Here is a 72,089-nt window from a genome sequence, read left to right on the forward strand (position 1 = left end):
TCACTTCCCAGTTTGTCGTGTCCCCATAATAATGCTTTCATCTCTGACCATTAACCTTGAATGCTTGGCCTGGATCGTTCTCAAAAATCTCCACCGCTCCATGTGAAAACACAGTTTTAACGATAAATGGTCCAGACCACCTTAATTTCAACTTTTCAGGAAAAAGTCGGAGACGAGAGTTGAATAAAAGAACTTGTTGCCCCGGCATGAATGACTTAGGAGATAGCTTCCTGCCGTGCCACCTTTTTACTTTTTCCTTGTATATTTTGTTGTTCTCGTACTCTTGAAGTCAAAATTCATCAAGTTCATTTAACTGAAGCATTCACTTCTTCCCAGCTGCATCTAGATCAAGGTTTAACTTCTTCAATGCCCAATAAGCCTTATGCTCAAGCTCCGCAGGTAAATGACATCCCTTACCATAGACAAGTTGAAACGGGGATATCCCCAGTGGAGTCTTGTATGCTATTCTATAAGCCCAAACAGCTTCATCGAGCTTTAAAGACCAATCTTTCCTTGACGTACAAATAACTTTCTCTAGAATGCGCTTGATCTCTCTATTAGACACTTCAGCTTGATCATTAGTTTGCGGATGATAGTCAGTAGCAATACGATGATTCACATTGTAGCATTACATCATAGAAGTGAACTTATGATTGCAGAAATGTGACCCTTCATCACTTATGATAACTCGTGGTGTTCCAAATCTTGTGAATATCTACTTATGGAGAAAACTCAACAATACCTTTGCATTATTTGTCGGTAGAGCCTTGACTTCTACCCATTTCGAGACATAATCGACTGCCAGCAAGATGTACTGATTATTACAGGATGAGATAAATGGTCCCATGAAATCGATTCCCCAAACATCAAAGACCTCAACTTCAAGCATCACATTTAAAGGCATCTCATCCTTTCTAGTAAGATTCCCAACTCTTTGGAAACGATCACACCTTAAAATGAACTGATGTGCATCCTTAAACAACGTAGGCCAGAAAAAACCTGCTTGAAGAATACGAGCTGATGTGTATTCACCACCATAATGTCCACCATAAACTATGGAATGGCAGTCTCGTAATATCCCCTCCGTCTCACAGAATGGGATACATCTCCTGATGATCTGGTCAGCTCCTTTTCTAAATAAATATGGTTCATCCCACATGTACCACTTCACCTTATGCAGAAACTTCTTCTTTTGAGCTGCATTTATATTAGGAGGCATTATATTGCTAACAAGATAGTTCACAATGTCTGCGAACCATGGTTCTTCCTCCTGAACTGCAAATAACTGCTCATCCGGAAAAGATTCGTTGATCAATGTCTTATCATGTGAAGTAGGATCGGGATTCTCCAGTCTAGAGAGATGGTCAGCTACTTGATTCTCGGTGCCTTTTCGATCCTTGATCTCTAACTCAAATTCCTGTAGCAAGAGCACCCAACAAATAAGTCTAGGCTTCGAATCCTTCTTTGAGACCAGATAGCGAATGGCAGCGTGATCAGTGAATACTATCACCTTTGTCCCAAGAAGATAAGATCAATATTTTTCGAAACCAAAGACTATAGCCAAGAGCTCCTTCTCATTAGTGGTGTAGTTCATTTGAGCTCCATTATGCATCTTACTAGCATAGTAGACCACGTGAAAGATACTATTCTTGCGCTGCCCAAGAACTGCTCCCACTGCATAATCACTCGCATCGCACATCATCTCAAAAGGTTCTGTCCAATCAGGTGCAGTTACTAAACTCTTCTTGAGAGTCTCGAATGCCGCCAAGCATTCATCATCAAATTTGAAAGGCACATCTTTCTCGAGCAAGTTGCACAACGGCTTAGATATCTAAGAGAAGTCCTTGATGAAACGCCGATAGAAACCCGCATAACCAAGAAAACTACGAATTCCTTTCACCGAAATAGGTGGCAGAAGATTTTCGATGACTCCCATCTTGGCTTTATCCACCTCAAGACCTTTATTAGAGACTTTATGCCCAAGAATGATGCCTTCTTGCACTATGAAGTGACATTTTTCCCAATTGAGCACCAAATTAGTTTTCACACACCTTTTGAGCACCGAACGAAGATTATTCAAACATTCATCAAATGAATGTCCAAAGATGGAGAAGTTATCCATGAAGACTTCGACATTATTTCCAATCATATCAGAGAATATAGCCATCATGCATCTCTGAAAAGTGGCAGGTGCACCACATAAGCCAAACGAAACTCTGCGAAAAGCAAACGTGCCAAATGGACAAGTGAAAGTAGTTTTTTCTTGATCTTCTGGTGCAATGCAAATCTGATTATAACCCGAATAGCCATCCAGAAGACAATAATACTCATGACCAGCCAACCTGTCAAGCATCTGATCAATAAATGGAAGAGGGAAGTGATCCTTCCTTGTGGCTTTGTTCAACTTTCGGTAGTCCATGCATACCCTCCATCTTGTGACTGTTCGAGTGGGGATGAGCTCATTTTTCTCATTTGCTACCACAGTAATACCTCCTTTCTTAGGTACACATTGCACTGGGCTCACCCAAGAACTGTCAAAAATAGGATATATGATTCCTGCGTCCAACCATTTTAGAATTTCTTTCTTCACCACTTCTTTCATGATAGGATTAAGTCTTTGTTGTTGCTCAACAGTCGGCTTGCTACCTTCCTCTAGCAGAATTATATGCATGCAATACGAAGGGCTGATCCCTTTTATATATGCTATAGTCCATCCGATGGCTGATTTGAATTCTCTCAAGATCCTCAAGAGCTTATCCTCATCACTACCTGAAAGGTCAGATACAATAATAACATGAAAAGTATATGCATCCCCTAAAAAAGCATTCCTCAAGTGTTCAGGCAATGGTTTAAGCTCCAAAGTAGGTGCTTCCTCAATAGATGGTTTGAGCTTTCCCTCAGCATTCTTGAGATCAGTAGTACCAAGAGATTCAAATGGCATGTCTAGGTTTTGCCTCCAAGGAGAAGCATTTAGATATTATAGTTGCTCATTGCCTTCCTCATCTTCACTGTCAAATTCCCCCACTAAGGCTTTTTCTAAGGCATTAGACCTTAGCACATGATCAAGTTCTTAAGTTACCGCAGAATCAATCAAATCCACCATGAAGCACTCCTCATCTTCTGTAGGGAATTTCATTGCATTAAATACATTGAATGTCACATCCTGATCTTGCACCCTCATAGTAAGTTCGCCTTTTTGAACATCTATCAAGGTACGGCCTATAGCTAAGAAAGGTCTTCCCAAGATTATGGGAATCTTCTTGTCTTCCTCGAAATCCAGAATGACAAAGTCTGCAGGAAAGATGAGCTTATCCACCTTTACTAACACATCCTCCACGATGCTTCGTGGGTATGTAATAGAACGATCAGCCAATTGTAGCGACATATAGGTGGGCTTTGGATCAGGAAAATTTAACTTTTTGAAGATAGAAAATGGCATCAGATTGATGCTTGCTCCCAAATCACAAAGGCACTTGTCGAATGACAACTTGCCAATGGTGCAAGGAATGGTGAAGCTACCTGGATCTTTAAGCTTTGGAGGTAATTTTTGTTGCAGCACAGCACTGCACTCTTCCATTAGAGCAACGGTATCAAAATCATCCAGTTTCACCTTCCTTGAAAGAATACCCTTCATGAATTTCGCATAACTAGGCATTTGCTCCAGAGCCTCAGCAAAGGGTATGTTGATGTGAAGTTTCTTGAACACCTCCAGAAACTTACCAAATTGCTTATCCAGCTTTTATTTTTGCAATCTCTTTGGAAAATGTGGTGGAGGATAGAGCTGTTTCTCCTCTATATTACCCTCAGGCAGAGTGTGTTCAACAGTAGTCTTCCTTGGTTCCGCCTCTTTTTCCTTTTGCTTCTCTTCTTCATCTACAATTTCAGCTACTCCATCTTTTGCCTTTTCAGCATCAGCAACTTTTCCAGACCTCAAGGTTATAGCCTCGACTTGCTCTTTTGCTTCCTTCCTGCCTGGCACTTTAGTATCGCGGGGAAGTGTGCCAGGTTGACGATTGAGCACGACATTGGCTATTTGACCGATTTGATTCTCCAAGGTTTTGATAGAAACAGCCTGACTTTTGCACAACAGCTTTAGCTCCTCAAAATCAGCACTGAAAGGTGAAGCAGAACCTCCTTGTTGAGGATATGATTGCCTTTGAGCATATTGCTGAGGTTGCGTGAATCCAGGTGGATTAAATTGTTTACTTACATCTTGCTAATATGGTTGCTGAACAGTATTCTGAGTATTGCTCCAGCTGAAATTGGGACAATTTATGTTATTAGGATGATAGGTAGTTGGCACAGGCTGCTGCGGTCGTTGATAATTGTTCACATACTGAACAGATTCATTAACAAGAGAACACTGATTCGTAGCATGAGAGCCTGCACAAAGCTCATAGACCATAGTTATCTGATTGACTCCATAGTTGGCTAAAGAATCGACCTTCATAGACAGCGCTTGGAGCTGCACTGCAATAGCTGTAGCTGCATCAACATACCTGCTACCTTCCCAAGCATCATCCTTTGAGTTGGGTTTTGATGCTCGTTTGTAGCCATAGTTTCAATAAGATTATAGGCTTCAGTATATCTTTTGTCCCATAAGGCGCCTCCAGCTGCTGCATCGAGCATGGGCTGAGATTGGGCCCCCAAACCATTATAGAACCCAGTGATCACCATCGAGTCAGGCATACCATGATGTGGACATTTTCTCAACATCTCCTTATAGCGCTCCTAAGCTTCGCATATAGATTCTATTGGTTGCTGCGCAAACTGAGTAAGAGCACTCCTCATAGCTGTAGTCTTGGCCATTGGATAAAACTTCACCAGAAACTTTTGCGCAAGATCTTCCCAAGTAGTGATGGACCCAGCTGGTTTAGAATATAACCAGTCCTTAGCTTTATCCCTCAGAGAGAATGGGCTAAGCCTCAGCTTGATAGCCTCATCAGTAACACCATTATATTTGAAAGTACTACAGATCTCTACAAAATTCCTGATATGCATATTGGGATCTTCAGTCGCAGCACCTCCGAAAGAAATAGAATTCTGCACCATCTGAATAGTGCCCGGCTTGATTTCAAAAGTATTAGCCTGAATAGTCGGATGAAGGATGCTTGACTGAATGTCATCAATTTTAGGACGAGAAAAGTCCATAAGAGCTTGATCTGCTGGAACTATACGATCACCCATGATTCCCGGTTCTTTCTGCTCACTCTCTTTATCCGAATCTTCAAAATCTATTTTCTCCGGAATATCAAGAACTGAGTCTGTCTCCTCAGCCGTATCTAGAGTCCTCTTGCGAGTGCGAGAATGTGTTTGCATAAACGCTCGCTAGAGTACCTGAAACACAACCGGAAACAATAAGTAACAAGTCTTAATCAATGAGTCTTAATGACCACTCATGGCAAGTACATAAACTAAACAAATTAACACCGAGTCCCCGGCAGCGGCGCCAAAAACTTTTTAGGCACAAAGCATGCACTAATAATTCACGCAAGTATACGTGTTCGCAAGTAATATAGAATGATTTCTAGTTCGTTCCCACAGAGACTCAGACTAATTATATTTAATTAACTCTTACTCACCAATGTATGATTACTTCTCAATGTCAAGACAATAACACTTTAAGGTTGATTAACTAATTATTAACTATAATTAACTACGAGAATAAAACACTTAAATTATTACTTGAATTAACAATATTAAGCACACATGAGATTATAACTTCATTACTACTTCCTTCAATAGTTATTGTTATTACCCTTAGCATGTAACGGTGATGATATTAATCGAACAACACGAAACTGATAAAAGCCAACTTTCGTTGTACAAGTACCATTCTACCAAGCATCCACAATTAAGATAGAAGTTGAATAGGCATCAATAATGTTGAGACCCTATATGTCTACAGAATTTGACAACATAACGATTTAAGCGCAAGTTATTCATTATGATTACACAGGGCAAGTAAAACGGTTAGAGTTACCCACTAATCATGCATATAAATACATGAACCTATGCTAGCATGGTAAGTTCTAAATCTCAAGATTTATTGTCGCTTCACAAGAGATTAACAGGCCATCTTATATGTTCGCGACGCACATAAGACGAATAAGCACAACCTATGCTAGATATCATACAATCATCACATACCAAGGTATTAAACAATTAACTAAAGAAATCCATAGTAAATCCACTACGACCCCATGATCATGATTAGCCCATGATAGAACTCATCGTTACCATAGGTTCATATGAAATCATGATAATAACACGACAATATAAACTAATAAAATACTTATTAAAACCAGAGTACGTCACAAGAGTATTAAGGTTCAAAGTAAAGAAAACTAGCATCCACTGTTACAATGAATAAAAGAATCACAAGAAATCGTATTCTTCATCTTCTTCATTGCGGTGTGCTAAAACGGTTTTCTTAATCTTCTCTCCTTGCTCCTTGCTTGTTGCTTGATACTTGTTAAACGTCTTTGAAGATTAATTATATAGAAGTCTACAAGAATCAGCAGTCTCAGAATCCCAATAGAACATGAATTAAAAAAATCAGAATTTAATTTATCGACCCCAGGCGGCCGCCCCAGCTTCTAAGCGGCTGCCCCAGATCCCAGGCGGGCGCCTCAGCACTTTCTGGAAAATTCTTCTTTCTGGTCCTGTTTTTGCTGATTTCTTCGCACAACTTCACGCAACTGATTCCAAGTACTTCCCTAGGCTTATTATCATGAATTCTTCCTACATACGCAAGTTATACCCTGAAATGCAAAAATACTAGAAAAATGCATCAAATACACAAAATACTTGATTTCAAGACATCAATTCAAGTCATTATAAGACGTTCTAAGTGGTATACAATGCCACTTATCACATCCATTTTCCAAATCTCATAATCGAGATGAGTTGCTATAGATAAAAAAAAATACGGATTGACTTAAGAATGACCACTAGCGAAAAGATTTCCTCATAATCGATACCTTATTTCTAAGTATACCCTTTCACTACAAGTCTTGCTTTCCAGGATTTCACCTTTTTATCTGATCCCCTCTTTTTCTTGTAGATCCACTTACACCCAATGGGTTTTACACCTTTGGGTGGTTCCACGAGCTCCCAGACCTGATTAGAATATATAGATTCCATCTCAAATTCCATTTCCTTTTTCCAAAGATCTGCATCTTTGCCTTGCAGTGTATCTTCGTATGTCCAGGGATCATCATCCTGTTCACCAGAGATCAAGTCCGAAGACTCTCCCAAAAACATGAATCTATCAGGATGACGAACAACCCTCCCACTACGACGAGGCACTCGTGCGGTATTAGTGACATGTTGTGCATTTTGTTGTGGATGTTCTACTTGTACTATCAGTTTCTGGGTATTATCTGTCCCTCCCACTAGTTCCTCTAAAACGACACTACTCATGGGTTTGTGATTTATTATATAGTCTTGCTCTAAGAATCTAGCATTGGTGCTTACAATGACATCCCAATTCTTTGGACTATAAAATAAATAACATTTCATTCCCATGGGGTATCCTATAAACAACCTTACTTTTGTACGAGATTCTAACTTAGTCGCGTTCATGTTCAGCACATGTGCTGGACAACCCCATATCCGAATGTGTTTTAGACTCGGTTTGTCCCCGGTCCACAATTTTAAGGGGGTTTTAGGAACTGATTTAGAAGGTACTAGGTTCAGAAGATAAGCTGCTATTTCTAAGGCATGTCCCCAAAATGACTTGGGTAAATTTGAATAACTCATCTTCGATCTAACACTCTCTTAAAGAGTCTGGTTCCTTCTTTTTGCTACACCATTCTATCGGGGTGTGCCTGGTGCAGTCAACTTGGATTCTATCCCATTCTCTGATAAATATTCCCTAAATTCTCCAAGTAAGTATTCGTCACCACGATCTGATCGTAGTGACTTGATACTTTTACCAAGTCATTTCTCTGTTAGATTTGTACTCTTTGAATTTCTCAAAGCACTCAGACTTACGGCGCAACAAATAAACGTACCCATATCTTGAATAATCATCAATAAATGTGATGAAATACTTATAACCACCTCTTGCTTGGATATTCATGGGTCCACATAAATCAGTGTGAACCAATTCTAACACTTCTTTGGCTCTATTCCCCTTTGCCTTGAAATGCCTATTAGTCATTTTACCTTCCAAGCAGGATTCACAAACTGGAAATGGCTCCACTTCCAATGAGCTTAAAGGCCCGTCTACTACCAGTCTTTGAATCTTTCTTATGTTGATATGACCTAACCTCAAGTGCCAAAGATATGTTTGGTTCATACTAGAAGGTTCCTTTTTTTAATTGATGTAGAAGACGTGTTGTTTAATTCCCTATATTGTAGTTGCAATGCAGGTTGACTAGGATTAATTATATACAAATTGTCTTGCAATGTACCAGAACATATAATTCGTTTATTCATCATAATAGAAACATTACGATCCAAACAAACATTATTATCATCCATAGCAAGCTTAGAAACTGAAATTAGATTTCTTCTAAACGAAGGTACATAAAAACAATTTTTCAAAACCAAAATCCTATCAGAACCAAAAGATAAATGAATAACTCTTACTGCAACTACTGCTACTTTTATAGCATCTCCCATGAACACGTATATCTCACCATCTCTAAGCATTCTGGATATTTGAAATCCCTGCATAGAATTACAAACATGATCAGTGGCTCCTGTATCTACACACCAAGTGCTCTTAGATACAGCCGCTATATAAGTTTCTGTCACTAGAGAAAAAGACATACCAGTATTGTTTATCTTCTTAGGAAGAGGACAATCCTTTTTCCAGTGACCTGACTGCTTGCACCTGAAGCACTTTCCCTTAGGCTTTTTCACACCACCTTGAACTCCCACTGCATTCGCAACTTTCTATATCTGGGCCTTTTTCTTCTTCTTCTTACCTTTCGGTTTAGAGGAAGAACCTTTCTCAGCCACATTCACTTGAACACTCTGCCGAAATAATCCTTCAGTTGCCTGAAGTTCTGTCAGTAGTTCCACGAGACTATACAACCTCTTGTTCATGTTGTAATTCAAGTGAAACTGCTCAAAACTCTTGGGCAAGCTCATAAGGACAATGTCAATCTGGGTTTCCCCGTCAAGTTCAGCACCAAGGATCTCTATCTCATTCATATGAGACATCATCTTGAGAATATGATCCCTTACAGGAGTTCCTTCAGTCATCTGAGTTTTCATTAAAGACTTCATGGCTACTTGCCTAGCATCCCTATTCTGATCTCCAAAAAGTTCCTTGAGATTAAAGAGCATATCCGAAGCTATGGCCATAGACTGATGTTGATGTTGCAAAACACCCGACATTGCTGCCAGAATATAACATCGATACATCTCATCAGCCTTAATCCACCGTTTATAATACACTTTCTCATCTTCAGGAGCATCAACAACGGACTGATCTGTCTTTGGTTCATAAGTGCAAAACTTGTACTCCTCAGCAGTCAACACAATGTTCAAATTTCATTTCCATTCAATATAGTTAGGTCCGGTAAGTTTGTTATCCTTAAGTATGGTGAACAGTCGATTAAACCCCATTATATCCTGAGAATCATGCATAAAAACATCATATAACAAATAAAGGGTGCATTAAATATTAATTCCTATTGGTTCCTCTAATAATTATTAAAATTAATGCTAACATTTAAACACCATAAGTTTCTAGTACGTCACGATGGGTGACATGTATACCACCTAATTTTTAAATGTTATTTCGGTCCTATACTAAATAATACGCCACGTTGGGGTGGTCAATATTATTTTTCATAGCTAATTGTATACCATTATCAAATCTTAAATCATAATTAGATCAGATGCCATCAAATGGTATCTTATAATTATCCGAAATCTATGAAACTTAGTACGCCACGATGGGTGACATGTATATCTTCCAATATTCGTTATTAATTTAAGAAGTTTGTTCTAGTAATCTCCTTATCATTCTAGACATCATAAAATACATGTCACGATGGGAGACGTATACATAATTTATATTTGTCTCTATGTTAAATTACATACAAACAATAATGTAGACCATGGGATTTGATTTCATATCAATTCCCTCTCCCACTTAGTATTTACTTTGAGGATTTTAATCTAGATGCATCGTCCTATGTTATTTCTTCGAATTCCACATGTAATATGTAAACAACAAAGAACACATAACATAGCAGCATACTAACATGATTAAAGCATTTAAAACATTCATATATCCATGTCATTCTAGCATGTTGGGGTTAGTATCACATGGAATAATAACACAGACAAGAAACACATAGTAGCAATAATCAAGATCAGCAGAAACTAATAAAGCTCATTCACTATTATGGCCTCATATAAGCTGATCAACGGATGTCTTGATCAACGGATGTCTTGATCAACGGATGTCCTGATCAACGGATGTCTTGTTCAACGGATGTCCTGATCAAAGGATGTCCTCATCAACGGATGTCTTGATCAAAGGATGTCCTCATCAACGGATGTCCTGAAATTCATCCTTCGAAAATTTCTAAAAATCTTCGGGAGCCCGGTTGAACTCCCAAACAGCCTCAGATGGACTTGAAAACTAAGGCAATAGATAATTAGATATATTGTAGCATCTTTCTCTCATTCTTCCATTTCCGAAAAGGTATTGTAAGCCCAAATCGGACATCGTATGCAAAATATGCAGCCAAAACAGCGAAGCTCCCCGAAAACAGAATGCAACAGCGGAAAATCTCTGTTTCTTACAGTTTCGTTGATCGAACAATTACATAAAACTTAATACAGCTGAATAAGCATATTCTATTACACCAGATCATAACCTTGATCAATTATAAATTGAGACTACAAGATTACAAAACCAGAATAGAAAAGACTATCACGTTCAACCCTCGTGATTTACAACAAAACCACGATAAATCCTGTGGGATCTTAATCATGATAAAATAACCACGATTAAACCACGTGGGATCCAAACACGTAATTAAAGCATGGCCATAATAGTGAATAACAACCTGCATCATATAATCAATACAAGCATACCACTATATGAATGTACATATAATTATGACATGGACTTCATATCATAAAACGAAGAACCTGGAACCTGTCTCTGATACCAATTGTTGAGACAACGGGATCTCGGCCCTGCATTTTCGATATGAATATTCGATAGAGAGTTTGAACAGAACGTTAACCTTAATCGCCACGGAGCAAGCGATTCAAATCCACGTCTTCTACTGTATTCCTCGATTTTCCTTGGACGAAGTGTGGGCTTCGATCTCCCAAGGTTTACCTCTCCTAATAGCTCCGAAAATCCAAAACTTCAACGGGCTCCTTGAGAAAAACATTTGCCTCTCTCAAACCCTAGGATGTTATTTTCTGTGATCTCACACATACATGCACGCACCTCTCTTTGGCTTCAGAAGAATTAGAATATTTATAGGCTACGGTAGGGATCATGGATAATTAGTTCGGGCATCCTAATGACATTCTGGGTCAAACCCAATGTCATTAAATATTAATTCAATTCACTAAAGAATTAATATTTACACTACCTTTCCTAATTCCGTAAATTAAATATTTAATTCAACTCTCATATTATTTAATTATTAAATTCCCCATGTTTAAGATATCGCATGTCCATTAATTAAATTAATTTCAGACAATTAAATTAATCAACATCTTTTATCCTTGATCATCCACTCAACCTTAAAATTGTGCAAGAATAAATCTGCCTTCGGGACTAAATCACAATTATCTTTATGAGCTTTTAAGAGGACATCATCACCCGAAACTATTCTTCGGACATGGTTTCCTTTTATAGTCAATATCCCACTTTGTATATAATGTCATTGCCAAATACATAAATTCATAATTTAAAATAAATTACTTAATGTATGAATCAAGGCATGTGCATTAAGTACAAGTGTCAAACTGGACAGATAAATTGGGACGGAGGGAGTATTATTTTAACAACCGAGGGGAACACTTGGGGGTTAAAAATGACCATAATTGTCACTTCAAAATAGTACATCGTGTACCGTTTATACAAAACACCTAAAACGGAATTTCGTGTAACGTTTTGACATTTTGAATTTTTTTTTTTATGCGCAAAATGGTAGATAAAGTAATGTTTTGGTACAAAACGCTATATGATGTACCGTTTTGAGCCAAAACGCTACTTCAATCACCGTTTTGCACATTTTAAAAAAATTAAAAAAAAAAATTAAAGTACCAGAACGATACATTATGTACCGTTTTGCATTAAAAATACCAAATGTAAGACGAAGTACCGTTATAAAATGATATTTTGGGTCATTATTTTCAAAAGTAACATTTTGGATCATTTAACATTCAGAAATGACATTTTGGTCCATTGTTCGGGAAACAAGGGGTCTGGTAAATCAGTGAGGCCCGGCTACGTTCATGCTTTCACGGCCCCCCTAGAAACACAGATTCTGAAATTCACCAGCATGTGATGCTCATTTGCCAACTTGTAGAACCTGGCGTCCCAGCACCAGACTGAGGTCTTCACAAGAAAGAATTTGAATTTTAAAAGTGAGAAAGCCAAAACTCACAAATCCGTATTTAAATTAAAGGTGAGAAAGAGAAAGCCAAAATCCCAAATCCGTATTCAAATAAATATGCATCAACTAGCTGTCGTTTATTTTTTTTATAAATAAATTAAATCTCACATGTATTAATATGAGTCTTATCAATTAAATTTGTCATGTTATTCAAAATTTATTTTGAGACATCTCGCATTACTCTATTTCAGATTTTTCAGATATAAAACATGCCCTTGAAGAGATCTAAAAGCAAACATTCCATTGATTGCCCAAGGACATGGTAGAAACAACATGAAGATTGAAGACTAGGCTTCTCTTTGATTTTATTAATCGTCCATCTATTTTTTCGATTTTCACTAAAATTTAATTAGTGAAATTTTAGTCTTAAATAAGAACACTTTTTCGATGTACAATCAATGTATTCGATATGTTTATGGCCTTTGGGCACCTTTCAAAACTTTTCCAAGAGAAAGTTGTAAAATGTAATTTTTTTTTAAAGTATTATCTAGATCGAATTAATTAATATCCTAATTTTGGGAGAAAATCTGTCACAAATATGTGATGCTCGTCAAATCAGTCACACAGGCCAAATCATGGTATGAAGTGGAACCAGACAGATGCATACAGAGAGTTGCTGAAAGTTCTTCGAACTTTTCTTTGCCCAACAAAGAAAATTGGAAACCATATTACATACAATTATTATCAATATCTTCGTACTAAATCAGAAAATAAAAGTAACAAGAAACACACGACTATTGTTCTTGTAAAGACATATTCTTATACAAAAACAAAACATAATTGTGCTTCAGGGAGAATTCCCAAAGTTTCCTGATCCATCTTACAACGGACAGATCACTTTCATTCATTCATACAGCATATTAGTAAAATCCCAAGCCACAAGGAAAACATGTCCACGAAAGAGACAAGAAAAGAAATCCCTCCTATCACACAGGACCACGCTAACCCATGGCATACTTTTGAGTCCAGCTTCGGGCAGTTGTCTCGTACTTGTTCCTATCCGTCTTATACATGTGAGCTATTTCTGGTACGAGAGGGTCATCAGGATTTGGGTCCGTCAACAACGAACATATTGATAGCAAAACCTGTATAAAAGAAACAAACATGAAGCTTGTGCACAAAATGTTTACATAATTTTACCTGCCGTACTCTTAATCATACTTTTAAATTTCTGTTGAAAGATTAATACCGTTGGGATGATATCAATTTTAAATGTGAGTCCTAGAACATGAGATTTTAAATGCTTTAACGCAGCCCTTAACCACTCTCAATTAATCTCTTTAGAATAATTTACATGACATGGCTCAACATTACTTGCCTAACTTTAATAGTGATCTGTAATACCTAATAAAAACAATACTACAAATTAAATAAGATTACTATAGTGCCAAATCTGAAAGATTCAATAAATTCCGTTTGGATTTAGTAATGTTGAAATATTCAAAATAAATAATATAAATTTAAAATATATTATTTATATTTTGAGAAAATTACTATCGGTTAATATCCTTAATAATTCAGATTTATCAATATTTTTATTGATCAGATTTTGAGAGAAATTAACAGTTTAAGTAAATTGAAAAGAGATTTATTCAACCAAGATTATTTTTTGAATTCTTCAGAGATAAATTAAATACTCTCACATAAAAATCATCAAAATTTATATATATATATATATGTATTCGAGATAATTAAATAAATATATTTCAAAAACTATTTTCTCTGAAAATGAAAACTATTGTCTGATTTTAATATATTTAGGACCCAGCCCAATCATTCTTCTCAGACCCGGTCCATTTTATTTAAAATTGATATACTCGTTTATAAATCAAAATGTTCTCAAAATCATTTTTAATGAAGCCAATTCGGGTACAAAAATTAGTCCAACTCATTTTTATGCAAACACTACAATACAATCCTGGACGTCCGAATATTGTGAGATCTAATATCTGTCTTTCGTACTCAAAAATATATACTCAATTAGATTTTTACAGGGATTGTGTATGCGTCTTTCATTTCTCTCTCGTTTATTCTCAAAATATTATGAACGATTAAATCACAAAATCGATATGGTTTTGATCGATACACCATAGTCTTGCACATAATCCTGTTAATCTTATTTTTCATAATCCATTTATTGAGTTAATTCTATAAGGATCGATAGGAATTCTTTAAGAGTTCCATCGTTTAAGCCTCAAAAGCAGCTTTTCCATCATCGCAAAAATAGCTCAATAATGGATTAGTGAAAATGAGATTAATCAAATTATATGCAAGACTTTGGTGTATCGATCAAAAGCATTTCGATTTCGTGATTAAATCGTTCGTACTATTATTGTTCATAATATTTTGAGAATAAATGAGAAAGAAATGAGAGGCGCATACACAAACCATGAACTGTAAAAACCTAATTGAGTATATATTTTTAGTACGAACGACAGAGGTTAGATCTCACAAAACACGACCAGGATTGTAGTGTTCGCATTAAAATGAGTTGGGCTGACTAATCAAAATAGGCTTGGACCGATTTTTGTACACGGATTGGGTTCATTAAAAATAAATTTTGAGAACATATATAAATATATAAACAAGTATATCAATTTCAAATAAAATGGACTAAGCCCGAGAAGAATGATTGGGTTGGGCTCCTGAATATATTAAAAACTAGAAAATAGTTTTCATTTTCAGATAAAATAGCTTCGAAATATATTTATTTAATTATATTGAATATGAGAGAATATATATATATATAGACACGAAAATAGATATATAAATTTTGATGATTTGTATGTGAGAGAGTATTTAATTTATCTCAAGAAGAATTCAAAAAAATAACCTTGATTGAATAAATCTATTTTCAACGCACTTAAACTGTTTAATTTCTCTCAAAAGCTGATAAAAAATTTTATTGATAAATCTAAATTATTGAGGATATTAACCAATAGTAGAATTTTTTTTTGATTAAAATAAATAAATATTCTCCCAAAATATAAATAATATATTTTAGATATATTATTTATTTTGAATATTTCAACATTCCTAAATCCAAACAGAGTTTAGTAAATCTTTTAAATCTTTCGGAACTGGCATTATAGTAATCTTATCTAATTTGTAGTCTAGATAGGTTTGGTAATACTACTGCATTGACACTATAATAAGTATGAGGACTAAATTATTAAATCAACAATTATATTAATAGAATTTAATAATATTCTGAGGCAGGGAGTATCATTTTGTATTTTAAAATATAAAACTATTATTGACTAAGGTTTATACCTACTTTCCTATCAATATTTTCATTGTGAACAATCAAATTTAAATGTAAAACAATATTTAACTTGATTTTAGTAACACCTAAGGTTCATTAATGCAAAGTTGTTAGTGTAATAAAACAATAACCTTGGATATAGTAAGAGCTGGACTCCATTGTTCCTTCAAAATATCAAGACAAATGCTGCCATTGCTGTTGATATTTGGATGAAAAACCTTAGTTCTGAAAGCTACCTGCAAAATTCAATTGAATCGTATATAAGAAACAAAGAAACTGCAACACAAAAGAAAATATTTCTTGCTCAGAAGCACATAATTAGACACAAAAATGAAGCACAGTCGAATAGCGGAGTAAGAATAATTTACATATTAAACAGTATCCTGTCTAGTAATAAAAAAACATAGACAAGAACCCTACATCCAGTTGTTTTTAAGTGGATTGTAAGATCTAAAAGAGCATAGTCCGAATGCTGGCTCAAATATGGGCACCATGCACGATACCAAGACAACTACAGAAAACACAAGACTATAGCTGACAACTACCATAACTGTACGACAGCTTCAATATAAAATGAGAAAAATCATTACCCCATATTTAGGAGCTAGGAGTGTTACCAAATCTTTTATTAGGCACTGCGTAAGCTATTTTCAAATATATTATCTGAACTATGAATTGTGAAAGAAACTTATTCTACACAACTTACATAACGGAGTATATAACTAGAGTGAAGGATTGAATGTCCTTACCATTATTGCAATGTAATTACGATTGCATATTTATAGGTTACTCTATTTCAATCTAGAAGATAATACTGCACATGCACAACTGATTGGCAATTGCAGGCACATCCAAATAAACTAAAACCAAAACCTATCTGGAGACCAATGAAATGGTTACACAACCATTAAAAAGTGTTTATCCTCAAACCTTTGAAGGGTCTTCAGACTAAAATTCATATAATGGCACCAATTAATGCCCCAAATCAATCTATTCCGTGCCCTCGGTCCTATTCAGATGCAACCTTCCATGAGTAGCCTGTCACAATTGAACAAAATTCTCCAACTCAAACATCACTTAAGGTCCAATTTACATAATACTTGTGTCAAGAATCAGATATTCAGATCTAACTTGTTTCCTGCAAACCAGAACAGAAAGGTCATAGAATCTGTTAATCTCTCAACAATGGTCATGCAACGGCTGTGTAAAACCAGAGCAAACTGGTAGTTTAACACTTCAATGAAACAAAACCCATGCCAAGAAGAAGCCTGCAACACCTAGGACCATGTAGACGAAATTTATGCAGTAAAGGAAGCAGTTCTATAGAAATATGTAAGCTCTCATCTATTCAGGTGGTCGAAGAAGAATAGCAAGGCTAGCAGTTTCAGCCTCGATTCCAGCATCAATTTTTTGGAAAGCATTTCAAAAAATACAGCACAAAAGAGGGAGTATCGCCCCCATTGTAATGAATTGCAGAATTCGCAGATTTACAAGCCCTCTTTACCAAGTCCCAACAGATGTAAATCTTAATATTACGGATTCTTGCGACAGTCTTCAGTTCTATACCAGAATAAAACATGACTGATATATCTCATATAATGCAAAATGCAATATTAATTACCTTTGGTGGCTTGAAAGGATAATCTGGTGGAAAATGAATGGTAACTAGAAACACGCCACCCGCATACGGACTGTCTGGGGGTCCCATGATAGTTGCTTGCCAATGAAACATGTCTTCAGCAACAGGGCCTGAAAAAAAAAATGAAAAGGAAATAAATAAAAAGGAATAAAATGCAGCACGAAATCAGCAAGTTATAATAGTGTCAATGGCATCCATATGCCAACCACAGCTGGCTTTAGGTATCTAATATAAACCACTGACTTGTGAGCCTATGCCCTATAGTTAATCTACTAGCTTACAAAATACATTAATGAATCATCCAACAAAACCAAAAGAGAGCTCAAAGTTCAAACAGCCAATAATCTTTTCTTTAAATCAAACAACTCCATACTAAATCCACCCAAATTGTTCAATTTCCAGTAAACACCGTGACCCACGTACAAAAATCTTATCTACACTTATAATCTCATCCAAATACAACCAACTACTAATCCCCAAAAGTCTAGCCTAAATTCACATAATTTCAAGTTTCAACAGCAACCCATATAGTATTACTCAAGTTTCACACAAAATCTCCTAACGCAACACTCTCACAAGTCACAACTAACCAAATTTAACATTTCTTAACAACCCACAGAACATATCAATTCAAACCAAGAAAGAAACAAAAAGGCTGAATAAAAATCGAAACTTTATTGACACAAACAGGCATATAAAGAACATCGAGCAAAGTGGGATTATATAAATACCAGCACTGCAAGAAGTGGGAGGATCTTTCTGCAGATCCTTGAGCTCCTTCAAGATCCGCTTAGAGGCCATGCCCAATTCCTACAAAAATTAAAACCCCAGATCAACTAATTCACATCCACAAATACAGATATTAAGATAGATACATATTTTTGCGCTTGTAGATAGATAGATAGATATATTACCTCGAAGATCCTCGCCTTGTTAGAAGGAGAGGTAGAGAGGGAGAGAGAGAGAGAGAGAGAGATATGGAGAAAAATTTCTTGTAAACAAACCAAGAATAATTAAGAGACAAGTCTCGTCTTCTTTGCGTCCCCCCATTGGTCTTATCTACCTGCTGGGTCCCACTTCCTTTTATGGAAATGAATTAATCACACAAAATATGTGATACATTTATAATTATAAACTCTTTTTTTGTGTTTAGAGGCAGAGATTAACACAAATTTGTCAATTTAGTATTATGTAAAATTTAGCCGGTAAGTCCTACGATTTTTTTATATTTCATTTTTTATATTCAGATATTTCTTTATATAATTATTTATCATCTAGGAATTTCATATTATCAGTAATAATAATATTGATTTAATTAGTGATATGTATGATTTTAAAAATGATAATATAAATTTGTATAAATGCTACTATGCATTTTATAACATACAAGTACATGATTACATTTCACCTGTGGTCATGTTCTTGTTTTAAATCAATGAAGCTGCTAAAGCCGAAAAGGAACATCATACTTTTGTAGATTCTACAAGTTTTAGTGGTAACACTACTCAAGTGATAATAGTAGTTACAACGGATGGAAATAACAAACAAGGGCCAACGCACACAAACTACCTAACCATGCCTTGAAAATTACAATTGAGGAAAAATACATCTGGCTGAATTGTGTTCACTGAGTTTGTGAAAAGCAGCAACAGAGCATCAACCTAAAACCTGATCAAAGTAACATAAGTTTGTCACTCATATCGGACCATTGGTGGCAGCAAGCAATGGGGTTGGCGTACAAGTTTCAGATTTGGCTTCGGAAGATCCCTGGTACTCATTGTCAGGTGGCCTAATATTTTCAATCATTTCGACAACCTCCACCATCTTAGGCCTCTGATCTGGAAATCTTACTACACATGACATCGCTATCTGTAGTAGCTCCACCAATTCTTCCTCTATGTTCGGATACTTCATTAGCTCCAAGTCGAACACTTCTCCAGTCCATTCTTCTTTAACAACTGATGTGACCCACCGAACCAGAGATATCACGTCGTCGTCTCCAGCATGGTGAATAGGGGATTTAGCAGTGAGGAGCTCAAGCAAGAAAACACCAAAGCTATAAACATCAGAAGGTTGTGTGGCTTTTCGGGTATCTATTATTTCTGGAGCTCGGTAGCCAGCATTACGAGCTATAGGTAGAGCCAGGGGACTCGTTATGGTTGACAAACCAATATCTGAAACACAGCCATATTGTTGAGAGTTTAAAAGGATATTGGAGGATTTTATGTTTCCATGGACAAGTTTTCCACCGTTCTCTCTGTGGATTCGTGCAAGGCCTCTTGCTGCACCAACTGCAATCCTTAGTCGAGTTTTCCAACTCAAAGGGATCCTATCTTCTTCCCTTTTACCTGAAAAAAAGTGTTAGCTCTACGAATTTCATCAAGTTTTCTTGCTGAAAACCGTTAGCAGGAACATAGTGAATCTAAAATGGTTGACATTCAACAAAAGTGCATAACTTTCTAATATCAGTCTTCAAGAACTACAAGTTACAATCTTAGTAATCAGCTTAATACAAACCTTCTCAGTAAAAGAATTTGAAGGAAAGACTGTAGCTGGCTTTGAATCTATAAACCAAGTTTATGATTTATTTTTTCTTCCATTAACTTAAGACTATGCAAGGATATAATCAATAATCGAAGTCAAACAGTAGTAAGCTGTTGAGATTGAATTTAATTCCAAAACTTAAAACATGGTAGTCTATATAGTAAGTTAACAACAAATATAAGAAGCCAGGTTGATGATATAATATTCATGAAGGAATTTGAAGAACATACCATGCAACACTGTAGCTACACTCTCATGGCTGTAATAATCACATACCACAAGCTTCTCATCTTTGGAGTAGTAATATGCCCTCAGCTCAATCACATTTTCATGTTTGATACTTCCTACAAGCGCCATTTGTTGCTCGAATTCTCGTTTACTAACACTAACGTCCTTCAACCTTTTCACCACCACAGACCTCCCATCCTCTAATATGGCCTTATAAGCCATACCAAATGTTCCCTTTCCCAGTATCACAGCAGATGCCCTCAACAAATCCTCCAAATCAAATATATAGTTACATCCCTCAAAGAAAACCAACTTATTATTGGCATCCTCATTCTGTGAAATTTTCTTCGCGGGTGACATTCTCCCTTTCTCCAACTTGCTGACGAACACATCTACATCTTTTCTTTTCAAGCAGCACACGAGCAACATTAATATGAATCCAATAAGCCCAAGAACACAAGCAGCAATAACAATTCCAGTTACTGCTCTCTCACTTAGCTTTCCGGCACTTTTAGGCTTTGGGTTTGGTAGAATGGAGGGAGGAAATCCATGGAGCTTATGAATAGGACGCGAATATGACAAAGAAATATAATTACCAACAAACCATGATTTTGGAAATTTTTGAAAAGATTTTGGCATACTACCAGCAAGCCTGTTATGCGACAAGTTTAACAATTGTAAACTATGCAAATTTGATAGAGAAAAAGGAATACTACCATTAAAAGCATTGTTAGACAAATCGACGATAACAAGATTCTTCAAAACAGAAATATTACAAGGCAAAGGACCGGAGAAGCTATTTGACTGAAGATAAAGATTGGTCAAGTTTTTAAGATTCAACAAATCAAGAGGGAAAGGTCCGGATATACCATTTGATCTGAGGCTCAAAATATGCAATGCTGAGAGATGACTGAGAGTGTTCACTGGAAGTGGACCATGAAAACCAACTCCAGGCAACCGGAGAGCAATTACACGAGACCCATCTTCACTGCATGTTACTCCAGTCCAGTTATTACATACAGGAATTTGTTCATTCCAGTTTATAAAACGAGAATGAGGAACATTACTCAAAAATTCGAGCAATGCCTTCTTATCACCATCAAAAAGATTAGCATTTCCTTTAAAAAACAAGAACCCCGCCAAGAAAATTACAAAAAACATGTAAACTTCCTTCATTTTCTTGCCCGTTGAGTTGCATATGAATAGAAATCCTAAAACACTGAGCATTACTAGGAGCAACCGAACAAGTTACAGCTAAAGCATATATATAGACAACATGCAAAAGAAAGATACTTCAAATTCAAAGAAAAGTAAAGTGGGAATATGTGGAAACTAACATAAGATTAAAGAGACGGGAGGTAATGAATTTGAAATAGGTGCTTTGATCAAAAGGGTAACAACATAAAATAAAATAAAAAATATCAGCTTTTTTCTTTGTTCTTTTTCTTATGGGCTGCATTACAAATTCAAGAATAATATTCTTAAGGAAGATAGAAGAAAACTATCTGCTTTTCTCATAGTACTGTTTTGTGCAGTCTTTATCTCCACAAAATGGTGAGTTTGAATTGAAAAGCAAAATAGAATGAACAAGATAGGAGTAGTACGAAAGACAGGAACTATGTTGACGTTGGTTTTACAGATTGGTGATGTAGCTTGAAATGGTGAGAAGTGGGGACAAGTTCTTGTAACTTGGTTTAGTGCCTTGCTGCTCATTTCTTTTCTTTATTAGTGGATGGATGCCTTTTACTTTTAAAAATTTGTCAAGGTTAAGTTTCAGAAAAAGAACTGAAAATAAATTTTAAATTTCGTTTCTTCACTTTTCTGTTCTTTATTTCCTTTCAAAAAATATAACAAATTGATAACATTATAAAATTAATTTCAATTGTGCACAATTTGCGTACTCACAAGTTAAAAACTAGTGCTATAGTGCTAGTCAGATACTTAAAAGTATCGCCAACAAAGGGTTGGTGACTATGCCTTATACCATTCTCTCGACTCAACATTCAAATATCCAAATTAGATGAGTATATCCATTTAATTCAAACAAAATATTTATTTATATAGCTTCTTTTGGGAGTGGATGACTTTTATCCATTAAATTAATAATATTAATGAATCTAAAGTTGGGAATCGTGAAATAATCGAGTCAAAGGTCTGGCACACGAACAATGCACAACTCTCGCAGATCGCGCAGAGTGTCGTGTAATATTTTGTGTCATTTATAAATACAAGTCAACAACTACTATGTATCAAATCGCTAATTTTTTCGGACTGACATGTAATGTGTTATTGGATTTGATTGTGAGCCTGAATATTATAAATAGTATCAGAACTTTACCCGGCCGGAAGTGCAAAGGCACGGCCCGGATTTTGTATGTGTGTTTGTGAGATTGATGAGGACGTCGATCCTACAAGAGGGGTATTTGTTTCGGACTGACCTGTGATGGGTTATTAGATCCCGATATACATTTGGTTGTCAGATTGGATGTTATAGTCCGAGTACTGAGAGTCTGGGTACTTGTAACTTGCAGAGATTCTATTTTCACAATTGTACAAAAAAATGACAACTGTGATATTGTGTAACAAACTAATTCCGTCTATTTGGAGAGAGAACAGGCAAGAACTCCACCAAGCTTTACAGTTACGGTGAATCCTGATTATATGATAGGAGAGTTGTAACTAAAATTTGACAATGCCAGGAGGGGAAACAATATATACCATTAAATAATGGATACAAAGGTGGCCAAAGATCTGGTATCCATTCAAAATACAATGTACACTGAAAAGAATCATACCAATCTTCCAAAAATCAAAAATATCTGTGATCAGCATATTTGCCAGCATCTGAAGCTCTTACCTCTACTTTCAACTTCACATGCACATCACAGCTCAAAATAGAGCCCTACACTCAATAATTTGTAGCCGGCTAGGTTCTATATTGTTGAAGGTAAAATCGGGCTCTTTACCACATGTAAAGTGACATACATGTTAAAAAAATTGGTTGGATCATGCAGCGGCACATACAGCCCCTGTAAGAAAAGAGGATTGAAGATAAATAATTAACTGTGATCACCTTTTCCAAGTATAAGGTTAGACATTATATCGGAAGAATGGTGCCAACATCATGCTAGTCTGGCATGTGCCTATGCGTAGAGCAGATGGGGAGAGATTAACCTGATGATCGCTGAGAGCAGCAAAATTTCCCTTCCTTGGCATGTTTTACATCAAGACCAATGAACCATGATCCAACACTGACATCATCATGTGCGTATGAACGCAAAATTGATCTGAAATAATCATAATATGTTAATTTACAACTAATTCGCTCCACAAGCCTTTAATAGTGCCATGATCCTTGCACTAACACGACCATATAACTCCCCCTTTTCTTTTTCTTTCAGCGCAAGGTTGTATAAATCACTTGCCAATAATCATAACTAGTGCAAAATTAAATAGAACATCTATGACTAGCACTTTACATAGGTAAAGAGGATGAAAATTGCCACTCTACCTGTTAATTAAGATGAAATGAGCCAATGCTCGTGATATTGCATACATCTCACCGGAAGCATGCCGAAAGTATCTGTGCATAATAAAGACATTAGTAGGCTACTGGTAACAAAATTCAAAAGAATAAGCAGCAGCACTAAGAGGAAATATTAGGATCATAAATACTTCAAGAGTTCAAGTCATACCATGACCATTGACCACACTTTAGTAATTAATTTATAAATATATCTACAAATTCCAGACATTTGGCGGTGCAAATTGGTTCAAATTATAAATTTTGACATGCATTTTATATAGTGCATCTACTTATCCTTATCCAAATAGTCCAAATAAATATTAAAATACATACTTCCTTCCATTAGTCTATTTATTAAACTGTTTGTGTATCAACAACAAGCTCTGATACTAATTGTTAAGTTTTTAATCAACTGTAGAGGGGGTGAATACAGTTTAAACAATCAAATCGAATTAACAAACTCAATAGAAAGAACAGCTTTTATAGTAATGAATAAAAACTGATTACAATACTCTCTCAAAGGATGGATAGATATCCTTGAGAGTTGCTAGGTTTTGTGAATGATATATCAATTTGAACACTTACAATGTAAACCTAACATATACTTATATACTGGACAGTTACACAATCAATCTAGAAGATATGTTACAATTGAATGAGGAATCTTAATATATTTCATTGATATGACATATTGATCCACATACCTTAACTATATTCTGCATGTGCAAATTAACATATAATTGCAAAAAGTATGGGCTAGACTTTAGAGTCCAATGAAACTATAGTTAGGAAGAGAGAGCATTCTAGTCAAATACTCAACATTACAATGACCTGCAATTACTTGTCTGCCTCTTATAGTAGTAACTATTAATAGAAGTGGACACTAAGAAAAAAACAATATCTGGACGCTAATACAGATACAATCACAGATTTTTAATATAGTTATACTCACAATTTTGCAATATAAGTGGACGCTAAAGAAAAAAAAATTATCTGATAGCTAATACAGACACAAGCAAGGATAAAATCTGATGTAGTTACTCACGATTTTGCATCTCCGAATTTCCACCAGTCTGGTTCGTACCATCTGTTAGTCCTGTAGAAATCAGGTGAAAAGGAACATCTTAAAACATATGGGTCAAGTGATGACTGACTGGGCATCTCTAATTTATGATAATACAAATAGCGACTCACTGTTCAGTGAAAACTTCGCCTGATTTCATGCATCCAATATAAACACGCGGAGTATCCAAATGATTAGCAAGCACTGTTCCAAGGGAATCTATACAGCAATGATATCCCATTATTACAACAATGGGCATAATTCAATTTTTTTTCCAAAATTGTGTTGTGTAAAATATAAAAAGAATTAATTTTCCTTTTTTCAAATTTGTATCCTCCATCAAAGGGCTTATATGATGATGATGATATAGGAAAAGAGCAAAGTGCAAAGATATTTGGTGTAGCGTCTATCAATGCAGGGGATGTTACTGAAGCATATAAAAAATCCTATTTTTTGAGGACATGGAATGAAAAGCATAGAAAACTTACATTATTAACTGATAATGAATAAACCTAGAACCAAAATACTACAATATGGTAACACAGAAACACAATATAAGAAGTTATTTGAGCATCATAGACTATATACCAATATTAACATAAATATCATCATTGACTTTGACATAAAACTCCGCATCCCAGTGCTCCGCCGCATGAATAAAGAACAACTTTGGTTTATTTGATAACTCTTCTAGAGTCTCCACGTGATCTTTCTGTTACGATACAAGAAAATAACATTTATTACTTAAATAAAATTCTATATCATAGAGGCCAAAATAATGAGAGAAGAAAAGAAAAAATGCAATTGGTCTTAAACTAGCAGCTTCAAAGATGTGCTCTTTGAGAATTAAGAAGGCATTCTTTTTTGACGATGTCCTCAATCATGTCATAGATCAGTTAAAGAACTAAATGCTAAATACTTTGTTGCTCCGATTACCATCTAGAGTACTTGTTATGCTACACATTTGAGCATCTGAAGAAGTTTGTAATGACTGAGACCCACAAAGGGTAAACAAGGAATAGCTTGGTACAGCCTATCAAATATCCCTCTTAATTGGGTAACAAGGGATCGGGGGTTCGAACCACAATGGAGGTAGAGTGTGTGAGTATTTAAATTTCTTTAATTGACCATTAGTCCATTACCCCCCAAAAAAGGTAAACAAGGACTTCCTTTCCTTTCCTTTACATATAGCATTAAAGTAACCTGTGCGTGCATATGTGCAGGCTCCCGCACAGATTACCTTCATAGATTGTGTAGGCAAAAAAATTAAGTTCAAACAGTAAGCACACAAAAAAGAAGCTAACATACAAGAATAATGATGTCATTGGTCTGCTTATTTTCTTGCTCAATTTCCTTCTCCAGACGGTCACCTTTATTCGGACTGGAAAATTAAATTCAATCAAATATATGAAAGCATGTAGTTTCTTTGAATAAATTATTTATTATATTAATTGTATATATTTAAACCTTCTTCCTATCACAAATCGTATAATTATGCCCTTTTCATCCTCCAATTTTTTAAGCGCTGCACCTGCATGATCCAGATTTAGATTAGCATTTTATCCTATGAAAACAACCTTGTAGAGACTTATCCACAAATCTAAAGCAAGACACCTTTAACTGGATTAAAATCACAGTCCAGGTTAAGGGGCTAATAAATCTTTTTAATCTGTCTCACTGTAATTTGTTAGTCAAAACTCCCAAAATTTATTTACAAATTTATTATAATATTTACTTGGATATAATTCTTTAACAATCTCTGTGTATACTTTATATACATATATTTAAGTAGGTAATCAGTTTTGTTGCATTCAACACTCATCAACAATCTTAAGCTTACTACATACGCGAAAGATTTTTGAGTATTACACAACAAAACGAATAAAGCCATTAATCTCACAAAAAAGTAGGGTATTCTACCAGTAGACATCCAGGCCCTGCGAATCGCATCTCGATTTTTCTTGCGGCCAAACCTTGTAATGATCCCTACCACAGCTAAAAGCCTTTTCTTGTTACCAGATCCACCTTTTACTGTAAAATGCCTTGCAATAAATCCTCCCTGTCTAGCCTTATCCAGCTCCAGCTGAAGGGCATCTAGTCTTTTCTGTTTTTCCCTGGAAAATCAGAAGCTGTTAATTAATGCCTGCAGCATTTCTACTTCAGAAAAGAAAGATAACATCCCCAATAGCAAAAAATGATAAGCTCCTTTGCCTATCAATGTACCTGCAGTCTATGATCTTCAATGTGTCATCAACTGATATTGCAGTGTTCCCCTGGAAGCAGAACACTAATTGTCTAATTTAGCTCGAGGAAGATAAATGTCAAAACAAAATTGTTAAATATCAGATTGGTATCATGACATTAACAAGCTTAGGTCACGACGGTGACATCATTCTCTTCATAATTGCTCCAGTAAAACTAAGGTAGAGGCAGTAAGTTATATTATTACAAAATTTATATTTACTATAGTCAGTATTGAAATAGGTAGTAACTCCTTCAGTTTGTTCTATATAAAGGCATAGCCTCATTGTTTTACTTAGAGAAGTTAAAATATGATTCATAACTACATGCTTCTCAATTTTCAGATTTGGACACCCAGTGCAAATATTGACCCAAAAGATGGGTACCAAGTGATCCAATCTCGGCCAAAATGGGTCTATCAAGTGAAGTGGAGTGTTAGAATATATTACATGATCCTGGTAAGTCTTTCTTGTAACTTCTTGTCTTATTTAGGTCTTAGAGCAAGTCCAACAGCTCCCTTAAACATGCTCTTAACTCCAAATATAAGAAATATGACAAAAAAATGTACTCCAACAGTGTCTTAGTGGTTCCTTATATCACTAAGACAACTCTCTCATGCCTTATCTTTAAGGAATCACAAGTTATCCCTTATTTCATTTTTGTCAATAAAAAATTGATTTCTCCCTCTTCTTTTTAGTTCTTTTCTCTCTTTTCCTTTCATATCTCATTCAAATTTATTATTATTATAATAATAAGGAATGAAAATAAGGATCATTGTTGGAGTTCAAATTCAAAATCATGTCTTAAATCACCACGAGTTAATATTTTATAATAGTTATAAGGTGTAAGAAAAGAAGAGAGCAAACCGAAAAGAACTTGAGAGAATGAAGGAGTCGTGACGTGAATTAACACTGGTCTAAAGTTGAATTTGCCCCGCTACGTACACACGGCCTCTTGGCAATCAACCTCCAAGGTTACACGACTTCTATTTCTTTGGTGTAGTACAAAGAAATAGATTGAAAACACTCTTGATCATTGCCCAAAAATATACTTATATCTATATGAGAGGAAAATTGTTTTGTGTGTGCAAACATGAGGGGGAGACCTCCTTTTATAAGAGCTCAAACTTGTAACTCCAAGAATGGCCAAAAGACACCATTAATACAAGGAGGTAAAAAGGCTCCAAAGTGAAAAGTCACAAACTGAAAAGTCTTGAAGATTTTTCTAGATTTTTCTTTTAAAGCAAACTATAGAAATAATATTTATATTAATATTAATTCTAACATAAGGAACTTGTTAAGATACCGTTGGACTTGACTTGTAACTTAACAAAAATTTAGAGATATCATCCCAAAATCAAAACCATATTAAAAGATAAAGCTTAAAGTACTTCTGTAATTCAATACTGAATATTATGTGCATTTTCTAATGTCGCATTGTAAGTTTAAAAATCATCAACTGAGAGTACTTAAGTATTCATCTATAATCCCATGAACGAGAACAATTTTCAGTGCAGCACGAAAATCCTAATCAATTACACCTGAAGTGGCCACACAAAACAACACTACCTGTTCAACTCTTCTGTCTAGCTCCTTAACTACATACACCCTGTTCTCCGCATCTTGCCATAATCTACACAAAGAATTAAAACTTAAGCCACTAAAACTAAGTCACACACAATTCAATTCAACTAATGTAAATCACACACAATTCAATTCAACTAATGTAAAAGATTTCTATTATCTCTCTAAACCTAAAATCTCAACAATGCTATCACAAAGCATATAGAATCTCCACAAACACAATACCAATACGAATACTAAAAAATAAATCTCAAACCAGTTAAACAATGCCACATTCAGCTCTAAAGCTAATCACAGAACCTAAAAACACAACAATGTTACAACATACACATACAAGTATACAAGAGAGAGAGAGGGAGAGAGGGGGGGGGGTGAAAACCTTCCAGCAACATAAAAGGAAGCCATGGTAGCTAACATACACAGCATTAGTGTGAATATTCGCGATTGGAATCTGGATGATGATGATGATGATAGGCGGTTACTGGATCCCCGGCTTTGCATATCTCCGGCGACGTCGTTTTAATGTCTACTGATTAAGAATCGGAAATTGAGTTTTCCGATCTGCTTTGAATGGAGAAAACAGTAAAATGATGGAGGAATTATGATATCTACAGGGGTGATATGTGTACGTACATCAGTACATTAATGTCAGACGTTTTTTGCAAACCACGACTAGCGATATTAGGAGACGATGATAATAAAGCTACGGTTTCTTTTTTTGGTGCTGATAATAGTTGCGCACTATTTCTTTAGATTTAATTATACTTTGATAATCTCAACTATTATAGCATCTCCGACCTCCTGTTAGCTAACTCATATTATTGGTGAGCAAAAAAATTAGATATTTGTATCTGCCTTTTTGTATATTTATATTTGTTGAGTTTACAAGCCTTTTTCTATATTTGTTGAGTTTATATCAGATTTAAATGTTTAAATCTAAATCTATATATTAATACATACATATTTATTACATAAATATTAAAATTAATATTTTATATATAATATTTTTAATTTATATAATATTAAGTGTGAAAATATTGTTCCTCATTAACAAAACTAGCGTAATAACCCGTGCGAGACACATGTCATTTTCTAGAATTTTTTTATGCATCATGCAATTATACAATTTTTAGTTGTTTTCTTATTTATAAATGTTGTACAATATTTAACGTATATCAAATACAAGTTGATTGTTTATCAATGTGTATTATTTTCGTACAATACATTACCAAATTAAACAACGTTTCTAATATAGCTCATTAAGCAAAATATATATATTCTTATTTGTACTGTATAATTTGTATTTAATAAATCAATAAAAACAAGTTAGTCAGTACGTTTAAAATTAAATGATTAAACTTAATTTGTAGAATGCCGTCAGTATGTTTACAAAAAAAAAACTAAAAATTAACATATATGTTAAATACAGAAATGACCAAATTTTTTAAATTATATTTAAATAAATTTTGTGTACTGGCGCACCCGAAGGGTAGCGGCTGCGGGTTACCTACGATTAAAATAAATAAATCTGTGTACTAGTCTATATTATTACTGAGTTCACTACCAACTTACAATTAACTTACTCAATTTAAAAAGATAAAAAATGCATAACTGAAGTCAGATTGACTTGCAATTATAATATACAATAATGTAAAATTTACACTACTATTAATATAAAAGTTGATTTTAATGAAAAATGTTAGTTTTTTTTATTTACATTACTATTAACAAAGTAAGATTAAGTTGTGTATGTGTCAGCATATAAATTATCGTATGTTACATTTCTTAGTAAATTACGATGATTTCAATTATTTATATGCTAAATATCTGATTTATATACATGTATAATCATTATTAACATTTAGTGAGGCAAATGATTACTTAAATAACATGTATCTATAATTATTCAAATATTAAAATTGTAATATAAATAAATTACGATAATTTATATATGATATTCACATTATCACTAACAAACAATCCATATCTACTTTTTACGCAATTGAGAGTATCAATTATGGTTGTAACATAAAAAAATTTATATATTGTAAGACTTATTATTGATATTCATGAGTTTTTTCAAGAATTTGAAGGAAAAATTGTAATTATATCGTTATTTAAACCGCTTTTAAATTTCTTTCATTACAACTCTAATATTTCTTCATATAATAATTTGACAACATTGTATAATATTCTCCTAAAATTAAATATTTTTCAATTCGATAATGTTTGATAAATATCAGTTGAACTGGATAATTCCTTCAAATTATTGAACAATATATATTTTTTAAATAGTATAAAATGCATTGAATCAAATTCTACAATATAGTATAAATATAATTTTTATTTGAATAATTCAAAATATTAAAATAATTCAAAATATTTGTACAATATTATCTTGATCAATGAATATTTCTTATCTAAAAGAATTATTTTTTAAAAGTTAGTTTTTTTAAAGTGAAAAATGAAAAATAAATCGATTTAATATATCATCATAGTTTTAACAAATCTCGTGAGATCTCATATTAAATTTTGAATATTTTTAAAAACGGGATAAGTCCCAAAAACAATAATGCGCTACCAGTGAAGTTAGTAATTTTAATACAAATAATCAAGTGACTTGATCCTATAAAGACCTCAAACGCATTAATTTATATTAACATAAGATATTAAAAAATTTCACATTATCAAGAAGATATTTTCCCCGAACCTTTAATTTAAATTTACTAAACGTAGAATGTGACGATATTTTTTGAGTACTTTTTTAATAATGGGCCAAGTTGTGATTTCAAATTCGAAATAACTAATAATGAATTAACTCATTATAATTCGAACTTATCTAAATATGTAATACCAATATAGATTATTTATATATAAGCGATTCTATTTTCAATATTTTCTTTAAAAATTATATATTTATATATATATACATTTTAATTATTTTTTATAATAAAAAATATGTTAAAAATATATGAGATATATTTTCAAACTAAAAAATGATTAATAAATAAGATAATAATCCATTTATGTATTATGCCTAATTTTATATCTGGAATTCAATTCTTTAAAATTAACTGTACAAATATTCAAGTACCTATTTTTTGCGGAATTTAAGTAACTATATTTAAATTAAATAAAATATTCATTTAGCACACTTACATATTATGTATATGATAAAAAGCACATGTGACAATATGGTGTAGTGGTAGGAGCTTGTATAGGTGAATGAAATATCTCAAGTTCGATTTCCACAAAACACATATTTTATATAAATATTAAAAATAGAATTTTATCCTGTTTTTCTCCTATTATATATAGAAAAAGCACAATTACATATTATGTGTATGATAAAAAGCCCACGTGACATTATGGTGTAGTGGTAGGAGGTTGTATAGGTAAATAAAATATCTCAAGTTTGATTTCCATAAACCACATATTTTATATAAATATTAAAAATAGGGGTAGTTTAGTCTTTTCAATGAGACTTTTTAATCTCAAGAATTTTATCCCCTTGTTCTCCTATTATATATAGAAGAGATTTATTAATTAATTTTAACATACAATGTCACAGCCCCAAAATAAACTAATAGAATATAACTAACAATATAAAGTTATTACAAACGACTGTTAACAACATTATCCAAGATCGCAAAGGTTCAGTGTTTGAACAGTGCAACACTACAATTATTACAACTTATATAAAGCTATCGGTCCTCACACCAATGCCAACTATACTACCTGAGCTCTCACATAAGCCTCAACATCTCCACTGGTAGACTTACGGGCAGTTTGCTTGAATCTAACCATACTTGCTAGCTGAAATATCATGAATGAAAAGTAAGAAGTGAGCCAAACACTCAGCAAGGTATATCATAAGACAAAATTTAACATCATAGCAATTTATAACTGGAAATTGAGGTGTATGGCATCATATACAAGTCAAAACATTTGTAACCAAATCATTGCTCAAAATCATTTTATGACGCTACGGATTACAGCCGATGATCAGCCGCGAAGTAATCCCGAACCTCGCTGGGTTCTAAATAATTTAATGGGATCCATAGGCATCTTTTAAGCCTAATATAATTAGTGTGAAAGGGACTTGCGTCTTAATCCAATTCACCAATCTCAAGAAAACATTCTTTTATTTAAAGAGCAATTATCTTTTATAAAACTGATGCCAAGGAAAACTTTACAAAGATCTAAACAAAGGGGTTTAAATCATCAATCAAGAATTTGAGTTATGACACTCTTATCTGAATGATTGGACTTCTCACTAGCAGGGTTTTCAAAGATGGACAACAATGGTTTGACAACCAGGGAAGAAAGTATTGAAAAAGAATCATAAAGTTATTCAACAAGATAGGGATCTCAAATTTTGAGGGTTATATATGGCATATATCTAGTGATAAAGATTGGGTATGATTATAAGGACTATGTAAAGAGTTGGTAACTTAGAGTTGTGAGAGTGAAAAGGGATAGCGGTTAATCAAGAGAGATCACACAATCGAGGAAAATGAAGTATTATAGTTTATAAGGGTGTCTCGAAATGGCCAAGACATTCGGTTTAAGTCAAAGGTAGGTAATAGGTCGAATTAGAACAAAATAGTGATAATAGTATGATTTTATAAGTGTATACATAGACTTAAAGCAAGTCCAATAATCGTAAGCATGGCATAGTATTTGCAATAGCTCAATCTAAAATCAGAGTATTTGTAACGATGTATCATGGTGACAGAAATATTAATGAACATTATATGAGCATGCTATCATAAATCAAAGGAGTGGTTCGAAACACTTGCAACACATCTTAATAGTTCAGAATAATTCCTAATATATATATCTCGAGAGGGTCAAAGGACACTTGTAATATATAATTTAAGGAAAACATCACTAGAACGATAAGTGAGGGCAAAAACACTTGCCTTAAGAAGGCTAGACTAACTCTCATCTTGATCGTGGAAGCAACCGGGAGAACTACTCGACTTTGACGACAAGCTTACTATCTTCTCCTGAGCCTACACAAAATATTAGACCTCATCAAGATACACTCTCACAAAATCTCCATCCTAGTTAGAAAATTCAAATCATAGTGGCACTTAGGCCTACTTACACGTTCGACTCTTAGTACACATATAATAGCATCATGTCTCAAGTAGTCATTTAGGAGCACATAACACGTTTAATCACATAATATGTTATTTAAACATAGTGCACTAATAATTATTGAATTATCTCACCCCACCAACACAATGACTCGAAGTGCTCGACTATTCTAGTGCAACCCAATATCTCTCCAAACTCGAAATGCCCTATCAAGCCAAACCCCATTTCACTTGACTAAAACCCTGGCCTAACCTCCTATTAACCTCTAACTACCATAAGAAATCAATGCTCAACTCAGGCCTTACCTCTAAAGACTCAAAAACTAAGTGCAAAGTCAAAGTGCTTCTAAGTGCGACACCTAGGTGACATCGAATGGTTTCTAGTGTCATTGAACCTTCTTCAACTCAAAGTTTGCTACTCAACTTACTAAACTGGAATCTTAGAACCTAAACCTAACTTGTGCACTTGTAATGACACCAAGACCTACCCTAGGCCTCCCTAGGCCTACTCCCAAAGTTGACTATCCCCTGATCCAGCGACACTCAAACGGCCCTATTTTGCTCTCACTTTATACCCTTAGTTTTAACTCTAAACACCCAAACTATGGCTTATAAACCTCCCATATACTCCCTATTATCAGTGTTTACCGAGGCCTAATGAGGGCCTGTTGAGTGACATTTATGACACTTTATTACGCTCCGTAAACCTTTGAATTGGTGTATTTGTACTCAAGTTATTGGTGTTTTAATGTGTTTTCTAGTGTTTTTGCATTTCAGGCATTAATCTGAGAATCAAATGAATTAGCATTGATTTGATGCTAATATGGTGTTAGGATGATGTCCAAGGAATAAAGCTCGCAAAGACCAGCTCAAAACTGCAAGAAAAAAAAGAAGTCAAAATTTTGGCAGAAGCCCAGCGCGCCCGCGCTGATCAAGCGCGCAGCCGCGCCCAAGCATCAGAGAGTCAGCGCGGGCGCGCTGATCAAGCGCGCGGCCGCGCCGTGTCAGGATAGCAGAATCCTGTTTGTACTTGGCTTTTGAGAGAACGACTTCTATATTGCATGGGGCTGCTATATAAACAACTTTAGGTCATTTTTCATAAGATATCAAGTCAGAGACATATCAGAGCTAAGGAGAAGACAACAAGATACCTATAGCATAATTCAACAAAGGCAAAGACGATCTAGTTTATTCTTATGAATCTTTATTTTGAGTTGCAATCTTGGATGCTCGTTTCTTGTTTTGTTGAACCTATACTCTTGTGTTAACTTTGTTTGATTATTCGTTATAAAGACTACGTTTATTATACCATGCTTTCATCGGAACCCACGTTGATGATAAGTCCGATTATGGGCTAATCGTTATCGTGGGTTTCTAGCGGATTTATTTATAGATTTCTTTAGTTGAATTATTTCGATGCCTTAGTGTGTGGTGATTGTATGATAACCTAGTAATGGTTGTGTGTATTCGTCTTATGAGCGTCGCGAACATATAAGATAGTGTGTTAATTCTTAATGAAGCGAAAGTGAATTTAAGGATTTAGAACTTGCCATGCTAGCGTAGGTTCATGTGTTATTGTTATGCATGATGCGTAGGTAATTTCAACCATCTTACTTGCCCTATATAATCAAGATAGATAACTTGTGCTTAAACCATTATGTTGTCAAATTCTATAGACATATAGGGTCTCAATATAATTGGTGTCTATTCAACTTTTATCTCTTTTGTGGATGTCTGGTAGTATGGTATTCGTGCAACGAAAGTTGGCGTTTATCAGTTTCGTGTTGTCTGATTAGTGTCATCACCATTACATGCTAAGGTTAAGAACCAAAAGGCTATTGAATGAATTATTTAATGAAGTTAAAATCCCATGTTTGTCATATATATTAATTCAATCAATCTTATTCCCTTAGTTAAAATTGTTAGTTTAATTCTTAGTTATAAACAACCTCAAATTTTTATTCGTCTTAGCATTGAATAATAACCGTACATTGTTGCTTCAGTGCATAAATTAATTAGTTAACCAAGACAGTCTCTGTGGGAATGAATTTGATTTATATCTTATACTACTTGCGAACGCGTATACTTGTGTGTAATTTAGCGCGTGTTTATCGACTAACAAGTTTTTGGCGCCGCTACCGGGGACTGCAGTGTTAATTTTTAGTTTATGTGTTTTCCATCAGTGGTCGTTAAAGTTCATTGACTCAGATATTGTTACTTATTTGTTTCCTTGTCTTATTTCAGGTACTCTAGCGAGGGTGTATGCATACGCGTTCGCGTACTCGTAAGAGAACTCTGGATAAAACCGAGGAAGAAGTTGTGCTGGTTCAAAAGGAAGTTTTTGAATAAGAAAAGAAGGTAGAAGAAGAAGAGAAAGTCGAGGAACCAGTTTTAGTAGAGATGGGAGATCAAGCAGAAAATCCTAAGGCTTTGATGGACTATTCTCAGCCTAAGATCAATGACATTCAGTCAAGCATCATCAGGCCAGCCATCAGGGCTAATACATTTGAGATCAAGTCAAGCACGATTCAGACGATACAGAACTCAGTTCAGTTTGGGGGTTCTCCTACTGAAGACCCCAACATGCACATCAGGGATTTCATCGAGATCTGCGACACTTTCAAGTTCAATGATGTGACTGAAGATGCTATCAAGCTGTGACTCTTCCCATTCTCTCTGAGGGACAAAGCTAAGTGATGTTTACATTCTCTACCAGCAGGGTCTATCACCACTTGGGAAGATCTTGCTCAAAATTTTCTTACTAAATTCTTCCTTATGGCAAAGACTGCTGCAATCAGGAATGCTCTTACTAAGTTTGCTCAGCAAACTGGAGAATCTCTGTGTGAGGCTTGGGATCAATATAAGGAGATGCTAAGGAAGTCCCCACACCATGACATGCCTGATTGGATGATTATTAACTGTTTCTATAATGGATTGGGTGCTACTTCTAGACCCATTCTCGATGCGGCATCAGGAGGAGCCTTGTGGGCTAAGAGTTACGATGAAGCTTATGAATTGATTGAACTGATGGCTGCTAATGAGTACCAGAATCCTTCCTAGAGACTAACTCAGGGAAAAGTTGCCGAAATTCTGGAGTTGGATGCAGCAACTGCTATAGCTGTCCAACTTAAGGCTTTGACAATGAAGGTTGAACCTCTGCCTAATTATGGAGTTAATCAAATCGCTAGTGTCTGTGAGCTTTGTGCTGGTGCCCATGAGACTGATCAGTACGCAATTTCTAGTGAATTAGCTCAGTTCGTGAACAACTTTCAGCGTTCGCAGCAACCTGTGCCAGCCACTTATCATCCCAACAACCGCAATCATTCTAATTTCAGTTGGGGCAATGCTCAGAATGCGGTTCAGCAGCCTTATCAGCAGTATCCAGCTAAGCAGTACAACCCCCCTGGTTTTCAGCAACCGCAATATGCACCAAGACAGCAACTTCAGCTGCAACAAGCTAATGAAAAATCTGAATTAGAGGAGTTGAAGCTTATGTGCAAGCTGTTTCTATCAAGACCTTGGAAAATCAAATTGGGCAAATTGTCAATGCCTTGCTAAATCGTCAACCTGGTACACTACCTAGTGACACTGAAGTCCAGGAAAGAGGGAAGCTAAGGAGCAGGTAAAGGCAATCACTTTGAGGTCTGGAAAGGTTGCGAGTCCCAAACAAACTCAAGTGTTGATTGAAGAAGCTGGGGCTGAGAAAGAAGTAGAGCAATAGGAAGTAGAAATGGAACCAAGGAAGACTACTGTTGAGCACACTCCTCATGAGGGTAATACATGGGACAAACAGATCTATCCTCCACCGCCTTTTCCTAAGCGGCTGCAGAAGACAAAACTGGACAAGCAATTTGAGAAGTTTTTGGAGGTGTTCAGGAAACTTCATATCAACATACCTTTCACTGAGGCTCTTGAGTAGATGCCTAGTTATGCAAAGTTTATAAAAGGTATTCTCTCTCGGAAAGTGAAGCTAGATGATTTAGAGACAGTCACGCTCACGGAGAAATGCAGTGCTGTGCTGCAACATAAGTTTCCTCCAAAACTTAAAGATCCAGGAAGCTTCACTATTCCATGTACAATCGGAAAAATGTCTTTTGACAGATGCTTATGTGACTTGGGAGCTAGCATTAATCTGATGCCTTTGTCAATCTTCAAGTAGTTGGACTTACCTGATCGAAAACCCACTTATATGACTTTGCAATTGGCCGACCGTTCTATTACATATCCGCGAGGTATTGTGGAGGATGTCTTGGTCAAGGTTGATAAACTCATCTTCCCTGCTGATTTTGTCATTCTTGATTTCGAGGAGGATAAGAAGATTCCCATAATTTTAGGAAGACCTTTCTTGGTGACTCTTGATAGATGTGCAAAAGGGTGAGCTCACAATGCGAGTGTTGGATCAGGATATAAATTTTAATGTGTTCAATGCTATGAAATTTCCTACGAAAAGTGAGGAGTGCTTAAAGCTGGAGTTGGTTGATTCTGTAGTTACTTCAGAACTTGATCAATTGCTCAGGTCCGATGCCTTAGAAAAAGCCTTATTGAGAAATTCAGATCGTGAAGATGACGAAGGTGAAGAACAATTACAATATTTGAATGCTTCTCCCTAGAAGAGGAAGATTGATATGCCTTTTGAATCTCTTGGAATGGAAGAATTGAACAAAGCTCCTAAACGCTTCAAGCCATCTATTAAGGAAGCTCCCACTCTTGAGCTTAAGCCTTTACCTGAGCATTTGAGGTATGCATTTTTAGATGATTCATCTACTTTGACTGTTATTATTGCATATGACCTTTCAGGTAGTGACGAGGAAAAGCTTCTGTTAGGTCCCAATATGTTTGTAGAAGGGGGGTTGAATACAAACTATACCGTTTAATCGAATAAAATGCGGAATAAAAAGGTGAAACAAAATTCAAGTTAAATAAAACTTTTATTAAACTTGAAAGGTGTTATAACAACGGTATCTGTTACAAGGGATTAATTTCAAATCAATTACTACAAATCTAGAATAAATTCGACATGAACTTTTTCTATTTTTGCGATAATTAGAATCAAATGCTAAATGCGATCTGAGATTAAGTTCTAGGGATTTTGATCCGCTAGATTGTTACACAAGAACAAGATAAATAATTCTAGTGGTTTGTATTTAACTTTACAATCTAGAATTTTGATCTTGAATAAAGCAGATGAAAAATGAAATGTTTTGCTATTGTTTCTGCTGTGTTCTTGACTTGTGTGTTCTGTTGAAAATGATCTGCTTTCTGTTGTTTAAGTAAACAAAACAATCCAGTTGAATCAGCAAGACTTCCGGCAAGACAATCAAATGAACTGGCATGACAATCCATTTGAACTGGTAGGACTTTCGGTGAGACTATCCTTTTGAACTAGCAAGACAATCCCAATAGCTAGCAAGACAATCAGAATGAACTAGCAAGACTTTCGGTATGACTATCAATTGTCATACCGATTGTCATAGTAGTTCAAATCATATTGTCTTACTGAATTATTAATAGATTTTAATCTAATAAAAATTCTGAAAATCCTTAATATTAATTCTGAATTAATTAATCAATTAATTCAATTAATCAATAAATTAATCTTTGCAGATATAATTTATTTTCTTAATTAAATAATATGACTTAATTAATTAATAGAGAATTAATACTAATCTTGAGCAGCAACCATTCTTCTGAAAATCTTCTGAAAATCACTGTCAATTATGAATCAATTCCACCACTTCAATATTGACACTCGATGTACTATCTGGTTCATGAGTGACTAACTTCCGTGACATTTCTTCAAGCCTTGACCTTGATACTCTTGATTTTCTTCAGACTAAATCCTTGTAATTAATTGATACCCTGACGAGATCTCTGTCACTTGATTAAATCCACAATCTTGATTTATATCACTGAGGCTTGATCAATTTCTTGAGCTTCTTCCAGTGAATTAAGTCTTCAATTCTGTAGATGAATAATGTTTCTTAACCCTTTGACAGATGTTACTTTGTGAGATCTCTCTGACGATAGATCCACTATTTACTTATTACATTCTTATTTGAGTTGAGTTAAATCCTCGAATAAACAAATAGGCTATAACATATGCCTTTCAGCTTCTGAGGATTCTGAGAGAGTTCAAATCGGCAATTGGTTGGACTATAGCATATATCAAGGGAATCATCCCTTCTTATTGCATGCATAAAATTCTGCTAGAGGAAGGTAGCAAGCCTACGGTCGAGCCACAAAGAAGACTTAATCCAATAATGAAGGAAGTAGTGAAGAAGGAAATTCTTAAGTGGCTAGATGCAGGGATCATCTATCCTATTTCTGACAGTTCATGGGTAAGCCCGGTTCAATGTGTTCCAAAGAAAGGTGGAATTACTGTGGTAGCAAATGAGAAGAATGAGCTTATTCCTACAAGAACAGTCATGGGGTGGAGAGTTTGCATGGACTACAAGAAGCTGAACAAGGCCACTAGGAAGGATTACTTCCCTTTACCCTTCATTGACCAGATGCTTGATAGATTGGCCGGTCATGAGTACTACTGTCTTCTGGATGGCTATTCGGGTTATAATCAGATTTGTATCGCTCTAGAAGATCAGGAGAAAACTACCTTCACTTGTCCATTTGGTACTTTCACCTTCAGACGAGTTTCTTTTGGTCTGTGTGGTGCACCAGCCACATTTCAGAGATGTATGATGGCCATCTTTTCCGATATGATTGGACAAAATGTGGAGGTGTTCATGGATGACTTCTCTGTATTTGGCGATTCTTTTGATGAATGCTTGCAAAATCTTGGACACGTTCTCAAGAGGTGTGTTGAGACCAATCTGGTTCTCAATTGGGAGAAATGTCACTTTATGGTGCGATAGGGTATTATTCTCGGGCACAAGGTTTTAGTAAGGGTCTTGAGGTGGAGAAAGCCAATGTGGGGGTCATTGAGAATCTTCCTCCACCTATTTCTGTTAAGGGAATTCACAGTTTTCTCTGCCATGTGGGTTTCCATAGGCGTTTCATCAAAGACTTCTCTAAGATTTCGAAGCCATTGTGCAGTTTGCTAGAGAAAGATGTCCCTTTCAAGTTTGATGATGAGTGCCTTGCAGCTTTTGAGATGTTGAAGAAGAGTTTAATCACGGCACCTGTCATAACTGCACCTGATTAGAATGAACCTTTTGAGATGATGTGCGATGCAAGTAACTATGCAGTTGGAGCAGTTCTTGGGCAGAGGAAGAACAATATATTTCATGTGATCTACTACGCTAGCAAGACCCTAAATGGTGCTCAACTGAATTATACTACTACGGAGAAAGAACTTTTGGCTATTGTCTAAGGTTTCGAGAAATTTCGATCTTATCTACTTGGGACTAAGGTGACAGTTTTCACTGATCACGCTGCAATTCGTTATCTCGTCTCAAAGAAGGACTCGAAGCTTAGATTGATTAGATGGGTTCTTTTGCTTCTAGAATTTGAACTAGAGATCAAGGACAAAAAGGGGACTGAAAATCAAGTCGCTGATCATCTCTCGCGTTTAGAGAACCCTAATGCTACTTCATTGGATAAGACATTGATAAATGAGTCTTTTCCTGACGAGCAGCTGTTTGGAGTGCAAAAAGAAGAACCGTGGTTTGCAGATATTGTGAACTAATCATATTACATTGAATACAAGATAGATGTTCCTCTAGCCTGAACATATAACTACATTAGTCTATCTTGATTCATAAAGCTCTAATTATATTACATTGAGTTTTGAGCTAATTGAATTCAGTTGTCTTCTCTTCTGACTTCACCTTCTTCTAAATCTTGAAGCAACTCCTTGTCAAAGACACGATCCTTTTCTGAAGTGAAGCTTGTTGGTCTGACTGGTTGAACTCCAACTGACTTCAGCTTATTCTTGAACTGATTGTACCTTTTAATATTCTTTTCACAATAAGCCTGAATCAAATCAGCAGCTTGAGTCTTCAACATGGATGAGTATCCAGCAGTTCTTAAATGATGTTCCATCCAGACCAGATGCTTAGCTGAGTAGTCTTTAAGAGATTGTGCATCTAGCTGACAGATTTGAAGACAATCAGACTTAAAGAATCTCACCTGATGAGGATTGTTGACCACTTGAGGACTAGCCCTGCTGGCAAACTCTTTGAGCCTTTCTCGAAGAACTTCATTCAATTCTGAGCTTCTTTTTACTTTGTTGAGAAGAACCCAAATCTCTGACAAAGAACGATTCTCAAACAGATGAAGTGACACCTTGAAAGATCCTTCGCTTTGACAATATACAAATATGCTCATTTCATTTAGAGATCTGTCAAAAGCAGCTGTGATCCTTGAGACTTCAGTCTTGATAGCATTCATGTACATGTCATTGTTAGGATTTGAGATTTCCAGCTTGTCAAGAAGATGTAGGAACTGCCTATCATTGTTAGTGCTCAGCTGAGGCATATCAAGTACTTTCCTAGCCTCATCCCATTTTTCACCAATCTTCAGCCTTACATCTCTTCTCCTTTCTTTGGCTTTAATGTCATGAAGACGTTGCTTTTCAAGAGTTTCTGTTCGTTCAATGCTTTTCCTCATGTCAATGATATGGGATACCTTTTTGAGTTCAGCTTCTTTTCTTTTCAAGTCTGACTGCTGTTGCTGAAACTCTTTCTCAAAGATAGGATCCACTGTAGCTTCCTCTTCCCATTCTCCAAAATCACTTTCCTCTTCAGCTTCAAATAAACCATCTTTATCTTCCAAGACTGGTTCAGTGGGAATGTCAAAAATATCAAAGTCATCCTGTTCTCCACTGTAGTAGACATCATCAGCCTTTCCTTTGTCTCCAGCAGAGGTATCTTTTTCTTTTCCCTTTCCACTACTCCCTTTCTTCTCCCCCTTAGTTGAGGGATCCTCTACTGACTTTCCTTTAGAACCTCCATGTCCTCCATCACCTCCAGAGCCTGAGCCTCCACCAGACGGCCCTTCAAAGTAAGTTCTTTGTTCTTCATTAGGGCAGTGAGAATTCTTGATCATGAAATACAAGTGTTTCATCCCTTCATTGAGATGTTCCATGCCCGTTTCTATCTTTAGAAATCTGGAGGAGTCCAGTGAATGATTCATTTCAACCAGGTCTTCAAGAGAAGTCATTCTTGTATGTAGAGAGCAGAAGTTAGAAATGTCATCAGCTGATAAAGTTGGAGTTTCTTGAATGGAATTGAGCTTTGGTATGACAGTGGTCTTGAGATCTGAGATATCATTCCTGATGAGTGCCGGTTGATTGTTGACAGAGGTGTAAGAAGAAGACCGTTCAACCACTTGTGCTTTGAATGTTTGAGCTTCAGCTTGGCTTTTAGCAAGTTCTTCTTTTAAAGCAGCAATTTGAGCTAACAGGTTTTCAGTGTCTGTGTCTGTGTGTGCTCTCACCTGAATTTCACTCGTGTTTGGTTCACTCACCTCACGTGCTTGTGTTTCTCTCAATATAATTGCTCGTGAGGAGTCTTCCTGTTGCTGTTCTTCTGTACCTGCAATTAAATCACCCTAGCCTCTTCAAGAGAGGTCAGTGGTGGTGTAATGGGAATTCACGAGTCCCGATCCTCAGTCAAACCTATCATTTCATGTGAAATAGATGTCTGAATTGCTTCAGGGATAGATTGACCGAGTTGCCCTCCACTTTCTCCAGATAAATCTGTGAGTGGAGAATCCCGTGAGGGAGCCAGAGGTGTTGGATCTGGGAGGGGAGAAAATGACTCTATTAAAGGTGGCTGAGAGTCAGATTTTCCCTCAGAAGCATGTGACTGCTCTTCTGCCGTAACTATGGCAGGCACTGTAACCGACTCTATGTGCACTCCTCGCTCTGTGTCCTGAGTAACATCTGTGGGTATGTATGGTTCCATTGTGAGTAATGGAATTGTGCTTGACTCAGTACAGGATGCCATGGCCCTATGGCAAATTTCAATAGATTCATCCCGTTGAGAGGATGTTTCTAGTAACTGTTCAGTGGCCATTTCAAAGTCCATGTCCTGTTGGGATGACAAGGATGGGCTTTCAGATGCCTCAGTGAATGTTCTTCTTTTCTTCGGAGGAGGCAGAGCTGAGGGTTCATTCACATCCACCAATACACTACTTCCTATTAACCTTATGGGTAACATTTTAGACAGTGGGGGAGAGGTTGAGATAGGTTGTGACTCTGTGTTTGGCTCTATGACCTGGGATTGAAGCTGTGGTTCTACAACTTCATGGTCAGTCCTATCAACCACTGGGGGTCTTTCAACAGAAGTAGGAATGGAGTGAGAGTGAGGAATTACTACCTGTAATGGAAGAGCATCTGATGTTGGAGGAGCCTGGGTGGCTTGAACCACTGGAGGTTGAGCTTGCTGTTCATGACCGGGAAGATTGCAAATAGGTAAGGGAATATAAGTGGCCATGAAAGCAGATACAAGTACTGGAACTTGCATGAATTTGAAGGTTGTGTCTTGGCGGGTATAAATCTTTTTGCTTACAGGAGGGGGTTCGGTTACTGCGGAGTTAGCAAAAAGGGCTTTGTGCTCAGGTGTGAGAAGATGATCTGCTATAAGCATGAGAAAACGAGCATAGTAACACGAGACCCTATGATTTGTAGAATGATCACGTAAAGCAGTAGTGAGACGTCTCAAGAGAATGGGTAAAAGTAGTTTGCCAAAATTGATCCTTTGATTGAAAACAACCGCAAGACCAATATACTGCAGAGTGGAAGTGATGTTGTGAAAGTTGGATTTAGTGCAGTTGGCAAACACTTTAGAAAGTGTATCGAAGAAAATGTCCCATTCAGATACCAAATTGGATTTTGAAAGTTTGGTTAAATTGATCACCCCCTGATAGTGAATAGCATGGAAAAAGTTTGAAATATCATTTTCAGAGGGCAAATTACAGAAATTGTCCATAGGAAAATTTAAAGCTCGATTGACGACTGTTTCATCAACCACATACTGTGTGTTTGCCACGGTGAATGAAAACGATTTAAAATCATCGGCCACAGTAGAGGTTGTGCAAATCAGTCTTAGCAGATCAACATTTAAAATCACATTTGATTTAATAGCAGAGCTAACAATCGAATGGTCATTTAAAAATCTAATCCATGGCTTAAATTTTTCTACATCACATTTATCTGGATTAAAATAACCAACCTGATTATGCGCGACAATTTGGAAATTGAGAGCCATTAAAAATATAATAAAACATACACTTTCAGAATTTTAAGAATAATATTAAGAAAATTCGAATTAAAAAAAAATTAATAATTCGAATTAAGTCAATTATATTCGAAAAACTTAGAAAGTAATGTATCTCGTTAAATTAACTCGCAATAACAAATCTGAAAAACTGCACAAGACACAAAATAATAATAAATAACACAAGAAAAACACACAAAACAAAACAAAAGTTAATACCCAATTATAAATAAGCACACACAGATTTAAAGAACGAGAAAAATGATTCGAAAACGAAAAAAAAGTTTTTAAAAAAAAAAAATTGGCAGCACTTCCTCACTGTATGTATACACACGTATGTATATGTAACAGTGAAGTGTGCTGAGTAAAAACTCGAGCAAAAGAAATACTAATGGCGGTTGAGATGGTTCGAAGAGAGAGAGAAGAGAAATAGTTGAGTTTTGAAACGAAGAGAGAAAGAGAGACTGTTGAAATTTTTAAAAAAATAGAACTGAACTGATGAAAATAAAACAGACACAAAAATGATTAAGTAGTATAACTGGTATGACAATCCGGGATTGTCATACCGATTGTCATACCGATTGTCATACCAGCTTAAAGACAGAAAAAAAATAAAAGAAATAAAATTAATAAACAATAAATATATATAACTGGTATGACAATCTGATAGTCATACCGATTGTCATACCAGTATAAAATAAAAGATATATATATATATAAGGTTTATAACTGGCAAGACAATTGATAGTCATACCGATTGTCTTGCCAGTATAAAACTATACTGATAAAAAAAATAACACAATTATATACTGAAATGACTTTCAGCAAGACAATTTCAATTGTCTTGCCGATTGTCATTCTGGAAATAAAACAATTATAAACAGAATTAGTATGTACATATTTATATATATATGTACTGAAATGATTTTCAGCAAGACAATTTTAATTGTTTTGCCGATTGTCATTCCAGTAGAAAGACAATTATATACTTACAGAAAATATTTATAAAAACAAAGACAATATTTCAGAATTAATTATTTTTATTCCAAAAATAGATTTCTGTTGAATTTTAGCAAATAAAATTCATAGAAAAATATTTTTAGAGAAAATAAAATATTCTGAGATATTTAAAATTAACAAGTAGAGTAAATAAAACAGATAAGATAATATAAATTACATAGAATTAAGCAAGAAATATGATAAAATGATAAAATAAATTTGTAAATTCATTCAAGAACAGATCTCAGATATTAACTAGATTAATCACTAAAACTATTCAACATACCCAATTTACCAACTAATCTGGTAAATGTGGATTCATCAAGTGGTTTAGTGAAAATATCTGCTATTTGTTCTTCTGGTGGAACAAAAAATAGTTCAACAGTACCATTCATGACGTGCTCTCTGATAAAATGATACCTGATGTCAATGTGCTTTGTCCTCGAGTGCTGCACAGGGTTGTTGGTGATGGCTATTGCACTTGTATTGTCACATAAAATAGGAATTTTGTTCAATACAGAGCCATAGTCTCGTAGCTGGTTCCTAATCCACAAGATCTGAGCACAGCAGCTTCCAACAGCAATATATTTAGCCTCGGCCGTTGAGTTGGAAACTGTTTGCTGTTTCTTGCTGTACCATGAGACTAGTCTGCTACCTAGGAATTGACAACTCCCTGCGGTGCTTTTCCTATCAACAACACTTCCTGCATAATCTGAATCTGTATATCCAACAAGGTTAAAACCAGATTCTTTAGGGTACCAAATACCTAGATTTGGTGTTCCCTTAAGATATCTTAAGATTCGTTTAACAGCAACGAGATGAATATCTCTAGGATCCGCTTGGAACCTTGCACATAAGCATGTAGCATACATAATATCTGGTCTACTTGCAGTAAGATAGAGTAACGAGCCAATCATACCTCTGTAGCTTGTGACATCTACCTTAATGGAGTTTTCACATGGTCCAAGCTTGACAGTTGTAGTTGATGGAGTCCTTGCTGATGCAGAATCCTCTAGATTGTACTTTTTGAGGAGTTCCTTGAGATACTTGGATTGACAAATAAATGTTCCATCTAACCTTTGATTTACTTGTAATCCAAGAAAGAACTTCAACTCTCCCATCATGCTCATTTCAAACTTGTTGTGCATTAACTTAGCAAATCTCTTACAGAGATTATCATTAGTAGACCCAAATATTATATCATCCACATAGACTTGGACTAATATAGTATCGTTCTTATGTTTTTTAGAAAAGAGAGTTTTGTCTATGACACCTCTAATAAAGCTATTTTCAATAAGAAATTCAGAGAGAGTGTTATACCATTTTCTCGGAGACTGTTTGAGTCCATAGATAGCCTTGAAAAGAAAGAAGACAAAATCCAAATGAACTGGATCTTCAAAACCAGGAGGTTGCTCTACATATACCTCTTCATCCAGCTTTCCATTCAGAAAGGCGCTCTTGACATCCATTTGATAAACTTTAAAGTTTGAGAATGCTGCGAATGCCAGAAATATCCTGATGGCCTCAAGTCTAGCCACTGGAGCATAGGTTTCATCATAATCAATGCCTTCAGCTTGAGAATACCCTTTTGCTACCAGTCTTGCCTTGTTTCTTGTAACCACACCATCTTTATCTAGTTTATTCCTGAATACCCACCTAGTACCAACAGCTTTCTTGTGTAGAGGTCTAGGTACCAGTTTCCAGACTTGTTGACTTTCAAACTGATTGAGCTCATCTTGCATAGCAATCACCCAATCTGGATCAGTTAGTGCTTCTTCAATCTTCTTAGATTCCATCTCAGAAAGAAATCCTGAGAACATACATTCATTTTGAGTAGCACGTCTAGTTCTGACTCCAACATCTGGATCACCAATAATCAACTCAAAAGGATGAGCTTTACTCCAGACAGTCTGTCTTGGAAGATTTGATCTTGATGATTCGCCTTGAAATTCATTGGGATGTTGTGTCCTACTAGATGATCCTTCAATATCTCCCCCTGAGTTGTTGCCATGTTGACTTGAAGATTCTCCATCAGTAGCAGTGGTATCTCCATTGTTGCCAAAGTTTCCATCACCATTACCTTGAGTATCATCATGATTAACAGGTTCTTCACCAGCAACAATCTCAGGTTCTTGACCACGTTCTGATTCTGAATCTGACATATCATCAAACTTCAGTTTCTCAGAAGGATCTTCAGTTTGGATACTAGGGAGTTTAGTGTCATCAAATGTAACATTGACACTTTCAGTTACTTTGTGTTGATCAATGATATACACTCTGTATGATCTTCTTCCATATCCAACAAAAATACCCTCATATGCCTTTGCCTCGAATTTACCACGACGATCATCTCCATCCTTGAGCACGAAGCATCTGGCACCAAATACATGAAAGTATTTGATAGAAGGTTTCTGTTCATTCAAAATCTCATAAGGAGTTTTCATGAAGTCTTTGTTGATTAGAGTTTGATTCTGAGTATAACATGCAGTATTGACAGCTTCAGCCCAAAAGTACATTGGAAGACCTGATTCACTTAACATCGTTCTTGCAGCTTCAATCAATGTACGATTCTTCCTTTCTACTACTCCATTTTGCTGAGGGGTTCTAGGAGCTGAAAATTGTCTGGTAATCCCTTTGTCTGTACAGAATCCATTGAGAAGTGAATTCTTGAATTCTGTTCCATTATCTGACCTTATTGCTCTAACAGGGACATTAGAATCTAACTCAATCATCTTGATATGATCAATCACAACTTGTGGTGTTTCATCCTTAGAGTGAAGAAATAAAACCCACGTATACTTGGAATAGTCATCAACTATCACAAGACAGTAACACTTCTTTGACATCGAAAGGACATTAACTGGTCCAAATAAATCCATGTGCAATAATTGCAAAACACCAGTTATGGAAGATGTGTCAGTGCTTCTGTGACTTGCTTTCTTTAACTTTCCTTTCTGGCAAGCCTCACATAGTCCTTCTGGGGAGAATTCCAGCTGAGGCAGACCTCTGACCAATTCTCTTTTGACAAGATAATTCATTGTTTTGAAATTGAGATGAGAAAGTCTCTTGTGCCATAGCCAACTCTCATCTGACGATGCCTTTGTATAGAAACATTGACTTCAGGATTCCTTCCAGAGTTCATGTCAGCTACGAACAGATTTCCTTTCCGGATTCCCATCAAGGAGGGTTTTTCACTTTTCTTGTGCAGAATCTGACACTTCAGCTTGTCGAATAAAACATTGTAGCCATTGTCACAGAACTGACTAATGCTAAGTAGATTGTGTTCAAGTCCTTGCACAACATACACATTTTCAATGATAACATTTTCAGCTAGCAAACAGCCATATCCCTCCGTTAAACCTTTGTTGTTATCTCCAAAGGTAACCACTGGGCCAGCTTTCTCAACCACATTTGATAGCAGGGCTCTATCTCCGGTCATATGTCTTGACGATCCGCTGTCAAGAATCCACACTACCGGTTGTACCTGTTTAATGCCCTGCAATACAAATGGATTAGACCTTCTTCGGAACCCAAGCTTGGCTGGGTCCGGTATATTTGTAAAATTGGCCTTTATTAGGCAAAACAACATTCTTAATTTTAATATTCTCAACTTTCTCAATGACTGAACATTTGACCTTGTGAACAGCCTTGACAAATTTCTGTTTAGGCTTAGGCACAAATGTCTCCTTTCTAGCTTTAGGAGGACTGGCAGTCTTAGACCTATCATGCTTTCTATTATTCACATGCTGACGAGGAGTAGTCTTATCATTAGAAACATGCTTACCATTAAAATAAACATACATCAGATTAAAAGCACAAGACATACAATCAGGAACACCACATGCTTTATGAGAGGGATGAACAATAGGCAACTTATGAATGGTAGACATGGCATTTGTGTTATCCAACTCATGTGTGTCTGAGTTAGTCTCAGTTGCTTTCACAACCTTGACTGGAACTTTTGACACACTTGACTTGGAGACAACTTTCTCATTAGCATTATCTTCAGCACAGATTTCTTCTTGAATAATAAATGAGGTCTCATCAAATGGTTCAGCAATTGATTCTTTATAGAGGGGTTAATCAACACCCTTAAGCACATGTGGTACTTCACTGCCTTTAGCACAGATATGAGGAAGGGAGTTTATGCCTAATTTTCCAATAGCAGCATTGTAATCATAACCTATTCCAGATGTTTGATTAACAGCTTACTTATTGTAAAACTCTTTGGACTTCGAACAAGAATTAAAGTAAGCTTTAACCTTAGCCTCAAGACCGGTGATCTTGTCTTTGAGAATAGTTTCAAGTTGTCTATAACAGTCAACTCTATTCTCTAGAAAAGATACTTGTTCTTTTAATTTATCTTGATTAATGTGCACACGTCTTAATTCATTGACCTCTTTCTCAAGGTCTTTGATTTGTTGATTTAACAATTCATTATCACGACGAGCACAATCTTAGGAACCTCCTAGATGATAAACTAATTCAGCATCAGTAAATTTTACCTCTTTTCTTGACGATGAGGTGTTTGCATCACTAACCATGAGAGCAAGATTCCCAACTTCTTCATCTTCACTGTCAGTATCATCCCAGCTTCTTCCCTTTGCCAGGTAAGCCCTTTCAGATTTACTCTTCTGATTAGAATCGTAAGAGTTCTTCCTAACTTGTTTTGGCTTCCTACATTCTGTGGCAAAGTGTCCCAACTCATAGCAGTTGAAGCATCGAATGGTGCTTCGATCAACCATCCCTGTTTTATACCCAACACTGCTGGTGTTAGAGGATGAAGATCCACCTTTCTGGAATCTGTTGTAGTTGGACTTGTACTTGAACTTGGGATTCCTTTTGAATCTGAAATTTGAGAATCTCTTGACAATCAGGGCCATTGACTCATCCTCCAATTGCTCCAGTTCTTCCAAGGAATAAAAATCATCTCCTGATTGATTTGTAGTAGGAGGATCAAATTCTGCTACTATCACATTTTCTTCAACCTTGGAAGACTGTACCATTCTTTCTGACTGTTGAGATTGTTGTTGATATTGTGGTTATTGTTGTTGTTCATCAGCTACTAGAGCAGTAGACGTGCTGACCACTCTTCCTTTTCCGTAAACTTCCTTCTGCTGAATCTGCTCCAACTCATAAGTCTTTAACACACCATAGAGCCTTTCCAAAGAAATCTCACTCAGATCTCTTGCTTCTCTTATGGCAGTGATTCTATATTCGAGATGAGTTGGCAGTGTTAAAAGGAACTTTTTGTTGACCTCCCTGATGGAATAGTATTTACCATTAATGTTCAGGTTGTTGATCAATGCATTGTACCTCTCAAACACTTCAGTGATTCCTTCTCCTGGAATGGATTTAAAGTATTCATACTCAGAGGTTAGTATTTCTAATTTGTTCTCCCTAACTTCCTCTGTGCCTTCATTAATAACCTCAATAGTTTCCCAGATATGTTTGGAATCTTTACAATTCATCACATGTCTATTCATCAAGGGATCAAGGGAATCTACTAAAATTAATTGAAGGCTAGCATCCAGGGAGGCTTCTTCTTTTTCAGCAGGAGAAAAATCCTCAGGATTTTTCACATAAGTTCTTGCTTTGGTAATCACCACATCATTTTCTATTACATCTGGTTCAATAACCATCGGAATTTTAGGACCCTTCTTTAACACTTCCAGATATTTGGGATTAGCAACTTGTAAAAACAATAGCATATTCTTCTTCCACATGATATAATTTTCTTTATCAAATAGTGGAATTTTAACGGTTCCAACTTTTTGTGAAGTCATTATGAATTTTTGAATAAATAAAAATTTAAGGAGTGAAAGAAACATAAAAGTCTAGGATCTTGATTTGTTCGTTAATCAGAAGGCTCTGATACCAATTGTTAGGTCCCGATATGTTTGTAGAAGGGGGTTGAATACAAACTATACCGTTTAATCGAATAAAATGCGGAATAAAAAGGTGAAACAAAATTCAAGTTAAATAAAACTTTTATTAAACTTGAAAGGTGTTACAACAACGGTATCTGTTACAAGGGATTAATCTCAAATCAATTATTACAAATCTAGAATAAATTCGACATGAACTTTTTCTATTTTTGCGATAATTAGAATCAAATGCTAAATGCGATTTGAGATTAAGTTCTAGGGATTTTGATCCGCTAGATTGTTACACAAGAACAAGATAAATAATTCTAGTGGTTTGGATTTAACTTTACAATCTAGAATTTTGATCTTGAATAAAGCAGATGAAAAATGAAATGTTTTGCTTTTGTTTCTGCTGTGTTCTTGACTTGTGTGTTCTGTTGAAAATGATCTGCTTTCTGTTGTTTAAGTAAACAAAACAATCCAGTTGAATCAGCAAGACTTTCGGCAAGACAATCAAATGAACTGGCATGACAATCCATTTGAACTGGTAGGACTTTCAGTGAGACTATCCTTTTGAACTAGCAAGACAATCCCAATAGCTAGCAAGACAATCAGAATGAACTAGCAAGACAATCAAATCATATTGTCTTACTGAATTATTAATATATTTTAATCTAATAAAAATTCTGAAAATCCTTAATATTAATTCTGAATTAATTAATCAATTAATTCAATTAATCAATAAATTAATCTTTGCAGATATAATTTATTTTCTTAATTAAATAATATGACTTAATTAATTAATAGAAAATTAATACTAATCTTGAGCAGCAACCATTCTTCTGAAAATCTTCTGAAAATCACTGTCAATTATGAATCAATTCCACCACTTCAATGTTGACACTCGATGTACTGTCTGGTTCATGGGTGACTAACTTCCGTGACGTTTCTTCAAGCCTTGACCTTGATACTCTTGATTTTCTTCAGACTAAATCCTTGTAATTAATTGATACCCTGACGAGATCTCTGTCACTTGATTAAATCCACAATCTTGATTTATATCACTGAGGCTTGATCAATTTCTTGAGCTTCTTCCAGTGAATTAAGTCTTCAAGTCTGTAGATGAATAATGTTTCTTAACCCTTTGACAGATGTTACTTTGTGAGATCTCTCTGACGATAGATCCACTATTTACTTATTACATTCTTATTTGAGTTGAGTTAAATCTTCGAATAAACAAATAGGCTATAACATATGCCTTTCAGCTTCTGAGGATTCTGAGAGAGTTCAAATCGGCAATTGGTTGGACTATAGCATATATCAAGGGAATCAGCCCTTCTTATTGCATGCATAAAATTCTGCTAGAGGAAGGTAGCAAGCCTACGGTCGAGCAGCAAAGAAGACTTAATCCAATCATGAAGGAAGTAGTGAAGAAGGAAATTCTTAAGTGGCTAGATGCAGGGATCATCTATCCTATTTCTGACAGTTCATGGGTAAGCCCGGTTTAATGTGTTCCAAAGAAAGGTGGAATTACTGTGGTAGCAAATGAGAAGAATGAGCTTATTCCTACAAGAACAGTCATGGGGTGGAGAGTTTGCATGGACTACAGGAAGCTGAACAAGGCCACTAGGAAGGATTACTTCCCTTTGCCCTTCATTGACCAGATGCTTGATAGATTGGCCGGTCATGAGTACTACTGTCTTCTGGATGGCTATTCGGGTTACAATCAGATTTGTATCGCTCTAGAAGATCAGGAGAAAACTACCTTCACTTGTCCATTTGGTACTTTCACCTTCAGACGAGTTTCTTTTGGTCTGTGTGGTGCACCAACCACATTTCAGAGATGTATGATGGCCATCTTTTCTGATATGATTGGACAAAATGTGGAGGTGTTCATGGATGACTTCTCTGTATTTGGCGATTCTTTTGATGAATGCTTGCAAAATCTTGGACACGTTCTCAAGAGGTGTGTTGAGACCAATCTGGTTCTCAATTGGGATAAATGTCACTTTATGGTGCGATAGGGTATTATTCTCGGGCACAAGGTTTTAATAAGGGTCTTGAGGTGGAGAAAGCCAATGTGAGGGTCATTGAGAATCTTCCTCCACCTATTTCTGTTAAGGGAATTCGCAGTTTTCTCTGCCATGCGGGTTTCCATAGGTGTTTCATCAAAGACTTCTCTAAGATTTCGAAGCCATTGTGCAGTTTGCTAGAGAAAGATGTCCCTTTCAAGTTTGATGACGAGTGTCTTGCAGCTTTTGAGACGTTGAAGAAGAGTTTAATCACGGCACCTGTCATAACTGCACCTGATTAGAATGAACCTTTTGAGATGATGTGCGATGCAAGTAACTATGCAGTTGGAGCAGTTCTTGGGCAGAGGAAGAACAACATATTTCATGTGGTCTACTACGCTAGCAAGACCCTAAATGGTGCTCAACTGAATTATACTACTACGGAGAAAGAACTTTTGGCTATTGTCTAAGGTTTCGAGAAATTTTGATCTTATCTACTTGGGACTAAGGTGACAGTTTTCACTGATCACGCTGCAATTCGTTATCTCGTCTCAAAGAAGGACTCGAAGCTTAGATTGATTAGATGGGTTCTTTTGCTTCTAGAATTTGAACTAGAGATCAAGGATAAAAAGGGGACTGAAAATCAAGTCGTTGATCATCTCTCGCATTTAGAGAACCCTAATGCTACTTCATTGGATAAGACATTGATAAATGAGTCTTTTCCTGACGAGCAGCTGTTTGGAGTGCAAAAAGAAGAACCTTGGTTTGCAGATATTGTGAACTACCTTGTGAGTAATATCATGCCTCCCGACTTATCTTATGCTCAAAGGAAGAAGTTTTCGCATGAAGTGAAGTGGTATATGTGGGATGAGCCATTTCTTTTTTGACAAGGAGCTGACCAAATCATCAGGACATGTATTCCTTACAGCGAAACATGGGGGGGGGGGATCTTGCGAAATTGCCACTCAACTGCTTATGGAGGATATTATGGTGGAGAAAAGACAGCAGCCCGTATTCTGCAAGCAGGTTTCTTTTGGACAACCTTGTTTAAAGATGCTCACCAGTTTGTTTTGAGATATGATCGATGTCAATGTGCGGGTAATATGTCTAAGAGGGATGAGATGCCTCTTAATGTGCTTCTCGAGGTTGAGGTCTTCGATGTTTGGGGAATTGACTTCACGGGGCCATTTATCTCATCTTGTAAAAATCAGTACATTTTGTTGGCGATTGATTATGTGTCAAAATGGGTTAAAGTCAAGGCGTTGCTAATGAACAATGAGAAAGTGGTGCTTAATTTTCTTCACAAGCAGATATTCACAAGGTTTGGAACTCCAAGAGTCATAATCAGTGATGAGGGGTCGCATTTTTGCAATCGCAAGTTCACTGCTATGATGCAAAGGTATAATATGAATTATCGCATTGCTACGACTTATCATCCTCAGACAAATGGTCAAGCTGAGGTGTCTAACAGAGAGATCAAGTGTATTTTAGAGAAAGTTGTGTGTCCATCGAGGAAAGATTGGTCTTTGAAGCTTGATGAAGTTGTTTGGGCGTATAGAACAACATATAAGACTCCATTGGGAATGTCGCCATTTCAGTTGGTTTATGGTAAGGGATGTCATTTTCCTGTGGAGCTCAAGCATAAGGCATATTGGGCTTTGAAGAAGTTGAATCTTGACTTGGATGCAGTTGGAAAGAAGAGGATGCTTCAATTGAATGAACTCGACGAGTTTCGACTTCAAGCTTATGAGAACAACAAAATATATAAGGAGAAAGTCAAGAGGTGGCATGATCGGGGTCTAGTGCTCAAATCATTTGTGTCGGGGCAACAAGTTCTTTTGTTCAACTCTCGTCTCCGTCTTTTTCCTAGAAAGTTGAAGTCAAAGTGGTCAGGGCCCTTCATAATCAAAACTGTGTTTCCACATGGAGCGGTGGAAATTTTTGAAAGTGATCCAGGCCAAGCATTCAAGGTAAATGGTCAGAGATTGAAGCATTACTATGGTGACACGGCAAACCGCGAGGTAATTAGTGCCGTTCGATTGTCCGTTTGAGCTCAAGGTTCTACGTCGAGCTAGCGACGTAAAAGAAGCGCTTCTTGGGAGGCAACCCAAGTTTGTTGTACATTAATAGGTAGAGGAAGCAAGAAGAAAGGAGAAAAACACAAAAAAATCAGAAAAAGAAAAAAAGTCAGGGCCAACTTCAGTAGCCAAGCGCGGCCGCGCGCCGCGCCGCGCCGCACCGGGTCCTATTCGAAATAATAATAAAAAACAACAGTTTTTAAGGGATTTTCGGGATTTTAACTATAAAATCAATTTCAAACCGAATTTTACTCTTCCACATCCCAAATTCCCCTCTCCAAATCAAACCCATCATTCCCACGATTCCCATAATAAATTCCCATTTCTATTCCATATCTAATTCTCATCTCTCCACCTATAAATACACACACTTATACACAAACTTTTCCACCACTTCACAAATTCTCAAACACTAATCTCTCTCAAACACTTAGTTTTTATTCTCTCTTATTCAATCCCAATGGCACCCAAGAGGCAAATAACGCAAGTTGGAAGCAACACCACCGATTCTTCATCTGTGGATGGTGTGAGGCCAAGGTTTTCTACTCCTGAGGCTGAAAAGGAGTACACGAGGCTTCTCTCGAAGCCTATTGCTAAGAAGCGAGGTTTATGCAATCAGTGAAGGATGGTAAGCTGTTGGAGATGATTCTTGAGATGGGCTGGGTTCCTTTTTGTGAGGCTCCCGCTGCTGTGCCCATGAGTGTTGTGCGGGAGTTTTATGCTAACGCTAAGGCGGAGAAGAATGGCTTCACGGTGTTTAGCGGGATGACTGTAGAGTACAGTGCTGATGCAATTAGGAGGGTGATTGAGGAGCCCGCGAGGAAGCCCGGTTAGGACATATGGAATGATAAGACTCCCGAGGACTTCGACTTGGATCTGATCATTGCGACTCTGTGTGTGCCTAAGACTTACTAGAAGTTCAAGAGGGGCACTACTGCTTACTCCATGTTCCCTGTGTCATGCATGAACAGGTTTGCACGGGCTTGGAACTCGTTTATTTATACTAACATCATGCCATCTTCGCATGTGCATGAGATTACTGTGGAGCGTGCTCATCTGTTGTGGGGTATTCTTCAAGGCGATTATATTGATTTGGGGATTGTTATTTATCAGGGGATTTTGAGATTCTTGAGAGGAGGTACCACAGGTCCTATACCTTATGCGTCCGTTGTGACGAAGCTGTGCCTGGCAGTTGGTGTTCATTGGCCCGTACATGAGCAACTGCAGCTTCCCAGTGCTCCTATCGACATTCTACGCTGTTGAGCATGCATGAGTTGTATGGAGGGAAGCCCGATCCTAAGGGGATTGGTTATTCATATGCTCATCTGCCAGGTGGTGTATCCATGGATCAGGCTATTGGGGGAGGTTCTTCGCAGGCCCGTAGAGCATCTTGGAGAGCTCAGTTAGGAGAGGAGGCTGGTTCATCACAGCAGCAGTAGCAGCAGGAGGAGGCTGGAGCAGATGTTGGAGCTAGTTTAAGTTTGACGCAGTATATGCGTCTAGCGTGAAGGATGGATGCGATGCACGACATCCATAGTCGGTTTGCACATGATCTCACTCAGGCACTTGGGACAGCTTTTAGAGCCACCGGTGTTGACATCCAATGGCCAGTATTTGGTGAGGATTCCATGTATCTGCCTCCTGACACACCCGACACTCCATCGTTGAGGGTGATGATTCTGATTCGCAGTAGGTATGCCTGATTCCTTACTATTACTTTCACTGAGGACAATGAATATTTTAAGTTTGGGGGTAGTAGTTGAAGGAATATGTTTGTGTGAGTCACATTTAGTTTGCATATTCATGATAGTTTAGTGCATATAGTTTACATATTTTGCCATGTATTTTTTTTATTTTTGGTATTTTTTATGATAATTTGTTCAAGTAGTTGCATGCATGTGCATAATAACATGATCCCTTAGATATTTTTTCCGATTAATCTGTGATATTAGTAATGTTAAGTCTTATCGAATTGATTTGCATGCTAGTGACAATTGTATTTCACTAAGTCTTATAGGTTTCTAGAGTGCTAGATCATGGTCATGGTTTATTTGTTTGTCGAGGTTTAATCGCCTATTTATATTTAAAATTTAGGATATTCTCTTAATAATAAATTAGCATGGAGATGTAAAAAAATTGGAGAAAATTGGATTTCATTGCTAGTTGTGTGGCTAGGTGTCAAATGGCTAGTAGCCTGCTCATATTTATATGAGTAGTCTAGGGTTGAGCGAGATGGAGCGAAACGCACTCGTTCAGAAATTTGGAAAAAGAAAAAAAAAAGAAAAAGAGGAAAAAAGAAAAAGAAAAAAAAGTGTTATGTATAATTGATCATGAGTGGGCTCTTTAGTACTCGAGTTATTAAGTTCTTATGGGACTTTGTGCCTAGTGACCTAAGGCTTTTATATTTTGGGATCCGCTAACCTAATGCTCGCTATATGGGTATTATTGTATAAGTCTTTTGTGGACCTCACTCATTGCACGATCAAATAAGCATACTTGTGTTGTTTTATTGTGAATATAAGCGTGAATCCATGTTAAACTCCGATATAAGAATTGAAGAGTTATAAGTTATTTTAGTCTAGCTTTTATTCTATTTATAAACTTGTGATTGCTTTGATAAGTAGTGAGTCATGATTGTTGATCTAGTTGCGATAGTATATCTGTAAGCAGTTGCACACACACACATCTTTGGTTTGTAGATTGATTTGTGAGATTTGGTTGATCTTTATGCGAATAACTGCATTTGCTGAGGTGTTACTTGTTGATTGGTTTAGTTATTCTATGGGGATCGTTGCATTCATTTAGTTGCATTCATGCATTTTTATTTCTTGTTTTTTGAGTCTGTTTATGCTTGAGGACAAGCATTGATTCAAATTTGGGGGTATGTTGATTTCCATTTATGACACTTTATTACGCTCCGTAAAGCTTTGAATTGGTGTATTTGTACTCAAGTTATTGGTGTTTTAATGTGTTTTCTAGTATTTTTGCATTTCAGGCATTAATCTGAGAATCAGGTGAATTAACATTGATTTGATGCTAATATGGTGTTAGGATGGTGTCCGAGGAATAAAGCTCGCAAAGACCAGCTCAAAATTGCAAGAAAAAGAAGAAGTTAAAATTTTGGCAAAAGCCTAGCATACCCGTGCTGATCAAGCGCGCAGCCGCGCCCAAGCATCAGAGAGCCAGCGTGCTTGCGCTGATCAAGCACGCGGCCGTGCCGTGTCAGGATAACAGAATCCTATTTCTACTTGGCTTTTGAGAGAAAGACTTCTACATTGCATGGGGCTGCTATATAAACAACTTTAGGTCGTTTTTTATAAGATATCAAGTCAGAGACATATCAGAGTTAAGAAGAAGACGACAAGAGACCTATAACACAATTCAACAAAGGCGAAGATGATCTAGTTTATTCTTGTGAATCTTTGTTTTGAGTTGTAATCTTGGATGCTCTTTTCTTGTTTTGTTGAACCTATACTCTTGTGTTAACTTTATTTGATTATTCATTATAAAGACTACGTTTATTATACCATACTTTCATCGGAACCCACATTGATGATGAGTCCGATTATGGGCTAATCGTTATCGTGGGGTTCTAGCGGATTAATTTATGGATTTCTTTAGTTGAATTGTTTCGATGCCTTAGTGTGTGGTGATTGTATGATAACCTAGTAATGGTTGTGCGTATTCGTCGTATGAGCATCGTGAACTTATAAGATAGTGTGTTAATTCTTAATGAAGCGAAAGTGAATTTAAGGATTTAGAACTTGCCATGCTAGCGTAGGTTCATGTGTTATTGTTATGCATGATATGTAGGTAATTTTAACCATCTTACTTGCCCTATGTAATCAAGATAGATAACTTGTGCTTAAACCGTTATGTTGTCAAATTTTATAGACATATAGGGTCTCAAAATAATTGGTGTCTATTCAGCTTCTATCTCTTTTATGGATGTCTGGTAGTATGGTATCCGTGCAACAAAAGTTGGCGCTTATCAGTTTCGTGTTGTCTGATTAGTGTCGTCACCATTACATGCTAAGGTTAAGAACGAAAAGGCTATTGAATGAAGTACTTAATGAAGTTAGAATCCCATGTTTGTCATATATATTAATTCAATCAATCTTATTCCTTTAGTTAAAATTGTTAGTTTAATTCTTAGTTATAAAAAACCTCAAATTATTATTCGTCTTAGCATTGAATAATAACCATACATTGTTGCTTAAGTGCATAAATTAATTAGTTAACCAAGCCAGTCTCTGTGGGAACGAATTTGATTTATATCTTATACTACTTGAGAACACGTATACTTGCGTGTAATTTAACGCGTGTTTAGTGACTAACATGGCCTACCCATAACACCACTTTATAACCTCCAAACTACGCCAAACCTAAACTGTCCCCTGTTTCGGTAGATTTAGTGTTTTCGTGTGTGCACCTCACTAAATGGTAGGTTTTACGTAATTTAAGGCTTATGGACTCAAGTATAACCCAGGTCCCAACTCTCTGCATCTCGGGCCTACCAAGGCCTAAGAAATGCCCATTCAAAACTCACCTACAACTAGTGTGTAAATATGGAAAAACCAAGTATCCTACTCTAATCTTTCCACCTTAACTCCCACTTTAAAACCAAGAAATCAACCTTAACCCAAGCAACCCTACTGCACTAATACCCTCAACTAATGCCTCAACAAGTGGGAAGACCATCCATACCCTAATGCACCTCCATGCAAATAATTTACTACAAGTAATTCAAGTTAACAATTTATCACGATTTCATCTAAACATGAAAGATCATTTCATACAAATTCAACTTTAAAAATTTACCCAATACTATTAATCATGCATACTATCTTACCTTAACTAATTTTAGCAAAATAACATGGCAACAACTCATATTATGCACAAACAAATTCGAATATCAAGAGTTTAATCATGCATGCATGTTTTCGAATATAGTGGCAAAAGTATCATGGCTTTTTATCAAAATCTCATCTTAAGACTAACATGCAAGAGTAGAAATGGCTATAAAATGAATGATCACTAACATGCAAAGAGTTTTATCAAGTTTTATTTTACAAAAATATATAATACTCGCACATAAGTAATGTATCTCATGGAGAAGCCTTGGATTCACAAGAATCAAGCTTTTTCTCTTTGAGTTGAAAAATGGAAGGGAATGGGGGATGGGGGTGTTCGGCCGAGAGGGAGAAGAAGGAGGAAGAAGCGAGAAAGAAAATGGAGTGGAGTGGAGTGTAGTGGAGTGTTTGAGTGTTCAAGTGAGGTTAATCATCTCCTTTTTACTTATATACACATGCAAGAGTAAGTGGACTTTGTTTTTATAAATTTACCCCTCTCCCACTTAAAGGCAAGATTTGTATGCAAGTTTGATTGAGTAATTTGGCTAGTGGAAGAGTGGTTAGTGGGGTTGGAAATTCCAATGGTACCCTTGTCTTTGTATTGGGAGTAAAATGCATGCATGGGTATCTAGGTAATTTGTTAATTATAAATCAAATTAATTATAAAGAATAAATTCTATAAACAAAAATATAATTTCAAAAATTACAAGAGTGGTGTCATAAAATAGCTTAGAATTTTTAGAAATTTATAAAATCATTTTTGAAATTTATTGATGAAAATATTTTTAAAGCGATTTTTTCCAAAATAAGGAATACACTCTATAAATCACATTTTAGAGCAAATAATACATTTCTCGCTTTCAAAATTCTTAAATAATTTAACACAATTATTATGCATCAAACCAATGACACAAACACATATCCATAATTTTTTTTATAAACAACTAAATCATTATCATAGAATATTCAATTAACTAATACATGAAATACTGGTTGTAACATACAATATATATAATACAATATATACAGTAATTTTTATTAAATGTATTTTTGTTATATTTATATGCTATTATATTTTCATTTGTAATAATTATTAAATTGTAATTATTTTTTTTATGTAGTGAATTAAGTATTAACTAAATTTATTTTACTATTTAAATTTTCAATATATATACATATAAATCTGAAAAATAAGAATAAAATAATATTTTGAATATAACTATTAAGTATTGTTAATACCATTAGAGTGCATACTTTTACTAGTTCAATAAAATTTTAGATAATCCTGATTTGGCTAATCATTCTATCTATCATAGTTGGAGATATCGTTACAGGGTGTTTGGTTTGGGTATTGAGGAAAGGGAAAGGCCAAACGGAAACAAATGGCATGATTCCTTTGTTATCCTTTCTTTTGCAAAAATTTTATTTCCCTTTCCTAGTTTTGCAGAAATATAAGTATATTTCCATTGATAAATATCAAGAATACTGTGACAACCAGTAAATATTTAAACTATTTTATAAGTGCGATGTAGATATTCATAAATATTCTGTGATATAATGGTAATTATGCGGACTCGTTATATATTGTGTATAATTTTGTTTGATGGCATTGCGGATGTTGCCGGAATATTTTTTAAGCGTATAGCTTTCGTACGAGAGTAAGATTTTTGTTACGCGATTAAATAAGTAGTGCAATTTGATATTATTCGAATAGTTGCGACTACACGATTAAGTAATAATTGAGATTCTCGTGATTTACTGATATTTGAATAAGTTGCGATTAGGCGATAAATTATATTCTAATATTGTGGAGTAGAGTCAATTTATTTGCAACTGCTTGTATGATTTTTAATGTATTAACTATATTTTACATGACTTATTTATTAGGGTGATAATATTAGAAAATTCTTTTAATATAAAAATTTTGTTCAAAATTTTTGAAAACAATTTTATTAAACTTCTAAAATCTCATAGTATTTATGGTATTAAATTGGTGATTTATGGATTTGTATTTTAATTATTAAAAATCATTCTTTTTAATTATACTTTTAATAGTTATTGAATTACAAGTGTTACCTTGTATGCAAATTTCACCCAAATAGAGATCAAGGGTAAGACCGTCCTTTCACCCTCCACTAACTCCATTTGACCAAATAAATGACCAATAAAACCTTACATGCAAAAGCTTGCTATTAGTGGAAGAAGGATAAAATAGTAAACTCAAACTCCACTACCATTTGGTGAGACAAAAACTAAGTAAAACACTCATCTCACATCATTTCTTTCCACCAACACATCACTCCACTCTCTCTTCTTCCTACCCCCTCTCGGCCGCACCTAAACCCTCCCCATCCCTCTCATTTTTCTTCCTCATTTCTTCATTTTCTTAACACCTTCCAACTCATCTAAGCAAGGGACATTTACACTTAGTGCTACATCTTCATTGAGGTTAGTTTCTTAGTTGCATGTGACACTAAAGCCAAGGGTTTAACTTTGATTCTTGTGAATCTAGAGTTGAACCTAATGTGGCTCATAAAACTTGAGCAATAGATGGTCTTAATGAAGTGTTTTGCTTGTATTTTCAAGCCATGATCTTGGCCTCAAGCATTCGGCAGTGACTCCCAAGGAGCTGAATGGATTTTGTTGTTTGTGTGATAGTTTTGTTTGTTTTCAAAAAGAAAGAGACTTTGCATGTGGATTTCAAAGAACTTATGATCTTTATAAATATATTTTTACAAAGTTTCTATCCTTGCATGTTATGATTTTTATGATAAAAGTAGGAATTAGTATTTGCGTGTCATGATATAAGTGATATTTCGGATAAATGTGTTACGTGATTTAAATTTGAGTTTTTGTGCAATGCATTCCATGATTTTTGCTCTGAAATGCAATTATGCTATGTGCCTTTGATAAGTCATGATCAAATTTTATAGCCATCAAGTTGATACCATGTATTTTTGGTTCGAAAATTTGCTTAAAATTACATAAGTAAAATCTGCTCTGCTATGCTCTCTGTTTTGCTTCGGTAAATGACTCATATGGCTAGGTTTATGCTCGTATTTTTCCATAAAATGATATTTAATAGGGTTGTGTACATTATATGATATATTTGTTGGCTTGCACGTTGGTTTTGGTGTTGAAATGGGAGTTAAGGTGGAAGGAGGTACACTAGGCACTTTGTAACAGAATTTTTCACCAAAAGTATAGGCTGTTTTAGGTGAGTTTTGCTAAGGCCTTGCTAGGCCTGAGTTTACTGAAGTTAGGACTTGAGTTGTACTTGAGTCCAGTGGCTTTGATTTAATGAAAAACTTGCATTTAGGTAGGTGCACACACATATTTCCGAGAGTAACTCAGAACAGGGCAGGACTGCGTAAACTTGAACTTTGGTCGATTATAACCATGCCATAGGCTAGGCCTTCACGGGGACTTGGCTTAGATAAGTGTGATACATCCTTAGGAAGTTTAAAAAACCATTAGAATTAAAAATTGAGTGAGAAAAGTGAGTTTTAGTGTGAGTAAAAACAGAGAAGAGTGAATTTGAGGGAGGCTGGGCAGTGTCAAATTTGAGCAGAGGCCTAGAGAGGCCCAGGTGAGGCCTCGGCCTGAAACCAATTTTGAGAGTTATTTTTAGGTCTTATGAATCCATGGGAATTGGTTTTGTTAGAAGGCCCCATGTAGAAGTCAATATTTCTGCCAAAGAGCGCGGGTAGTGCAAACTGGTGCTAGCAGGATACCTTAGTGTGAGTATTGATTTTTGTAAGCCTATAGGAGTGAGGCCCCTGAGTCTCACCAACTTTAGAAGTTAGTTTAGAGTATTAACAACCTTTAGGAAGTGGTTTGGAGTGAAGGCCCAAGGTGGAGACATCCCATTTCCACCAAAAAACCCGAGAGCACCCTTTCGAGTGGCATTAGGAAACCTTAATGGTGTTCATTGTAATTGGGACTTTGTGGTGAAGAGTCTGAGTGTTACACATCATCTTTAGGTTTACGTTAAGATCAATAATAGCTCTTCTGTGTTACTTGATTATGTGCTTGGGTATTTAGGTGATATTATAGTATAAATAACTAGTATTATATGCCATGCCATTAAGTGATTATGTGACTATATGGATTACTTGAATTGCATATGATTAAGTTATGTGTATTCTTATAATCATAAGTTCTTGTGTAATAATAGTTATGATAAAGGTAATAGTGAGTCTACGAGCATATAGGTTTATGAGGTGTTAAAAGGTGAATAGTAATGAAGTTAATATAATGTGTAGGTTCCGAAGTGAAGGGGAAGATTCGTGCCGTCAAGATCGAATAATATTAGAACTATTGGGAGGCAAGTTAGTTACCTCCTTATGCTTATAATTGTTACAAGTATACATACTTTTTCGTGAATGCTTAGTTGTGATAATCACCATGTCATTAACCAATTCAAATACTACTGTTAATAACCCTTAACCTTGTTAGTACCTTACCTTCAAAACATTCCTTATCCAATAGACCGTGAATACTAAACTCTCTACCAAATTCCCTAAAGCGAACCTCATTAGTGAACTTGAATTCTCTTGTTATAATTCCATTAAAGTGATACCAAATCTTTCCCTGGCATCCATGTTATAAATAAAATAAAATAAATGTTTTCTTGACTTAGTGGATTGGACCAGACGTAAGTCCTTTTCACACTTATTGATAGGCTCACATATAGCCTAGGGATCCCATTATATTTGAGAACCCAGCACGGTTCGGGATTACTTCGCGGATGATCACCGGTTGTAATCCGTAGCGTCCTAAAATGATTTTGATGATTTGATCTTTATAACATGTTGCCCGATGCCATGATACCATATGCCATGTTTCGGTCGTTATGATTCTACCATGCCTTTATATTATAACATGTTGCCACAATGCCATGATTCCATATGCCTTGTTTCGATTACTATGATTCTACCATGTCTTTATATTAAAACTTCATGTTTATTATTGTCATTTTTACAACCATCTATAACCTCTTGATTCATGAACCCGAAATTTTGAGATAATGCCTTGTATAGTAGAACTGATAGTACTTGCTAAGCATTTTAGCTCATTTTCTTGTATTTAACCCTGTTAAACAGCTAGCAATCATGATTCGTACCAAGCAGACTGCCCGTAAGTCAACCGGTAGGCAGGGTGAAGACCATTTGAGGGCGCAGGTAGAATATTTATGTATAGACTAGGCGAAATCCGCCAGTATGTAATTATGGTATCAGTTAGATGGGATGTTCCAAACTCTGAACTTGTAAAGATCTCGGGATTGTTATTATTTTGGTTGGGTTTATAATCATATTATTATCATCTTCTAGACTTATAAGTTTGTAATATAATTATGGTTCGCATTTATTTAGTATGTGTGTGTGTGTGTTTGGTTTGGGGTGTGACAGAGTTGGTATTAGAGCCTAGGTTTAGAGTCCCTGGACAGCCCAATTAGGACTATAGGGAGTATGAGTATATATTATAATATCTGGAGTACTAATGCGCGATATTCGAGTAAACCATATCTAACCTTTGTATATATATATATATATATTACTTGACAGCAACATGCGCACGCATTATCTTCGATTCCGCAGAGCGACACAATTCCTTTCTCTGTCTATGCTGACTTAAGGCTGCATCATGACACTCTCCAAGGGAAGTATGTCAGGCTGATGGAACATCTTGAGGAGCTCTATGCAAGTAAGCAAGTGATGGGTAACAGACCTAAGGCGAAAACCATTTTGAGGCCTGAGTCACTGATCTAGGTAGCCACATCAAGATTGGAGGAAATGCCCGTGCATCACGACCGGACCAGTCAGATTACTGTGCAGATGATAGTGGATGAGCTTAGGAGTGTGGTCAAGATGCTACGTGGCGACACTACCCCCGACACCGTAAGGACCCGTGAGGAGGAGTCTGAGGAGGAGGCTTAAGACGAGTTCTAGGGACTTGACTTTTAGTTGCTTGGATTAGGCTGCTTCTTTTATTGACCATATTATATATTTTCATTTCTAGACTTTCGTACTATTTTAATTCGGGTCTGTATTCGTATTTGTACCTTGTGATTCGTACCTTTCGACTTGAACCATGTTAAATTCAGCTATGCATTTTCCTTAATTCCTATATTTGTTCTTTTAAATTCTTGCTCATAACCATGTATCACCTTTATTGTTATATTGAAAACTGTATACCCTGTTGAATACAAATAATACCCTAGTTTTTACATCACTCAAACTGTATAACTCTTATTTCAGAAAATGGCACCTAGAAGAGCCCGAGGAAGACCTGCAAATAACCAAGAAAATGAAGGAGAAAACCAAAACCCCGATATAGTATAACTTATGGAATTGGTACATCAACAAACTGCTACTATAGCCCAACAACTACAACTTCTTCAACAAATGCATCCACCTCAATCACCCTCAGCAAACATCACTAATTTCAAAACATTCCAATCTATAAAACCCCCAGAATTTAGAGGAACTCAAGACCCAGTAGAAGCTCATGCTTGGCTTAAGGAATTGGAGAAGGCCTTTGCCTTAACAAATGTTGGAGATAATCAGAAGGTGGAGTATGCCACTTATTTTCTTAAAGGCGAATCGAATTATTGGTGGGAGTCGGCAAAAGCTTTAGAAGCTGCTGAAGTTATTACTTGGGATATGTTTAAGAGAATGTTCTTGGATAAGTATTTTCCTCGCTATATGCAAACACAAATGGAGATGAAATTCTTTGAGTTGAAGCAAGACAATATGACAGTTGGAGAATATGAGAAGAAGTTTACAGAACTTTCTAGGTTTATGGGAGAGTATGTTGATTCTGAAGAGAAAAGGGCCGAAAGGTTCCAACATGGATTGAAGCCTTGGTTAAGGAGTCGCGTGGCAGCTTTTGAGTTGACTACTTATGCTGAAATGGTTCAGAAGGCAATGGTAATCGAAGGCGAGAGTGAGCAAAATTGAAAGGAGAAAGGCAACAAGAAAATGAGATTTGAATCGGGAGAAGAAGGCTCAAGTTACAAGGGTCAGAATCAGAGAACTAATCAAAGGTTTAAACCTCACAGTGGACCCGGGAACTTCAAGAAGAGAGAATTTGGGAATAAATCACAAGAAACAAGATCTCAATCAACTAGTGGACAGAAACCCCCACAAGGATCAGTTCCGGAATGTAAGGTTTGTAATAGGTGACATACAGGAATCTGCAATAAGGCGAATGTAGTTTGTTTCAAGTGTCATACGAAGGGCTATTATGTTCATGAATGTAAGAATCAGAAGGCCAATATCACGTGTTATAAGTGTGGGAAAGCAGGACATGTGTCACAAGAATGCAAAGGAGTGGGTAACAATCAATTGCTGTGAATGACCACTTTACCCTACCCTGTGAATCAAGCAGCTCCTATGCCAGCCTCATCATTCCCCATGTCTTTCAATAAACCTCAGATAACATCATCTTTAAATCATCCAGCTTTGACTTATCCAGCTCAAGCCAAAACATTCAACATGAACGTGAAGGATGCAATTCAAAGTTCCGATATGGTGTCAGGTACGCTTTCTGTGAATGCTGCTAGTGCTAAAGTACTGATTGATTCAGGAGCCACCAGATCATTTATTTCAAATTCTTTTGTTGATAAGTTGAATTGCGAAACCCAATTGATGCATGAGCCCTTATCCATTATCTTAGCTAATCAAGATATAGTATCTGTAAATTATATATGCCCCCACTGTGCAATAGAGATAGCTGGACACATTTTTACTGCGAACCTTATTCCTTTCCAATTAGGCGAATTTGACGTGATCTTAGGGATGGATTGGCTAGCAAGTTTCAGCACTCAAATAGACTGTAAGGATAAAAGGGTAGTATTAAGTTTACCTCAAGGTAAGAAAGTGATATTCAAGGGCCAAAGGCAAACTCAAACATTCCTCACCTCGATGCAAGCAAAGAAGTTAATTCAGAAAGGATGTGAGGCGTATTTGGCGTATGTAGTTGATAAGAGTAGAGAAGTTTCTAATCCGGAAGACATTCCAGTAGTAAGGGATTTTCAAGACGTTTAGCCTGAAGAGTTTCCTGGCTTACCCCCGGACCGAAAAATTGAGTTTACAATAGATCTTGCACCCGACACCGAGCCTATTTCGAAAAGCTCCATATAGGATGACACCAATGGAAATGAAGGAATTAGCAAAGCAAATACAAGAACTACTAGACAAGGGATTTGTAAGACCAAGTGTTTCACCGTGGGGCACGCCAGTTTTGTTTGTGAAGAAAAAGGATGGAAGCATGAGACTTTATATAGATTATCGAGAATTGAACAAGTTGACGATTAAGAATAGATACCCTTTGCCTAGGATTGATGATCTATTTGACCAACTCAAAGGAGCCTCTTATTTTTCAAAGATTGATCCGCGATCGGGATACCACCAATTGAAGATGAAGTTTGAGGATATAGCGAAAACGGCTTTTTGAACAAGATATGGACATTATGAATTTCTCGTTATGGCTTTTGGGTTGACGAATGCACCGACTGCTTTCATGGTTTTAATGAATCGTGTATTCAAGGAGTACTTGGAAAAGTTTGTCATAGTTTTCATCGATGATATTTTAGTATATTCAAAGACAGAAGTTGATCACGCGAAACATCTAAGAATAGTTTTGGAAGTATTACGAAAGGAGAGATTGTATGCCAAGTTCTCGAAGTGCGAGTTTTGGTTAACCGAAGTAAGATTTCTAGGGCATATTGTTGGAAGTCAAGGGATTAGGGTAGATCCTGAAAAGATTGAGGTTGTAAAGAATTGGGAGGCACGGAAGACGCCTACAGAAGTGAGAAGTTTTATGGGACTAGCGGGATACTACAGAAGATTCGTAAAGGATTTTTCGAAGATTGTCGTACCACTGACGAAATTGACAAGGAAGAATGAGAAGTTTGAATGGACGGAGAAGTGTGAAAGTAGTTTTCAAGAATTGAAGAAAAGACTGGTAACTGCTCCAGTTTTAGCATTACCAGATGACAAGGGAGATTTTGTGATATACATCGATGCCTCTTATAAAGGACTTGGATGCGTATTGATGCAACACGGGAAGGTGATAGCGTATGCTTCATGGTAACTTAAACCACATGAACAGAAGTACCTGAATCATGACTTAGAATTAGCTGAGATAGTGTTTGTTTTGAAACTATGGAGACACTACTTATATGGGGAAAAGTGTGAGATATACACGGATCATAAAAGTCTGAAGTACCTCTTCACTCAGGAGGAGGTAAATATGAGACAACGCCGATGGTTGGAATTGATCAAAGACTACGATTTTTCGATACAATATCATCCGGGAAATGCCAACGTGGTAGCAGACGCTCTGAGTCGGAAGGAAAAGCTAAGTATGATAACAATGCCGAAGGAATTATCTGATGAAGTTAAAAAATTGCAATTAGAGCTTTGTGAGCATGGAGGAGCGGAAGAAATGTGTTGTGCCATTACTTTTCAACCAACACTACTAGAGAGGATAAAGAAATGCCAAGATGAAGTAATGACTCAAGAGAATAATCAGTTGACAGGAGAAGAGATATGTACACAAAAAGACGAAGAAGGTGTGTTGAGATTTTCGACAAGAATTTGGATCCCAAATGTGACTAAATTGAAGAAGGATATTTTGCAAGAAGCAAACAACTCAAGATTTTTGATTCACCTGGGAAGTACCAAAATGTACCATGATTTGAAGAAGAGCTTCTGGTAGACGAACATGAAAAGAGAGATTGCAGAATGGGTTTCAAAATGCGACACATGCCAAAGAGTGAAAGCAGAACATCAGAAACCAAGTGGTTTGATTCAACCATTGAAGATTCCAGAATGGAAGTGGGAAAATATTGCCATAAATTTTGTAGTGGGTTTACCGCGAACACGTTCTAGACACGACGTAATTTGGGTGATAATAGACCGCCTTATGAAATCAGCTCATTTTCTTCCAATCAATGAGAAGTCTTCGTTAGACAGACTAGTTCATATGTATGTACGCTAAATCATGTTATGCCATGGTGTACCTATATCGATAGTTTCGGATCGAGACCCGCGATTCAATTCGAGGTTCTGGAGGCAATTTTAAGAAAATCTCGGAACGAAATTAAACATGAGTATGACATATCATCCACAAACCGATGGCCAAAGCGAACGAACAATCCAAACCATTGAAGATATGTTACGAAGCTGTGCAATTGATTTTTCAGGAAGTTGGGACGATCATCTACCACTCATAGAATTCTCATTTAACAATATTTACCATTCAAGTATTGGCATGCCACCATACGAAGCTTTATATGGGCGAAAGTGTAGAACACCGACGAGTTGGGATGAAGTTGGGGAAGGAAAGATTTTTAGACCTGAATTGATTCAGCAAATAAAGAACACCGTTACTGTGATCAAGAAGAAACTCATTGCTCATCAGGATAGACAAAAGAAATACGCGGACCCCGCTCGAAAGGATGTGAAATTTGGAATTGGGGAAGCTGTATTGCTAAAAGTATCACCATGGAAGGGTTTGACCCGATTCAGTAAGAAAGGGAAATTAGCTCCAAGATACATCAGACCTTTTGAAATCTTGAACCAAGTAGGGAAAGTTGCTTATGAGCTAGCCTTGCCGCCACAATATCAGCACGTGCATAATGTATTTCATGTCTCATTGCTAAAGAAGTATAATCCGGACGTCAATCATGTGATAGAGATTGAGCCAGTGGAAATTCAAGCTAATTTATCATATGAAGAGCAACCCGTGCAGATACTGGATCGACAAGAGAGAATTCTTAGAAATAAAGCAGTAAGTTTGGTGAAAGTATTATGGAGGAATCCTAGAGTTGAAGAGGTAACATGGGAATTAGAATCAGAAATGCGGAATCGGTATCCTCAACTATTCTCCTAGATTCTGAGGACAGAATCCTATAAGGGGAGAGGATGTGACAACCAGTAAATATTTGAACTATTTTATAAGTGCGATGTAGATATTCATAAATATTCTGTGATATAATGGTAATTATGCGGACTCATTATATATTGTGTATAATTTTGTTGGATGGCATTGCGAATGTTGCTGGAATATTTTTTAAGCATATAGCTTTCGTACGAGAGTAAGATTTTCGTTACGCGATTAAATAAGTAGTGCAATTTGATATTATTCGAATAGTTGCGACTACGCGATTAAGTAATAATTGGGATTCTCGAGATTTAGTGATATTTGAATAAGTTGCGATTAGGCAATAAATTATATTCTAATATTATGGAGGAGAGTCAATTTATTTGCAATTGCTTGTGT

At 36.1% G+C, this 72,089-nt stretch overlaps 5 protein-coding genes and 1 non-coding gene across 6 annotated transcripts; 2 read left to right on the forward strand and 4 right to left on the reverse strand.

Annotated features, from left to right (window-relative positions):
- Positions 1–13,273: 13,273 nt before the first annotated feature.
- On the reverse strand, positions 13,274–18,589 carry LOC141665928 (ubiquitin-conjugating enzyme E2 10). Its single transcript, XM_074471915.1, has 5 exons — positions 18,436–18,589; positions 18,253–18,331; positions 17,504–17,631; positions 16,014–16,118; positions 13,274–13,702 (listed from the first exon to the last, which is right to left on the reverse strand). Exons 2-5 carry the CDS (start codon positions 18,320–18,322, stop codon positions 13,559–13,561), a joined length of 447 nt encoding a protein of 148 aa, XP_074328016.1. The 5' UTR covers positions 18,323–18,331; positions 18,436–18,589; the 3' UTR covers positions 13,274–13,558.
- Positions 18,590–18,888: 299 nt separating this feature from the next.
- LOC141663826 (putative inactive receptor kinase At4g23740) lies at positions 18,889–21,834 on the reverse strand. Its single transcript, XM_074469658.1, has 2 exons — positions 20,296–21,834; positions 18,889–19,869 (listed from the first exon to the last, which is right to left on the reverse strand). The coding sequence occupies exons 1-2, from the start codon at positions 21,518–21,520 to the stop codon at positions 19,217–19,219; spliced, it is 1,878 nt and encodes a 625-aa protein (XP_074325759.1). The 5' UTR covers positions 21,521–21,834; the 3' UTR covers positions 18,889–19,216.
- Positions 21,835–22,992: 1,158 nt separating this feature from the next.
- Positions 22,993–29,470, reverse strand: LOC141667156 (hydroxyproline O-galactosyltransferase HPGT1-like). The gene is made up of 12 exons (XM_074473542.1): positions 29,086–29,470; positions 28,692–28,755; positions 27,106–27,155; positions 26,803–26,996; positions 26,350–26,413; positions 26,191–26,263; positions 25,471–25,594; positions 25,014–25,101; positions 24,865–24,915; positions 23,805–23,876; positions 23,468–23,580; positions 22,993–23,322 (listed from the first exon to the last, which is right to left on the reverse strand). The coding sequence occupies exons 1-12, from the start codon at positions 29,205–29,207 to the stop codon at positions 23,300–23,302; spliced, it is 1,038 nt and encodes a 345-aa protein (XP_074329643.1). The 5' UTR covers positions 29,208–29,470; the 3' UTR covers positions 22,993–23,299.
- A 7,131-nt stretch (positions 29,471–36,601) lies between these two features.
- On the reverse strand, positions 36,602–36,708 carry LOC141670243 (small nucleolar RNA R71). Its single transcript, XR_012554483.1, has one exon. It is a non-coding gene; the product is annotated as a small nucleolar RNA R71 (small nucleolar RNA).
- A 30,436-nt stretch (positions 36,709–67,144) lies between these two features.
- Positions 67,145–67,759, forward strand: LOC141665345 (uncharacterized). The gene has a single exon (XM_074471322.1). It carries the CDS (start codon positions 67,145–67,147, stop codon positions 67,757–67,759), a length of 615 nt encoding a protein of 204 aa, XP_074327423.1.
- A 396-nt stretch (positions 67,760–68,155) lies between these two features.
- LOC141665346 (uncharacterized) lies at positions 68,156–68,848 on the forward strand. The gene has a single exon (XM_074471323.1). It carries the CDS (start codon positions 68,156–68,158, stop codon positions 68,846–68,848), a length of 693 nt encoding a protein of 230 aa, XP_074327424.1.
- Positions 68,849–72,089: the final 3,241 nt, after the last annotated feature.

The sequence above is a fragment of the Apium graveolens genome, chromosome 6 (assembly GCF_009905375.1).
Source record: "Apium graveolens cultivar Ventura chromosome 6, ASM990537v1, whole genome shotgun sequence".
Taxonomy (NCBI): Eukaryota; Viridiplantae; Streptophyta; class Magnoliopsida; order Apiales; family Apiaceae; genus Apium; species Apium graveolens.

Bases quoted from the DNA above. Each gene is read 5' to 3' on its own strand.
- LOC141665345 (XM_074471322.1), top strand. From the start codon at position 67,145: ATGGAATTGGTACATCAACAAACTGCTACTATAGCCCAACAACTACAA.
- LOC141667156 (XM_074473542.1), bottom strand. From the start codon at position 29,207: ATGCAAAGCCGGGGATCCAGTAACCGCCTATCATCATCATCATCATCC. The intron at 26,414-26,802 runs GTAGAATACCCT...TGGATCATGCAG, and splicing joins CAGGGCCTGGATGTCTACTG to GTGCAGCGCTTAAAAAATTG. The intron at 24,916-25,013 runs GTGAGTCGCTAT...TGATTTCTACAG, and splicing joins GGCGAAGTTTTCACTGAACA to GACTAACAGATGGTACGAAC.
- LOC141665346 (XM_074471323.1), top strand. From the start codon at position 68,156: ATGACCACTTTACCCTACCCTGTGAATCAAGCAGCTCCTATGCCAGCC.
- LOC141665928 (XM_074471915.1), bottom strand. From the start codon at position 18,322: ATGGCCTCTAAGCGGATCTTGAAGGAGCTCAAGGATCTGCAGAAAGAT. The intron at 17,632-18,252 runs GTATTTATATAA...TTTTTTTTTCAG, and splicing joins TCCCACTTCTTGCAGTGCTG to GCCCTGTTGCTGAAGACATG. The intron at 16,119-17,503 runs GTAATTAATATT...TGAATTTTGCAG, and splicing joins ATCCTTTCAAGCCACCAAAG to GTAGCTTTCAGAACTAAGGT.
- LOC141663826 (XM_074469658.1), bottom strand. From the start codon at position 21,520: ATGCTCAGTGTTTTAGGATTTCTATTCATATGCAACTCAACGGGCAAG. The intron at 19,870-20,295 runs GTATGTTCTTCA...ACTTTTTTTCAG, and splicing joins TGTAGCTACAGTGTTGCATG to GTAAAAGGGAAGAAGATAGG.